The sequence below is a fragment of the Rhinolophus sinicus genome, chromosome 18, assembly GCF_057876585.1.
Source record: "Rhinolophus sinicus isolate RSI-liver-muscle chromosome 18, RSI-T2T, whole genome shotgun sequence".
NCBI classification, from domain to species: Eukaryota; Metazoa; Chordata; class Mammalia; order Chiroptera; family Rhinolophidae; genus Rhinolophus; species Rhinolophus sinicus.
Genome location: NC_142518.1, coordinates 88,475,528 through 88,547,616, shown reverse-complemented (window position 1 = coordinate 88,547,616; position 72,089 = coordinate 88,475,528).

The following is a 72,089-nucleotide window of genomic DNA, read 5'->3' as shown; positions in this document are numbered from 1 at the left end:
TTCCAGAGTACCTCTCAGTGCCTCGCAGAGGTTCTTACCTGGAGTGCCCAGTCAGACTACTCATGGTATTGCTCTGAGTTCAGCTTTTATCCTCTTTCCCTTAGATTTGTTTACTTCTCAGGTGTAACCAGAAGTTGTTTGCCAGGAGTTGTTTACCTCTTAGCTGATAACCAGAAGTTGCTTGCCATGAGTTGTTTTGATGAACGTGTTTATCACTCAATATTGCTATGCTCAGTTTCACACAAAAACATGTTTTTTACTCTACTATTATCACTCTCACACATGTGTGGCCATGGTCCTGTCCCTACTAGTAAAGAACTTATTTTGCAAACCGCATCCAACATATATAATATTTTATATGCTCTATACATGCCATCCCTTGATTTCTGAAATGTTACAAATTAAACATTAAGGACATCACAATTATTATGTATTAGCAAAAATTTTAACTGTGCAACAAGTGCATATTATTTATTTAAGCAAATATCATCCAAAAATAATACATATGATAAAAAACAAAATTTCTTTAAGTCCACTCCAAACATTCCCAATGATAGAATTCTAGGTATTGTGAAAGAAATGCAAAGGGTTATATGTGCTCCACGAGCCAGAACAAATGTGTAGGGGCAGGGATCACTTAATGAGTCCCCCAAAGAAACAAGGTGTACTTAATTCAGTGGCCATGCCTTCCTTAGATAACCCTCCATTCATGGTATAAACCAATGAATGTATTGTGGTTGTATGTGCCTCCAATGCATGGAGGTGTTTAATGGTGTCATCAAGAGTGGTTAGCACATCCAGATTTTGATGAATAGCTTCCTTGACTGTGGTGAAATTAATCCAAGGAATTGGTTTGCTAGTATCTGCCACCATGGGTGGAAGGAAGCAGTATGATAATTGTGTATTAGTAGAGGTCATGTAACTATGACCATTAAAATTAATGTCAATAACATTCAAAACATGAATGCAAGCTGTAAAGGTTAAAATGTTATTTGACATGGCTGTATGATTAAAATAGAATAACTGAAATATGTTGCATGTACACAAAATCCATGCACCATTGCCCAAGCTCTTTACATGTGTTGGGGTTCCAATTTGTACCATAGGAATATCAGAAAAGATAACTTCCACAGGTTTCATAGTGAAGTAAATAGATGAAGTGAAAGAATGAACAAGATCTTTACAAAGGTAATAGCCTTGTAGATAAAAGGGTCTTTCAAAGGGAACTAAAGTTCATTCCTGAATTGTGATGGGTGTAGCATAAGTGTCATAGAAAAGTACTGAAGCTGTATCTATTAGCTCTATTAGATTGATCCAACATTCACCATCTGTACAGCCAAATGGCCTGGAATAATCCATTTCTAATGGAGAAGAAGTGCTCCAAGAATCAGTAGATGCAATACCATAATTAAGGAGTCTCTGAATGTCAGCATAGGCAAGCTGCAGCAAAGTTTACATTTTATCACAGCATCCTCTTAGCTGGTTTTCTAAGTATTGGGAACTAAGAAAGAAAAAATTTGTTCTAACTGCTCAGGTTGTTCTTTTGTAGGCATTGAGGTTTCATAAGTGCATGGATAAGGGTGTCATGTGTATGTAGTAAATAGTTAATTTCACCTGTAGAAGAAGAAGGTTCCTATACAGTGTCCTGAGTTTGCTTGAAAAAATGTTTTCTGGTTACTTGTTCCCCCAATAGTTTCCCTCTAATCTCCTGTATCTCAGCTTCTTGTACTTCGGAAATGATGAAATTCTTAATTTGTCCAACTACTAACAGTATCTGTAGTGGTTTCTTAACTTTAAAGTCATCCAATGGTTTCATCAAGCCTAAATTAATTGTCATATGATATCTAGGATTTGTATATCCCTTATGTTCAGGGAGTAGATATGATACCCTGAATACATCTAAATTAAAAGTAATATGTACCCTTCTAGGTGTAGGTCTATATAGCAGGCATTTATGCTACAGCATAATAGGTAATGGTCTGAAAGTAGTACTACCAAGTGAAGGTATGTTGGAGCACAGAGATAAATTAGAATAATATAAACCATTTCAACAAGTGTAAGCAGTAATAAGTTATCTAGTAAAAAGTAGCAAGAATACTTAAGTTTGGGGAGATTTGGTTGGCTTTGTGGAGCTGTAAGTGTCCACATCCTCCTGAAGTCCAATAAGTATTCCCTCCTCCATCAGCGATTATATCCTGTGAGGAGATTTCATTTTTATGATCCTTAATGGTGACTTCATAAGGAAATTTACAAGGTTTGTTGTCAATTGGCAAATCGACAATGTCTGGTGAGCGATTTAGATAGGAATGAGGTGGTGCATGACCAAGTTTTTCCTTTTGATTTAAAAGGAAACATGCAACATCCAGTTCCAATTTAGAAGAAGAATGTTGCTCTAGTAATTTTAGTTCCCTTTTTAAAAGTCCATTGAATCTTTCAATATCGCCTGCAGCAGTGGGATTATAAGGTAAATGATATTGCCATTGGATTTCTAAAAGTTGTACCAGTTTTTTAGTTGCTGTGGAGGTAAAATGTGATCCATGTTTACTTTAAAGTATCTTAGGTGGGCCATAGAAACAACACCGTCGAATAATCGCTCTTTGGGCTGCCTTCGATGTGGGTTTATGACAGGCTAATGCAACTCCGATGCCAGAGTATTTATCCACCAAGGTGCATGCATATTTTTGGGTGTATGAATGTGTTAATGGTCCAATAAATTCAATTTGACAAAGAAAATAAAAAGTGTGCATAGTTGTAGTATCTGATGGTTCTCTGAAGCTACATTTGTCAGTAAATGTTTTGCAGTCAATGCATGTAGATATAATAAGGTTAATGCATTACCATGGAATTTTCAAACCTCTTTCAGTCAGCCAATTATAAAGGGAATGTGTTCCTAAATGCCCTGAGTTATTATGAATCTATTTAATAATATCATCAACTATAATAGTTTTTTATTCTATAACTTGTGTTGCATGAGTGATATAGTCCCTCAAATGAGCTGGCAGCTTACGCTCCCTCTGTGTTCTATATGGTTGTGTTTTGACATCTAAGGATTATATTTTGTCCAGTTCATTAGGAACCCTAAATGCTCCAGTTGTATCATAGTCCTGATATTTAATAGGAAATTTGATTTGTCTCTTTGGCCTAGATAGTGAGTCCTTAGATTCTACGCTTACCTCTGATTCTTTGGTGAGAGAGTCTGCAATGTTGTTATATTATAGTATTCCTCTGGCGTTTCTCCCTTTCTATGTGCTGATACATGTGTAACTAAAATCTTAATCTTTTCAGCTAATGGTCTTAGTTCTTTCCAGTAATCCCGGAACCAGACCTCTCTGCCATTAATTTTAAAATCTGTCCTTTTCCATCTTTGTGACCAAATTGTAATTCCATTAGCAACTGCCCAGGAATCAGTAAAAATTCTGACCATAGGTTGTTTTTTTGTACTGAGTGCCTCACTGCCAATACAACAGCTATGAGCTCTTTATTTCCTCTTACCTTGTTCTTTGAGAACCACCCTGTTCTCCAGCCTGAAACCTGCTGCTGTCCATGCAGTCACACCCTTAGTTACCACTGCTGAGCCATCTGTGAACCAGATGTTCTGCAAGACAGGAGACCAGGGTTAGCCCCATTTTCCTATTGGACATGGATTTGCTCATCCGTCAGACCAAGGTTGGGCAAGTCAATCTCTGCCTTATCAATCTCCTCTATGAGAAGACTAGGTTGCCCTTTAGGGGCAATATCCCTGCCTTGGGTATACCATTTCCATGTTAGCAACCACTGGTTACATTGGATGCCCATTGTTTCTTCTGGCATCAGCTTAGTCCAGTGTAGGTCAGCTACTGTGGTTCGAACAGTGAGCTTGGTGTTGCCTGTGAGAGGCTCCATTGATTTTGAAGTTTCATATACGTGCCAGACCGATTGCTCAAATTTAGTATATTTATTAAGAGAGTATGGAAATTGCTTCGTCCAGAAACCACATGGTTTGAACAGTTTATCCCCCTTTTTTCCTGGTCCATAGAGACCATGTGCTATGATCTCCTCTCTGTACTAGATCCAAGTGCAAGTCATCACCTTGTGCTGGATACACTAGGGTTTGAAAGGTGATAATATAGTATTTTAACTGCTGAAAAGCTTTTTCCTGTTCTGAGTTCCAAAAAAAATTTTCTGCCTTTCTAGTTATTTTGTACAATGATGCCAGCAATGCTCACATATAACGAATGTGTTGTCTCCAATAGCCAAATAATCTTATCAGCCTCTGAGCCTGTACCTTATCCTTGGGTGCTCATAGAGCTTGAATTTTATCAATTGCTGATTGTTGTACTTGTCTGCCATGTGAATTTCATGTTATGCCTAAAAATATAACAGTTGTTGTGGGACCTGAGGTCTTTTCCTTGTTTATGGTCTATCCTTTTGATCTTAAGTCCTGTATTAATTATTTTCCTGTTCCAATATGTGTTCCTCGTGATGCATCATAATGTTATTGTCAATGTAGGAGATAATAAGAGAAGAGTATTTGGAGTTGTCAATTTGTGATGCCAAAATGGAATGTGTAATGACTGGACTATTCAAATATCCATGTGGTAACCTATTGAATTGATACTGTGCACCTTACCATGGAAAGATGGTATATTCCTTGCTGTCCTCTGTAATCAGAATGGCAAAGAACATATCTGACATGTCAGTTGTCACATAAAATTTGCTGTTTCTCTGGGTAATTTTATTAATCACTTCCTGAGCTTCAGGCAACGCCCCTAGCATTTTGGAACTATTTTTATAAATATTCTTGTAGTCAATTGTCAATCTGTATTCCCAATTTGATTTTAAAACCATCCACACTGGGCTATTAAATCTGTGACAGCAACTTTTAGAGATTACACCCTCAGTCACCATTTCCTGAATTTTAGCAGTAATTTCTCTATGTCCCCAATTAAGGGGGTACTGTTTAGTAAAGCATTGTCCAATAGGATTTGGTAATTTTACTGCATCAATCTGGACAGACCCTAAATTACATTTGAAGCCCACTACATTAGTTTTTAAGGTTTTAAATGGAATAAAGAAAGAAAATAAAGTAGGTAAAATGTCCATCCCCAAGATGTTTTCTAAATTTTGTCCTATATAGGTGTAGGTTTTAATTGGGTTCCTATCATAATTATGTATAATGATAGGAATTTAATAGGCTTTGGAGAGTGTACCCACAAGCCCTTCAATATTGCAGTATGGGAATGTTCTCAAATTCCTGTGATCTGTTTGATTCAATAGAGTAACCTGTGAGCCTATATCAATTAATAATTCTATCACCTGAGAGTGTGAAAAAATGTCTGTGTATAACTTTATATAAGGTCTATTATCCCCGTGTTGACCATGGATGTTAGCTGTGTCCACCTGGGGGTTTAACTGTTTTTTGAAAAGAATTTTTGAGCACATTGTTCCTGTGATTGTTGGTCATCTCTAGAATTCCATCTAGGATTCCTGTTGAGAGGTTGTATTAGGGGTTGCATATTTCCCCCAGACTTATTTTGAAAATTAGGGTTCTTGTAGGAATTCCCCTGAAAATTGGAATTCTGCTGTGGATTCCCTAGAAGTTATTCACCTGCTGATTTCTTGGAGTCTAATTTCTTGGAGACCATCCCCTGAACATATTAATAATGGGTCTTGGGTTTTGGAAAACTCTGCCATTTCAGGGCCAGTTAAATGTCTGCTTAGGGTTGTCCTGCTTCCTGGTTTGTTGCTGCGGCATAAAGCCTCAGCTGGGATTCCTGATCCGTGCATTGAACATAAATTTTGGAATGCCATGGAGTTCCTCGGCCAGTCTTAAAACCTTATTATGTCTTCAATTATCTCTGCCTGTGCTATTGAATTTATATATGACATTTTTAGGTGTGGCAGGGCTTCTCTGTGAATGGCCCTTCTTTGCTGCATTTGAAGCAGTGACCTGCATGGGAGTGTTAATATTTTTGTCATATATCATTGCCAGAATTGCCAATTTTCTAGTGACTTTGACGGCTTGAGCTGTGTCCTTCCAGTATAAACCATCCCCCAGGAAAGTTAGATCCACTGTAGGGTATGTGGCTCACCAGGCCTCTGTGATCCAATCCCCAGTATTAGTATTTCTGTTGGGTATGCTTTAGTCATAGCCAATAGCTGTGCATTCAACTGAGGTTGCTCAGTGATCGCTGATATTTTCCTCATTTCTGTTCCTGTAAGCATGATAGTGTTTGCTCTTTTATCCCAAGTATGGGATTATCCCAATTATGCCATTCTGTGTCTGCCAAATCTTTTTGTGAAAAATCAGTTCTCATGGCCTGGAGTTCTGCTCTAGTGAATTATCTTCCTTCTTCTAGGTATTGTGGTGTTCCCTGTCCATGGTTATAATGTATAACCTGTTTTCTAGTTATTACTGGTCTAGCGTGGTAGACTTTCTCTGGGTCACAGGGGTTGTTATAATCTCCTGGATCCTCCGGGTGTGGATCCCTTGGTTTCCATTCATTATCATTTTTAAACTTAACCTTTGGGTTTTCTTCCGATCTGCTCAAAATTTTCCTGGCCAGTGTCTTTCCTTTATTCCTGTCCTCATCGACCTGAGAGAATCTTTTAAGCAAAATTGCAGGAATTTCCTATGTGGGCACCCTTGAAATTAAAGAATTCACATTTCTAGGATTTTTGAGGTCCATCTGTACATCCTCTGGGGTTTATATGGGAAGTCTTTTCCTGACTTCTACCTCTGTCTCATACCGTGGGTCCTCCTTATTAAGCACAGTATTTGGATGTCTCCTAATACTAAGCTTTTTTTGTTTTGTTTTGTTTTTTGTTTGTTTGTCTGTTGTTTTTTTTAAGGGATTTAGCTAGGGTGCACATCTTATGGAAGAGAGAGAGAGATAGAGAGAGATCTCTAAAAGAAACAGAAAATAAGTTATAGAAGTTTGGATGCAAGAGGATATAAGCAACTAGTTTACCAAACCAAAAATTTCCATTTCACAGTTCCAGCTGTTAACAAATTCTGTCTCAATTTTTCTTCACACAATTCAGCTCTTCTATATATTATTTTGGCTATCCAATATGCCACACATTGTTACCCATTGTCATCAAGCACCAGATAGATTTTAAGAAAATATTTTCCTTCCTTCATGTTTTAAAGAAGGGCACAGCTCGAAATGGCCAATGAGGGAGTTGAACTGGCAACCTGTGTATTATTAGCACTCTTGCTAAACAGCTGAGCTAACCGGTCGACCAGGAATATTCTGTTTTTAAAAAGAAAGTACTGACTGCACCAATTTATGGCTCACTGCACCAATTTACGGCCAACTACACCAATGTATGGCCGTGAAGTCCATAGGGAACGAAAAGTGCCAACTACTCAAACTTAACACCAACTATGCCAATTTATGTCATGAACAGCTGTAAGGGCAGTCAGCACATTTCAGTCTCTTCCTGAAATTCAAGGGGACATTAACCCCTCAGCAGGGTCCTATATCCCTGTCTGGTACTCGTGACGCAAGTGGGGAACAAAGTCCTGACTCGCAGGTGCAGATAGAGTGAGTAACACAGCTTTATTTGGGAACCAATGTCCCTCCAGAGGTCAATGCTCTGGTGAACACAGAAGGTTATACAGAATAGGATAGAATTTAATAGCGAACCAAGTCCCACAGTCAATTGAGGTGGACAAGGTCCCTGGTCTGGGAGAGACGACAGGGCCCACGATGGGTCTGAGGCAAGCTGGTCTTGCAAGGAAGAACTTCGGAGAGTCCAGGAGTATCACGGCTTGCACCTCACAGAGAACTGTTGGATCACCCAGATGAACATCACGGAGGATCGTTCTGGAGTGTCTTGCTCAGAGCCTTGCAGAGGGTCGTAGCTGAAGGACCCAGTAGGACTACTCATGGCATTGCTCTGGAGTTCTGCTTTTATCCTCTTTTCCTTGAACTTGGTTACTTCTTATGTGATAACCAGAAGTTGTTTGCCAGGAGATATTTTGATGAACGTGTTTATCACTCAATTTCATTATGCTCAGTTTCACACAAAAACATATTTTTTACTTCACTCTTATCAGTTTCACACATGTGTGGCCATAGTCCTGTCCCTATTAGTAAATAACTTGTTTTGCAAACCTCAATCCAACATATATAATACATTTTATGTACTCTATACAACATGCAAAAGAATGAAACTAGACTGCTGTATGTCACCATATACCAAAATTAACTCAAAATGGATCAAAGATCTAAACATAAGATCTGAAACAATAAACTATATAGAAGAAAGCATAGGTGCTAAACTTATGGACCTTGGGTTCAAAGAGGCTTTTATGAACTTGACTTCAAAGGCAAGGGAAATAAAAGCTAAAATAAATGAATGGGACTATATCAAATTTAAAAGCTTTGGCACAGCAAAATAAACCATGGACAAAATAAACAGGCAGCCAACTGAATGGGAGAAGATTTTTGCAAATAATGCCCCCGATAAGAGGTTAATATCCAAAAAAAGAAGGAATTCATACAACTCCACAATAGTAACAACAACAACAACAACAAAATCCAATTAAAAAATGGACAGAGGACCTAAATAGACATTTCTCCAAAGAGGACATACAAATGGTTAATAGATATATGAAAAAATGCTCAGCATCACTCATTAGCAGAGTAATGAAAATAAAAAACACAATGAGATATCACCTCACACCAGTTAGAATGGCTATCCTAAACAAGAAAAATTATAATAAGTGTTGGAAAGACTGTGGAGGAAAAGGAACCCTCATATACTTTTGGTAAGAATGCAGATTGGTGCAGCCACTATGCAAGGTAGTGTGGAGGTTCCTCAAAAAATTAAGAATAGAATTACCATATGACCCAGCAATCCCTCTCCTGGGTATCTACCAAAAAATTCTGAAAACATTTATTTGTAAATATATATGTGCTCTGAAGTTCAGTGCGCCTTTATTTATGGTGGTCAAGACATAGAAACAACAAAAGTATTCTTCCATAGATGATTGGATAAAGAAATTGTAATATATATATATATATATATATATATATATATATATATATATATGTATACATGCATATATATACATATATATGTACACAGATATACACATATGTACATATATATATATACACATTATATATATATATATATATATATATATATATATATACACACACACAATGGAATAATATTATGCAATAAGAAAAGATTGAATAATACCATTTGCAACAACTTCGATTGATCTTGAGAATATTAAGCTAAGTGAAATAAGTCAGACAGAAAACATATGATCTCACTGATATTTGGTCTGTAAAACAGAAAACAGCAAAGAACAAGACAGACAAATGAAGAAACAAAAACTCATAGACACAGAAAATCGTTTAGAGATTACCAGAGGGTAAGGGATGCGGGGGGTGGTAGATGAGGGTAAAGGGGATCAAATATACGGTGATGGGAAGATAACTGACTCTGGGTGGTGAACACACAATGTGATATATATATATATATATATATATATATATATATATATATATATATATATATATATATATGATGTACTACAGAATTGTACACCTGAAATCTATGTGACAGTACTAACTATTGTCACCCAAATACACTTTAATAATAATAAAAAAAAAACTACATGAGTTCCTTGTATATTCTGGATCCTAGCCCTTTATCGGAGGCACTGTTTGCAAAAATCTTCTCCCATTCAGTTTGTGGCCTCTTTATTTTGTCAACACAATGGGATTTATAGATGATGTAATACAGAATTGTACACCTGAAATCTATGTAATTTTACTAACAATTGTCACCCCAATAAATTTAATTAAAACAAAAAAAAACTACAGTTAAAAGGAATACTTGAGAGTTGCAAATTGTGCTGATAAAGACCTTCCATGCTTGCAAGTCAGGTAACAAAAGTTTATTGCCAGTTTTGCTAAAACTTACTTTTAACTAAATCTGTGAAATTGCCCACCCCATGTATATACATCTATTGAAAATTATTTTGAAATTCATGCCACTGATCTCTTAAGTAATTCATAGTGTAAATACAAGTTCAAGACAAGGAAATGAACTGCTGATCTTGAAGGTGATACTTATTGTAAAGCTCCTCTCTGGTTCCAATCATTCTTTTCGATATATGCACCCATGTTTTACTCTTCAGTATGTGTAAGACCAGGTAGGACTTAGAAGGTAGTGAGAGAAGATACTAAGAAGAAGATGCACAGAGAAAAGCTGGTCCTACTGACAGAGAAAATTTCAAATGCCTAATTCTTCTGAAAATTTTGGAGAAGAATAAATAATAAATGTCCAGTCAGAGGATATTGGCCAAGTTCCACAAATGTTTATTCTGTTGTTCTTATGTTTTCTTTTGCTCTGGAATTTAAAAACGGTCTGTAAAAGCCACTAAATCAAAAAGGGAGAACTGACAACAATTAGATGGTCAAAATTGATGACAAGTACTGTAGAGAAATTAATTTATAACCACCTAGTTTTTGCGGTTTTTTATTTTGTTTTTTTCTAATTTCTGACCTATTGACATTTTGTTCATTACAGAATTCCACTTAGTATTATGGAGTTCAGTTTTACTAATTGTGAATTGCAGGTGTGACTTTAGATAAAATTTAATGTTTGCAAAGCCATTTTAATACTACTTATTAATTATTTCATCTTTTAAAGAGTCAGGTACAAAATAAGAACACATAATTAAATAGCTAGAATCATGGAAAATGGCAGCTGTAATTAATATTCGAGTAAGATAAGGATAAAAGTAGAAATATTCTAGCTTATCTAAGTGGGAAGCTACTGAAATTTTCACTTAACATGTTCTGAACATAATATATAAATGTAATGGCTCAAGAATTATCTGTCTGACCTTGAGTGGGTATTTACCTTCCTTGTACTTCAGTTTCTTCATATGTAAAATAAGTAAAATAATTTTGCTGACCTTATAGCATTGTTTTGAGAATTAAATAAAATAATGCATTTAAAATATTTATAACTGTGCCTGATAAATAGTAATTATTTGATATACTTTTTATATCGTTTAGGCAGAAAGTTTCCAGGTTCATAATATAGCTTTTGGAATAGCATATTTTTAAAGAAAAATAATAAAGTCCTATTTTTTTTTATTCTTTCTTATGTTTGTTTGTGTAGTAATTATTTTTGTCATTATTGCTATCTGCTTCCCAATGTAAGCATCACTCTGTATTTTATCTCTAGTTATCTGCACTCATCCTATTCAAATTAAGAAAACAAACATTTGGATAGCGAGGCATACATGTAATTGAATATTCTGTTATCTTGAGTAATATATGTCCTATAATTGTCATGGAAGTGCTTATGTTGCCAGAGAGAGGGTATTTCTTGGTAATTCATAAGTGTATCCACAGTTTCCAGACTTGGACAGCTGGGATAAAGAGAATTCCTTGATTGTACGCATGCTGAAATGCAGCCTTTTTACAGATTTATATTCATTAAATATTTACTGAAGACAGCATATGAGCTAGGCATTTTCCTAACACTGGGATAGTGGACAAGTTTGATGATGTTCCTATCCTTGTGAAGCTGATATTACATAAAATGGATATGATTATGAGTAGAAAACAGGACCAGTGTATGTCTCCCCCCATTAACTAAGCTGTGCTGAAAGGGAGCTGGGTTGTTGCAAGCACGGGACTTCCACAGCAAGAGTTCTCAAATTCTGGGCTGCAAACTCAGGTTTATTGTTGGTGTTGGAAGACAACGGTGTTATTATACAGTCAGGAAACTGTGTTCTCCCCTATCATTGGGTACACACTGAATAAATATAAGGCTTTACAAATATATATCCAGCCTTTTTAAACTTATGCAAATAATGTGATTAAGATAAAAAAATCGTTTAAATGTTTTAGAGTATAGCTCTTAGAGCTTATGTACTTTATCAATCAACAACTACTAAGATGTAACTATTATGTGGCATGCCATACAATTTTTAGAAATTAAAGTTGTCTTCATTATTGAAAAATTAGGAACAACTGCTCTCAACATCTATGAACATTGTGAGAACATCTTAGAGCACTTGGGCATATGAAAAAGTGACTCATGTGCCACATCTCTATGTCCCCAATACTAACAAAATGAGTTCTGTTAATTATAAAATATGAATGTAAAAAATAAAAATAAAAAATCAGAGGGCAGCTGGATGGCTCAGTTGGTTATAGTGCAAGCTCTTAACAACAAGGTTGCTGTTTCGATTCCCACATAGGCCAGTGAGCTGTGCCCTCCACAACTAGATTGAAAACAATGAACAAGGGTTGGAGTGGCTTTGGAGAAAAAGGAACCCTCATACACTGCTGGTGGGGATGCAGACTGGTGCAGCCGTTATGGAAGGCAGTGTGGAGGTTCCTCAAAAAATTACGAATAGAATTACCATATGACCCAGCAATCCCTCTCCTGGGTATCTACCCAAAAAATCTGAAAACATTTAGAGATAAAGACACATGTGCTCCAATGTTCATTGCAGCTTTGTTTACGGTGGCCAAGACATGGAAACAACGAAAATGTCCTTCGATAGATGCATGGATAAAGAAGTTGTGGTACATGGAATACTATTTGGAGGTAAGAAAAGATGAAATAGGACCATTTGTGATAACATGGATGGATCTTGAGATTATAATGCTAAGAGAAATAAGTCAGACAAAAAGTAGAGAACCATATGATTTCACTGATATGTGGTATATAAACCAAAAACAACAAAAGAACTGGACCAAAAAAATGAGAAACAAACCTCATAGACACAGACAATAGTTTAGTGGTTACCAGAGGGTAAGGGGGAAGGGGTTGGTAGATGCACATAAAGGGGAATCAAATATATGGTGAGGGAAAGAGAACTGACTCTGGGTGGTGAACACACAATGTGGTATATAGATGATGTAATACAGAATTGTATACCTGAAATCTATGTAACTTTACTAACAATTGTCACCCCAATAAACGGTAATATTTTTAAAAAAGGTGAAAAAGAAAACAACGACTTGACTTGGAGCTGAGCTGTGCCCTCCACAACTAGATTGAAAAACCATTACTTGACTTGGAGCTGTTGGGTCCTTGAAAAACACACTGTTCCCCCAATATTCCCCCCAAAATAATCAGAGATAATTATCTACAAAAAATATTTCACAGGATACAAAGTTTATATATGCCAGCAAGAATGTAAAACAACAGAAACTCTCATTCATTGCTGTGGGAAATACAATGCTACAGCCACTTTGGAGACAATTTCTAATTTTGTCAAAAGCTGAACATAGTCTTAGCATATGATCCAGCAATTATATGCCTACTTATTTACTCAACTGGCTTGAAAACTTACATCCACACACAAACATGAAAACAAATGTTTATAGAGGTTTATTCATAATCACCAGAATGGGAACTAACCAAGATTCCCTTTAATAGGTGAACAGATAAACTGTGATGCATCCAGACATTGTAATATTATTCAGCAATCAGAAGCAATGAGCTATTAAGCCCCAGATAGACATGGATGAACTCTAAAAGAATATTTCTAAGGTAAAGAAAGCAGTCTGAGAAGGCCACATATTGTATGGTTTCAATTATATGACATTCTGTAAGAGGCAAAACTGGAGGCAGTAAAATCAGTGGTAGAAATACATCACAGAAATGGCAGTGTGAGGAGTGCTTTTTGAAATTTCCCCTGGAATTTACAACAAATTGAACAGATATAATTCAACAAAGGATGCCCTGAGTGGCACACTGGCACACTGAAGAGACCCAAAAATTGAATCATATAAAGGTGGAAAATTGGGTGAGCAGGGAGAGGAGGGAAGGGGTAAGTGCAGAGATGCAGGCCACAAGCCACAGGATACAGACTGGGCTCAGAGATGCTGGCATTCCAGAGCTACCATAGTCACAGGAGAGGGAAGAATTCCAGGCTACTAGCACTCACCTTATGGCCCCCAATCCTGCCAGAGGATCAGCACATAAAATGGATGAACCCAACACTCACTGAAGAGACGTAGGAGCAAAGACTGAGGGCAGAAAGGTGGGAATAGTGGTTTAAGCACTCATGACCAGGCAGAGGACAGAAGACAGAGACTTGAAGCCTGACCGGCTCCTCCACATCCTCCCAGAGGTCACCCCACCTCCACCCTCCCAGTGCTAGAAGTGGACTTCAGAAGAAACGATACCAATATCAGATAAAACACACACACACACACACACACACACACACACACACACACAAAATAAAACAAACAAAAAAAACCTGAATATTTACAGCTCTAAGAACTGCACTCCACAGACACAGACTCAAAGCTCAACTAATTCCAATGAAAGGGAAGAAAATGTAAGAACAAGGCAACTGTGTGCTAGTAGTTGTCATCTCTCAAAGCTACCTCTCACAGCCCAAACCACCACCACCCCCACCTTTCTGGGCAAATACATGTGGGGCAACCAGAGCACTGAGACACACAGGGTTTGCATTGGGCTTCAGGGGGAGCATTAGGACTTCAGAAGCTCAGAGTTCACTGCTCTCCACTGGAGACAGTGCCCTGAGACCCTGCAACCTCCTCGCAGAGGAGAAACTCACTTTCCAATGAAACCCCCATTGTGTAAGAAGCTGGAAAAGTGCAAGAGAAAATATAACACTACAGCATGAAAGAGAATAAAAGGCTAAAATGGAAGAGAAAATAAAACATTCACCAACACCTACTGGAAAGCAAAAGAAGAACCTCTTTCTATCAAACTGTGGCAGAACCCACTCCTATAGATGCTCAGGAAGAGAAATAAGAATTCATTACTTGACATGAATAACCAAGGTAAAAGGCAACTCAGAAAGAAAATGAAAAGTCTTCAGAAAATGAACTTAAAGACATGGAAATATGTGACTTAAATGACAGAGAATTCAAGATTGCAGTTCTCAAAACACTCAATGAGATGCAAGAAAACACAAACAGGCAGCTTAATGAACTCAGAAACACAGTCAAAGAACAAAAGGAACAATTTACCAAAGAGACTGAAATATTAAAAAAAAAATCAAATAGAATTTCTGGAGGTTAAGAATTTGATAAAGAGAAATTAAGTATGAAATTGCCAGCTTAGGTAATAGAGCTGACCAAATGGAGGAAAGAATCAGTGACAACAAATATAGTAATCTGGGGGTTAGTCCAGTGGCTCAGGTGGTTGGAACTCCATGCTCTAATGTCGAAGGTTGCAAGTTCAATTCCCACATCTACCAGTGGGCTCTCAACCACAAGGTTGACAGTTTGACTTCTCGACTCCTGCAAGGGATGGTGGACTCCACTCCCTGGAATTAAGATTGAACACGGCACCTTGAGCTGAGCTGCCGCTGAGCTCCCCAATGGCTCATTTGGTTGGAGCGCATCCTCTCAACCACAAGGTTGCCATTTTGACTCCCACAAGGGATGGTGGGCTGCACCACGTGCAATTAACAATGGGAACTGGACCTGGAGCTGAATGGTGCTCTCCACAACTAAGATTGAAAGGACAACCACTTGACTTGGAAAAAGTCCTGGAAGTACACATTGTTCCCCAATAAAATCCTGTTCCCCTTCCCCAATAAAATCTGTTTTAAAAAAATTTAGTAATCTGGTAATGACACACATGGAAAAGTAGAGACTTGAGAGTTAAAATAAGTGAAAGAACCCTACAAGAACTTTCTGAGTCCATCAGAAATAGTAACGTAAAAATAACGGGTGCACCAGGAGATGAAAGGGATAAAGGAACACAGTATATTCAAGCAAATAATTGATAAAAACTTCCCAATCTTGTGGAAAGAACTGGACCATGGAATCCAAGAAGCAAATAGAACACTAATTACCTCAATCCCACAGTCTTTCTCTGAGGCAAATTATACTGAAGTGGTCAAATATTAATGACAAAGAAAGAATCCTCAAGGAAGCCAAGGAAAAGAAGATGGGAACCTACAAAGGAAAGCCAATTCGATTATCATCAGGTTGTTTAGCAGAAACTCTACAAGGTGGGAGGGAGTGGAATCAAGTATTCTAACTGTTGCAAGAGAAAAATTATGAGCCAAGAATAATATATCCAGCAAAGACATCATTTAGATATGAAGGAGTAATAAAGACCTTTCCAGACATACAGAAGCTGAGAAAATTTTCTAACACACAACCTGCACTACAAGAAATACTGAAGGAGGCTATTTGACCAGAAACGGGAAAGCAAAATAATGCAAAACCATGAGTACTATTATGAACAGACAGACAGAAACAGGAAATGACAACCTCTACACCAAATCGAAAATTATACACTAAAACATAATATAGAGGGTAAAGAAGAAAAAAAATAAAAACTTTGAAAGAAAAGGAAGAAAAGAACAACTTGGTAATACATCATAGAAATCAACTCACAGCATAAATAGGGATAACTTGTGAAAACAAAAACATGAAAGAGGAAAGAGGAAAGGTCTGAACCAGCAAAGGAGAATGGAAATAAGAAGCATGCTGAAGAAAAAGAACTGCTGTAAATATGAAACTTTATTTACATAAAATTAATGGTAAGCAATGGAAAAGAAATTCAAGAACTGAAATATACACATAAGAAGAAATAGACATCATCAAAATGGCAGCGTGAGGTGAGCCTCTGTAAGTCTCCCCTGGAATTTACAACAAATTTAACAACTAGAACTCCAAAAAGGACAACCTGCACAGCAGACAGGGAAGATGAGGAGGCTCACTGCTGAATTCACCTAAAGGTGGGCAAATTGCACAAGCATGGGAGAAAGGAAGGGAGAAGTGCGGAGACAGAGCCCAGCAGGCACAGGACGCAGACCTAGCTCAGGGCTCCAAGCTTGCTATATCCCGGAACTACCACAGATGCCACAGATGTGGGAGAGGGGAGAGGACAGACTGCCAGGGCTCTGTTTATGGCCCACAGAGCTGAGGGGGCAGCATATAACATGGTTGACCCAAAGACTCACGGCAGAGACCTAGGAGCAAAGACTGAGGGAAGAAGGCTGAAAATGGTGGTTTAAGCCCTCACTGCTGAGCAGAGAATGGAAGTCTTAGGCAATGAGATGAGCTGCCACCTCCCTACATTCCCAGAACTTGCCCTGCCGCCACCTGCCCAGTGCCAGAAGTGGAAAAATAGCACTGTCAGATCAAAAGAACAGAATGTTTGCAGTACTCAGAACTGTTGTCCGCAGACACAGATTCACAGCCCAACTAGTTCCACCAAAGGGGAGGAAGCTGTGGAAGCAGGACTGGCTATGGTGGTGGTCATTGACATTGCTGTGTGCCACGTTTCAGAACTCACCCCGCCCCTGTCGCCACCTATCTGGGCAGATCCCTGCAGGAGTAAACAGGACAGCTGAAACATACGGGCTCTGAACCTGGTGCAGGAAGAGCTTTGGAACTTCAAAAGCTCTATCCATCCCCACAGGGACACTGCAAACTGTGACCCAGGTGAACTGTTAACAGAAGAGAAGCCTGTCTCCCAGGGAATCCCCCCATTGTGTGAGAAGCTGAAAGAGTGCAGAGAAAACATAACACTACAGTGTGAGAGAGAAAAAAAGGCTGCAGTCATAGAGAAAATAAAACACTCTACCAATACATACCGGAAAACAAAAGAAAGACCTCTTCCTATCAGATTGTGACAGAAACCACTCCTGATGTCTAGGAAGACAAATAATAAATCATTAATTGGATGAGTAACCAAGGAAACAAGACAGCTCAGAAAGAAAGTGAAAAGTCTCCAGAAAAGACACTTAAAAATATGGAAATATGTGACTTAAATGACAGAGAATTCAAGATTGCAGTTCTGAAAAAACTCAACGAGATGCAAAAAAACACAGATAGGCAGTTTAATGAACCCAGAAACACAATGAAAGAGCAACATGAAAATTTTACGAAAGAGATTGAAATTTCAAAAAAGAACCAAATAGAATTTCTGGAGATTAAGAACTCAATAGAAGAAATTAAAAATGAAAAAGCCAGCTTAGGTAGTAGAGTTGACCAGATGGAGGAAAGAATCAGTGACATTGAAGATAGAAACCTGGAAATGACACAGATAGAAGAAGAAAGAGACTTGAGACTTAAAAGAAATGAAAGAACTCTACAAGAACTTTCTGACTCCATCAGAAAGAGCAATATCAGATTAATGGGCATACCAGATGGACAAGAAAGAGAGAAGGGAACAGAGAGTATATTGAAACAAATATCTATGAGAACTTCCCTATCTTGCGGAAAGAACTGGATCCTCGAATCCAAGAAGCAAATAGAACACCTAATTACCTCAACCCAAACACACCTTCTCCAAGGCACATAGAATTGAATCTGTCAAAAATCAATGATGAAGAAAGATTCCTCAAGGCAGCCAGGGAAAAGAAGATGGTAACCTACAAAGGAAAGCCCATTAGATTCTCATCAGATTTTTCAGCAGATACTCTACAAGCCAGAAGGGAGGGGACCAAATATTCAAACTATGGAAAAAGAAATTATGAACCAAGAATAATATAACCACCAAAGTTATCCTTTAAATACGAAGGAGGAATAAGGACAAGCAATCAGGCAAGAGAAAGAAATGAAAGGCATCCAAATTGGGAATGAGGAAGTTAAATTGTCACTCTTTGCAGATGACATGATGTTGTATATAGAAAACCCTAAAGACTCCACCAAAAAGCTATTAGAAACAATCAACGAATACAATAAATTTGCTGGCTACAAAATCAATGTACAAAAGTCCACTGCATTCATATATATTAACAATGAAATCTCAGAAAAAGAAATAAAAATAAAATAATTCCTTTTGCAATTGCTGCAAAAAGAATAAAATACCTAGGAATAAACTTAACCAAGGATGTGAAAGACCTATATGCTGAAAACTACAATACATTTTTAAAAGAAATTACAGAAGACACAAAGAAATGGAAAGATATTCCATGCTCATGGATTGGAAGAATCAACATACTTAAAATGGCCGTATTACCCAAAGCAATATACAGATTTCATGCAATCCCCATCAAAATCCCAATAGCATTTTTTAAAGAAATAGAACAAAAAAATCTTCAGATTTGTTTGGAACCACAAAGGACCCCAAATAGCCAAAGCAATCTTAAGGAAAAAGAGCAATGCTGGAGGTATCACACTCCCTGACTTTAGCTTGTACTACACAGCAACTATAATCAAAACAGCATGGTATTGGCAGAAAAACAGACACATAGACACAATGGAAGAATTGAGAATGCAGAAATAAAGCCACATAAATATGGACAGATAATTTTTGACAAAGAAGCATAAAACATACAATGGAGAAAAGACAGCCTCTTCAATAAATGGTACTGGCAGATTTGGACAGCTATGTGTAAAAAATGAAATTGGACTACCATCTGTCACTATGTACCAAAATTAATCAAAATGGATGGATCAAAGACTTAAGCATAAGACTTGAAAGAATAAATTGCATAAAAGAAAAAGTAGGTACTAAACTTATGGACATTGGGTTCAAAGAGCGTTTTATGAATTTGACTCCAAAGGCAAGGGAAGTAAAAGCTAAAATAAATGAATGGGAATATATCAAACTTAAAACCTGCACAGCAAAAAAAACATAGACAAAATAAAGAGGCAACCAACTGAATGGGAGAAGATTTTTGCAAACAGTGCCTCTGATAAGGGGCTAACATCCAAAGTATACAAGGAACTCATGCAATTCAACAACAAAAAAACAAACAACCGAATTGAAAAATGGGCAGATGATCTGAAGAGACATTTCTCCAAAGAGGACATACAAATGGCAAATAGACATGTGAAAAAATGCTCAAAATCACTGATCATCAGACAAATGCAAATAAGTAAAACCCACAATGAGATATCACCTCACCCCAGTTAGAATGGCTATCATCAACAAGACAAATAGTAACAAGTGTTGGAGGGCTGTGGAGAAAAAGAACCCTCATACACTGTTGGTGGGAATGCAGACTGGTGCAGCTGTTATGGAAGGTAGTGTGGAAGTTCCTAAAAATACTACGAAAAGAATACTGTATGACACAGCAATCCCTCTCCTGGGTATCTACCCAAAAAGTCTGAATACATTTATACATAAAGATACGTGCAGCTTTATTTACGGTGGCCAAGATATGGAAACATCTAAAATGTCCTTCAATAGAAGAATGGATAAAGAAGTTGTGATATATATACACAATGGAATACTATTTGGTGACAAGAAAAGATGAAATAGGACCATTTGTTACAACATGGATGGATCTTGAGATTATAATGCTAAGCGAAATAAGTCAGACAGAAAAAGCAGAGAACCATATGATTTCACTGATGTGTGGTATATAAACCAAAATCAACAAAAGAACAAGACAAACAAATGAGAAACAACAACTCATAGACATAGACAATAGTTTAGTGGTTACCTGAGGTTAAGGGGGGAGGTGTGTGGGAGATGAGGGTAAGGGGGATCAAATACATGGTGATGGAAGGAGAACTGCCTCATGATGGTGAACACACAATGGGATTTATTGATGATGTAATACAGAATTGTACACCTGAAATCCATGTAATTTTACTAACAATTGTCACCCCAATAAACTTTAAAAATGAATAAAGAAGAAATAGAGATAATAATCATAGATTGCCACCACACTGAAATAACAGACAGCAACTAAAAGGTAAAGAACCAATGGTGACGCTAAGCTACCAGAAAAAACAGATAGAATAATAGGAATTCCTCACATATCAACAATCACCCTAAATGTAAATATACTGTACTCACCAATAAAGAAACAGAGTAGCAGACTGGATCAGAAAACTAAACCTAATGGCATGCTGCCTCTAAGAGACGCATCTCAGCTACAAGGAAAAATGTAGACTGAAAGTCACAGGATGGAAAATTATACTCCAAACCAAAGGTATTCAGAGAAAATCAGGTGTATTCATACCTATATCAGATGAAACAGACTTCAGTACAAATAAGGTAACAAGAGACAAAGATGAACATCTCACAATGACAAAGGAGGCTATAAAACAAGAAGACATTAATCATCAATATTTGTGTCCCAATCAGGGAGTACCGAAAAATACCAGACAACTACTAACAGAACTAAAGGGAGAAATTAACCGAAACACAATTATAGTAGGGGACCTAAATACATCATTGACAGCTATGGATAGATCATCCAAACAGAAAATAAATAAGAAAATATCATCCCTAAATGACACATTAGACGAAATGGACATAATTGAGATTTATAGAGTACTTCATCCTAGAGTATCACACTACACATTCTTTTCTAGTGCACATGGAACATTCTCAAGGATAAACCATATATTGGGAATTAAACCAGCCTCAGCCAATTTAAGAAGATTGAAATTACACCAAGCATATTCTCTGATCACAAGGCTTTGAAATTGGATATCAACTACAGAAAGAAAGCAGGAAAAACCACAAATATGTGGAGATTAAACAACATGTTCTTAAAGAACAACTGGGTCAAAGAAGAAATAAGAGGAGTGATCAAAAGATACATAGAAACAAATGAGGATGAAAATATATCCTACCCAAATTATTGGGATGCAGCAAAAGCAGTAATAAGAGGGAAATTATATCATTAGAATCCTTTCTCAAGAAAGAAGAAAAATCCCAGACTAACCACTGCACGTTACACCTTAAAGAATTAGAAAAAGAAGAACAAATGAAACTCAAAGTCAGCAGAAGGAAGCAAATAAGAAAAATCAGAGCAGAACTCAAATAAAGAACAAAAAGACAATAGAAAATATTAATGCCACAAAGAGCTTTTTCTTTGAAAACATTAATAAAATTGACAAACCCTACACTAAACTCACTAAGATAAAAAGATGAAAGAGAAAAATAAACAAAATCAGAAATGAAAGAAGAGAAGTTACCATGATGCCACAGAAATACAAAGGATCATCCAAGAATACTATGAAGGACTATATACCACCAAATTCAATAACCTAGAAGAAATGGACAAGTTCTTAGAAATATATAGCCTCCCTAGGGTGAATCACAAAGAACTGGAAAATCTAAAGAGATTGATCAACAGTAAGTAAATTGAATAATTCATCCAAAACCTTCCCAAAAGCAAAAGTCCTGGACCAGATGGCTTCACTAGTGAATTCTACCAACATTCAAAGAGGATCTAATATCTCTCCTACTCAAACTCTGCCAAAAAATTGTAGAAGAGACAATACTTCCTAACTCATTTTATGATGCCAACATTACCCTGATACAAAAACCTGGTAAGGATAAGACAACAAAGAAAATTACTGTCCACCTATATACTAACAATGAAATCTCAGAAAAAGAAATACAAAAAACAATTCCTTTTGCAATTGCAGCAAAAAGAATAAAATACCTAGGAATAAACTTAACCAAGGATGTGAAAGACCTATATGCTGAAAACTATAAGACTTTTTTGAAAGAAATTGAAGAAGACACAAAGAAATGGAAAGACATTCCGTGCTCATGGATTGGAAGAATCAACATAGTTAAAATGGCCATATTACCCAAAGCAATATACAGATTCAATGCAATCCCCATCAAAATCCCAATGGCATATTTTAAAGAAATAGAACAAAAAATCATCAGATTTGTTTGGAACCACAAAAGACCCCGAATAGCCAAAGCAATCTTAAGGAAAAAGAACTATAATGGAGGTATCACACTTCCTGACTTTGGCTTGTACTACAGGGCTACAATAATCAAAACAGCATGGTATTGGCAGAAAAACAGACACATAGACCAATGGAATAGAATTGAGAACCCAGAAATAAAACCACATAAATATGGACAGATAATTTTTGACAAAGAAGCTAAAAACATACAATGGAGCAAAGACAGCCTCTTCAATAAATGGTGCTGGGAGAATTGGATAGCCACGTGCAAAAGAATGAAACTGGACTGCTATTTGTCACCATGTACCAAAGTTAATTCAAAATGGATCAAAGACTTAAGCATAAGACCTGACACAATCAACTGCATAGAAGAAAACATAGGTACTAAACTTATGGACCTTGGGTTCAAAGAGCATTTTATGAACTTGACTCCAAAGACAATGGAAGTAAAAGCTAAAATAAACGAATGGGACTATATGAAACTTAAAAGCTTCTGCACAGCAAAAGAAACCATTGACAAAATAAAGAGGCCACCAACTGAATGGGAGAAGATTTTTGCAAACAGTGCCTCCGATAAGGGGCTAGTATCCAGAATATACAAGGAACTCATGCAACTCAACAACAAAAAAACAAACAACCCAATTGAAAAATGGGCAGAGGACTTGAAGAGACATTTCTCCAAAGAGGACATACAAATGGCAAATAGACATATGAAAAAATGCTCTACATCACTAATCATCAGAGAAATGCAAATCAAAACCACAATGAGATATCACCTCACCCCAGTCAGGATGGCTATCATCAACAAGACAAATCATAACAAATGTTGGAGAGGCTGTGGAGAAAAAGGAACCGTCATACACTGTTGGTGGGAATGCAGACTGGTGCAGCCGTTATGGAAGGCAGTGTGGAGGTTCCTCAAAGAATTACGAATAGAATTGCCATATGACCCAGCAATCCCTCTCCTGGGTATCTACCCAAAAAATCTGAAAACATTTAGAGATAAAGACACGTGTGCTCCAATGTTCATTGCAGCTTTGTTTACGGTGGCCAAGACATGGAAACAACCAAAATGTCCTTCGATAGATGAATGGATAAAGAAGTTGTGGTATATATACACTATGGAATACTATTCGGCAGTAAGAAAAGATGATATAGGAACATTTGTGACAACATGGATGGATCTTGAGAGAGTAATGCTGAGCGAAACAAGTCAGACAGAAAAAGCAGAGAACCATGTGATTTCACTGATATGTGGTATATAAACCAAAAACAACAAAAGAACAAGACAAACAAATGAAAAACAGAAACTCATAGACACAGACAATAGTTTAGTGGTTGCCAGAGGGTAATGGGGGCGGGGGGTGGGGGGTGGGAGATGAGGGTAAGGGGGATCAAATATATGGTGATGGAAGGAGAACTGACTCTGGGTGATGAACACACGATGGGATTTATAGATGATGTAATACAGAATTGTACACCTGAAATCTATGTAATTTTACTAACAATTGTCACCCCAATAAATTTAATAAAATAAAATTAAAAAAAAAGAAAATTACTGTCCAATGTCTCTGATAAATACAGATGCAAAAATCCTAAACAAAATTCTACCAAATCAATTACAACAATGCATTAAAAAGATTATAGAGGGATAGTGGATGGGGGGAGGGGGGTTCACACAGTGTGAGGGATATAAATGATAAATGTCTAAGTTTTGCTTTGTCTTGTGCACCTGAAACTAATTAATAAAAAAAAAAAAAAAAAAAAAAAAAAAAAGATTATATATTGTGATCAAGTGGGGTTCATACCAGGGTTTCTAGCACGGTTCAACATAAGCAAATTGGACAAGGTGATACACCCATAAACAAAATAAAGGAAAAAAAATGTATGATTGTATCAACAGACTCAGAAAAAGCGTTTGACAAGATACAACATCCATTTATGATTAAAACACTTATAAAATGGGTATAGTCGGAAAATACCTTAATATAATATAGACCATATATGAGAAACCCTCAGCTAATGTGATAATTAATGTTGGAAAACTAACGCTCTGTGCTCTATGTTCAGGAAGAAGACACTGTTGCTCCCTATAAACACTGGTTTTCAACATAGTATTGGAAGTTCTAGCCAGAGCAATCAAGCAAGAGAAAGAAATAAAAGGCATCTGAATTGGTAATGAAGAAGTTAAATTGTCACTTTTTGGAGATGCTATTATGCTATATATAGAAAACCCTAAATACTCTACCAAAAAGTTATTAGAAACAATATATAAATACAGTAAAATTTCTGGCTACAAAATCAATGTACAAAAATTCTTTGCATTCCTGTATACTAATAATGAAATATCAGAAAAAGAAAGAAAAAAACAAAACGAAGAAACAAACAAAAACAATTCCTTTTGCAATTGCAACAAAAATAATAAAATACTTGGGAATAAACTTAACAAAAGATGTGAAGGAGCTACGCACTGAAAAGTATAAGACATTTTTAAAAGAAATTGAGGAAGACACAAAAAAATTGAAAAACATTCCATGTTCATTAACTGGAAGAATCAACTCAGTTAAAATGACTATTTTACTCCAGGCATTATACAGGTTTAATGCAATCCTTGTCAAAATCCCAATGACGTTTTTGAAAGAAATAGAACAAAAAGTCATCAGATTTATATGGAACCACAAAAGATCCCCAATAGCCAAAGCAATCCCAAGAAAAAAGAATAATGCTGGAGGTATAACACTCCCTGACTTCAACTTGTAGTACAGAGCAACAATAACAAACCAGAATGGTATTGGCAGAAAAACAGTCACACAGAGCGATAGAGTAGAATTGAGAACGCAGAAATAAACCCACACAAATATGGACCTATAATTTTCAACAAAGGAGCCAAAAAAACATACAATGGAGAAAAGAAACCCTCTTCAATAAATGGTGCTGGGAGAATTGGAAAGCCACATGCAAAAGACTGAAATCCGTTGAACTTCAAAGCACAAAGAGTTAATCTTGTATGCAAATTTAAAAACATCCTTTGTGAAATCAGGGAAATCCCAGGATAGAATACAGAATATGAAACAAACAAACAAACAAAAAACATCTAATTATATTATAATATAAAAGACGACTTCACTGAAGGAGATGAGGGAAAAAGATGCAGACCTAAGTAACTTTGGAAATGAATTGAGTCTGAGACTACAGGTCAAAAGAAGTGCACAGAGACACTAAACTCTAATTGATAAAGTTATTTCCATTGGTGGTATGAGTTAATCATTTGATATTTTCATACACATATACTAGAATTGAACAATTAAGTAAATAAATAGCAAAAGGTGGGAGCCAGACTTGTCGTTATTGGAGTGGGAATTCACAGTTAAGCAACTGCAGGAAGCCAGAATCATGTATGTGGTAATGGATTACAGTCGGAGACATTAGAATGAGCTCATTTTTAGCCAAACATAGATACAGATAGTTGCATATAGAAATATTTTAAGATATGTGTATACACACTAGTTTTTATATACACATAATTATTCTGTTGCTTTATCAGCTATGAGGGCCAAGATGCAACAACACCCAAGTAGCAGTGAGCACATATAGTATGGAGATCTTGTTTTCTAATACCACTCTCCAGTAAGGGAAGCAGGGTTCCTTAGAGATACAGCTGAGTCAAGACTGAAGCAGGAAGTATACAAAATTAGACTGCAGCATCTTATACTGCCAGAAAGAAAGGAAGTACCAAAAAGAAAAAGAAAAACCCGCAGTGATGGGAATATGCCAAATAAACATAGTATTTAACAGAAAGAGTTGCCAATGGTCACAGTTGGAAAATTTGAACACATTAATTAAAATAGTATTGGATTATAACCCAAAGTACAAATTATATATTCATGAGTCCATTATGATATAAATAAATAATTGAATAAATAAACAAAAGGAGACAAATTTTCTTTGCATAACAATTTCAAATATTTTCTATAGCTACTCCACCCTCAGGGGAACGTAACTCCCCACTCATCAAGTGTGTGATTGAGCATAGTGAATTACTTCTAAAGAGAACTGTGTGTAAAGGTGGAAAAAGAGTACCTATATAGTGGAGAAACCTGGACAATACTACCTCAGTCTGGAGATCAAGGTTACTCTCAATAGAGATAAGTCATGCTAATGATATGTGCTCTTGATATGATGTAATGAAAATGGTGCGTTACCTCTGTGTTCTTCCTACACAAGAAGTATGCATATTTCTTTTGATTGCCTCAAACTGTTTTTTAAAAAATCTTCACAAATTTATGCTGTATGAAAGCTTGCATTTTCCCCATCATGGTGATGATACTACTTCAGTCTTAGTTTGCAGTGATCAATTTTGTGTTATTTTACTGAGCACTTCTCCATTGCATAAAAAGAACATTAAGAAGGAAGTGTGTTATAACCTTCCACTACAGAAGCAAATCCTACATTTTTGAAAGGATACATGAGTCAGTGATTTTGTCCAGTAATACTGAGTGTTTAATATTATTATACTGATTATAGTTCTATTATTATCTCCGCTTTAGCATTTACAAATAAATATAGTTAAATGTTTTAGTTTGAGATGTGAAACATCTTGACTATGTAGAGGAAATTGGAGAAAAGAAAATGTCAAAAATATATTCAAATGTACTGTTTTATGAATACAATGAATCTTTTCCATCTTATGCTTGGTCCCAGAGGAGCAGCAAGAATTGATAAGGATGACAAGGCTTAAAGCATGAGCTGCACAAGCAGCTGGAAATTAAGCAATAGTCCTATGTCAAGAAGCAGAAAATAGATGGCAAAGGTAATCAAATGTTTAGGAATGACTGTTATACCTGCTGGAGGAAAACTGCCTTATTCATTCAAAGTTCTTTGATGCACTCTACTTAAAGTTTTCGTAAGAAATTAATTTTTCTTTTTTTTCAAAAGTGTGGTTTTAAACATACAAGTGCTATTATAGACATGCTGAAACTTTTAAAGACAAAGCCTTGGCAAGGGTGATGTGAGTGAGGCAGCTTGGGTGCAAAATTTAAAGAGGTTTTTGCTTTCAGGGTCACAAAAGTGCCAAACCTTCACTGAGAATAAAATGACTGCCTCCTTGAATTTGCACCCTATATACCTCTAGTCTGAGTCTGGTTAGAAGAATTGACCATTATGTGCTGGATGTATCTAATTACTTAAGAGAAGAAATAGAACATTATTTAATATTTCTAAGTCAGTTTTTGATCACTGTGCATTTTTTGAAAAAACATTCTACTAGGTACTTCTACAGTGATATAAAAGAAGGAAAATACCATTCATATATATGCTTTGTTCCCCCCAAAACTATAAAAGCAGCATGCAGGAAGAAACATCTATTATCAGATGAAACAAAAGAGACAATAGCAAATTTATATGTGGAGATGGTAAGCTAAAATTCTACACAGTATCAATTGATAAGAAAGATTCACTGAGAAAGCGGACATTTTAAAATTTGTGTATCAACTTATAATTGTATGTTTTATTTCTATATCAGCTCATGAATGTGTACAGAACTTCAAGTGAATTTCTTGATTTAAGATAGCTGTAAGTTTATTTACTTTTTAAAAGATTACGACTTAAAATTATTACATGTATGGATTTGATTTGGTGTAGATAAGGATTGAATTGTTTATGCCCCCATGAGAAACAGTTACACTACACCGAGACTGGGTAAATATTTGTATTAGTTTTACTTGAGATGATACTCGTTTATTTGGTAGACAAAACCTTGTATCCAAGTCTTTTTGATAGGGTAGGTAGACAGATAGAAAAGAACAGAAGAAGGAGAAATGTAGCCCCAGTTAGAAAGCCCCTTGTTGCAGCTCCTCCTTGGGTCAAGAACCTTTGCAGCTGCCCAGGAGGATTCTGGTCTTACACATACCTCTAAATCAAAGAGATATGTTGTTAAAAGTCAGAGAAGGGGGAAACTCATCTTGTTTGTCAGGACCATCAATACCTTACTAGTCCAACAGGATTCCAGGTTTTCACATATGCCCCCAAACCAAGTGGATGGGTTTACATATGCACCCAAACCAAGGGGATGTATTTACACATGATCCTAAATCAAAGAAATGCATTGCTAAATGCCAGAGGACTAGGCACCTCAGGGGGTAGAGAGAGAAATAAGTGGAGGGAGAGAGGGAGGCAATTCTACCCATAGAAATAAAAGCCTTCATGCAATATAAGGTGAAGCTGCTTCCTTCTCTTGGGTCAGCTCACTCTGTCTTGGAGTATGCTTTCTTTCACTAATAAACTTCTTGCTGTTTTATTCTGCACAAAATTCTGTCTCTTAATTCAATTCATTCCTTCAGGAAGAAGAACCGATGTTTAACATCATTTACCAGTAACATTTTTTAGACATTGCTTACTTAGGATTTCAGTCACACCATTTTATATTTCTAAGGCTGATATATATATATTTAAAATCTCAAAAGAATAAGAACATTAATAGACCTATTCCTATAGTAGAATGAATAGAGAAAATCAAATATCATATTAAAGAAATGATGAGTAATTAAACAATAGAAAGAATAGAGAAGTTAAAATCATGTGTGTGTTTGTAAAAGACAGACAACCAGAGACAAAAACAGAAAAAGACAGAGAAAGAATGAATTTAATGTAAATACATTGGTTCCTTTTCTGCTAAAGTCAGAAAACTTTTGTGTTGTAACTTCTTTGGGAGCCCAGGTTTCTAAACGTCCCTTCCTTTCTCTTCTACCCTTTATTCACAGAAAACCTCAACCAACATTCAGCCCTTGGATATTTGGAATTGTTAATATTTCTGGATTTGTTGTCACTATGCTGAAAATCTCTTTCATTATTCTCTTCTTGTTCTTTCAAGGCCAAATCTTCAGTTAGGTTTTAAACCTAGTAGTACAGCTAACACTCATCTGGAAGTACATGGCAAGGTTTTGTAATCCATTTACTTACTAAAGTATCTCTTTAAGAACTGGTTGCCAGTTCAAGTACGTGGCACCCAGTTATATTTGATTTTCAGATAAACTGACCTACTTCAGCCCCGAATATTGCAGAGGACATACTTATATTAAAAACTACTCTTTCGTATCAAATTCTAATTAAGCTAGGTGTTTATTTTTTATTTTTTCTTAACTCTAGCAATCTAACTTCCTGGTAAAGGAAGACAGCATTTATGCATCTCTTGTATACTTGTCCCACTTTCACAAATCTTATTTTACTTAATACTCATAACAACACTGTGATGTAATGATAATCATCCCCATTTTATAAGTGAAGAATTAAGCTCAGAGATTTGCACAAGGCCATAAACATAATGTCTGGCACATTCAGGATTCAACTCTTTTTCTGATATGAAACACAATAGGCCTTTCCCTCCACAACCCATAAAAGGCAAGTTAGCTCTCCTTACCCAATGAGTTTTAAAACATTTTTCCCTGTTTAAAATATAAATTATGAAAAATTTCAAGCATTTGTAAAGGTAATTATCATCCAGCATCAACAATCATCAATATTTTTTCCCAATCTTGTTTCATCTCTTCATTGTCACGTATTTTTCCTAGAGTATTTTCAAGCAAGTCCAAGACATCATGTCATTTAAGTTTTTATCCAATTATTTTCACAAGTTGTTCCATAATTAAATAGTTGGCAACTAAAAGAAAAACATTCTTACTCATCTAATACTAGCAACATTCTTACTCCTAACATGTATTCCTTTTTGTCAGCCTAGTTACTTATTGTATTTTGCCATGTATAATGTGTACTTTTTTGCCCAAATTAGTGAGGGAAAAATAAGGACGCACTTTATACATGAGTAGTACTAATTTCATATCTTTATAGATGTTTTTGATTCCTTTATTTATGCTTTTGAGTTAAAGGTGTAACTCTGGAAATCAGTAACAATGTCCATATGTAAAATAATAGCCTGGAATATGATAATTGGTTTTGTTGAACTTTCGTCAAACTTGCAATTTTATGATGAGTTTTTGGCCTTCTATGATGCGTAAATACTGTAACTTTGTTACTGGCACATAAAATTTCTTGTACCATAATATGTTTTAAAAAATGCTAAAATTCCTTTATAATACAAAAACAAGTACCTAAATGTAAACAAACAAAAATTTGAATTAAAAAGTTGAAACGAAAGATTTATTTTCCCTGAAACTTTGGGCCTAAAACATGGGTGCACATTATTTACGGGTACACATTATACATGAGAGCACATTATACACAGCAAAGTATGGTAATTAATTTGGGATTAGGTCTTCTTTTTGAAAGTAGTACTCTTTAGCAGTTTGCACTGTCGAATTTGGGGCTAGGTCTTCTTTCTGATACTGCTTCTTTTTAGCAAAAACTTTACTACAAATAGTTTGATTTCTTAGAATTTAAAACAAAAATTCTTAAACATACAGAACTACACACACAATAGCACAGTTATTAAAGAATCATTTTTACCAAATCATGACAAGATAACTTAAATAGAAGTTGGTCTGTGGCTACCCAAGCACTTGTAAAACCTATCGAACACTCAAGGTTTGAAAATAAATTTCTATTTTGCAAAAATTGGTGAAGTGAATTCATTTATTTTTAGTTTTATAGAAATGAACTCATCAGGGAACTAAATGGTATATGGAATTTTGGCCTTCAATGTAATGTGGAAGAATTTTACTAGCTATAAACAGAAACAGTGCCTAGAAAAATGTTCTTAATCCTTAATAGAGCATGAAGAATATTAAAGTGGGATGAAGTTAGCCATCATATAATATTTGTACTGTATAACCTGCCACTATGCTTAATCAGAAAAATAAAAAAGGATGTGGGAGGGGTGAAATCTACATTTTGCAAATTGTTTTGACATTCTTTAATAAATAAAGTTAATGTTGTCATTAGTGGCAGCTCTAAGCAAAACTTTTATCTTTTTTCCTATGGATAAGCACTCTTTGGGGAGATGACTATTGCTGCAGTCATATTGTAATTTCAGTTAATGAGATGTGAGTTCTATTTGTTAGAGTTTTATGGTAATGAAGCTTATAATTTACTGACAAACTGGCTTGCTTTCAAAACATTCTCTTACAGCACTGACTTTTTTTTCATCAGAAACATTGATGTGCTAATGTGTGTTTATGGCAGCAGATGTGCACCTTCAGTAAAAGGCTGTCAGAGTGAGGAGAAAGGACAATAGAGAAAAGGAAGAAGAGAGGTGTTAAGAGCTTTCAATTGGTAATAAAATCCATACACAAATGAAAAAGTGGCAGATTTTTTGAAACATCCATAAGCTCACTAAGTATGTTATCTGAAATATTAAGTATTTGTCACTAAAATTTGGTTGAGTTAAAGATATGCTAAGTACCAAATCCCTTTTTCCAGTTTGAAAAGTGAAGGACAAAATTTGTCATTTAAAATTCAATAGGTGTAACAGAAGATTGTTAAATTAAAAGGAGGTGAAAAACACGTTCTCCCTGAAAGGACAAAAGATGTTTTCTTTCAAAGTAAGGTGCATTGCAATTATTACCACTGGCTTTACAGTACAGACCTTCAGAATTCTGTTTTGTTGTTGTTGTTGTTGTTTTGTTGTGGTTTTTTTTTTTTTTTTGCTAGCTCTGAAATTTTATAACTCATAAGGGTAAAAAAAAAATTTTTCCCAACTTCCAACCCCACTTCTGTTTCTGCCAGCTATGTGAGGTGTTTAATAGAAATCGTGACATCTTGAGATTTCCTTCAGTGAAAAATTGAAATATCTAATCACAGGTATATAATCTGTAATAGAGGACATAAAAAGATGATTTTGCAAACACCCTCATTAATCACAAAACAAAGCACAAATCTGTATGTAACACCTGTAATGAAAAAAAAAATAAGGTAAACTGTTTATAGTGCTTCCATCTTAGTGGGGGATAGGAAACAACGAGCACACTGAAATGGAAAACATGGGTTCACTGATAGCTAAATACTACAGGTTGACAGACAATTGTATATAATCCCAGTCAGTTGAAAAGTGACTTCCAGAAGATGAATCATAATGAAGAGGACCAAAATCCTAAAGCTGTCTCTTGGGATATTAATTTTAATCTGGTTATTAAGAAACAAAAGATTCAGAAAGAACCTTTGACCCTCCTCATTTCTTGTCTAAGAGATTTAGATTGGAAGGCCTACTCCTAGAAGGAAATCTTAGGATGTTTGCCTTAGCAAACTAATTTGAATTAAGTGTGGTAGATAGGAAGGCAGCAGGCAGGGAGGTGTTACCTACATTATCCCATGTTTCATTGTTTCTGAGTTGCCTAACAACAAGTATGTTGTGTTCTTTCTCAACTACATGTAAGTTGCCTACCTCCTTTGAAATCTCATTACTGATTCCTAACCCCCTTTCTCCTTTGTCCAAAATAACATGTACACCATGTTTACCTCACTGTCTTTGGAATTTTTATGCTTATGTGAATTCCCTGTGCACACATATTAAAATTTCATTTTCTCCTCTTAATCTGTGTCTGTTAATTTGATTAATAGTTCAGCTATAATAATTTAGAATGTGGGAGGAAAAGTTTTGGGTTTTATTTTTTAGCCCTCACAATAGTCATTTAAAGAAGTTGAACACAAGAATCTCAAAACAAAACAAAACAAAACAAAACAAAAACTTTTGTTCTATCTTTATGCTGAGATGCTTTGGGGTACAAGTATAACCAAATACTAAACTCCTGGACATTTCATGTCAATAGAACACAGTGATTAAAAAGTTCCAGGGGGTGGACGGGTGGCTCAGTTGGTTAGAGCGTGAGCTCTGGGCAACAGGGCTGCCAGTTGGATTCCCACATGGGCCAGCGAGCTGCGCCCTCCACAACTAGAACGAAGTCAATGAGCTGCCGCTGAGCTTCCGGGTGGCCAGATGGCTCAATTGGTTGCAGCAAGTGCTCTCAACCACAAGATTGCCGGTTTGACTCCCGCAAGGGATGGCGGGCTGCTCCCCCTGCAACTAAGATTGAACACGGCACCTTGAGCTGAGCTGCTGCTGAGCTCCCAGATGGCTCAGTCGGTTGGAGCGCGTCCTCTCAACCACAAAGTTGCCGATTGAACTCCTGCAAGGGATGGTGAGCTGTGCCCCCTGCAACTAACAACGGCAACTGGACCTGGAGCTGAGCTGCGCCATCCACAACTAAGACTGAAAGGACAAATTGACTTGGATGAAGCTGATGAGTCCTAGGAACAATACACCACTGTTCCCCAATAAAAATTCCTGGAAATACACACTGTTTCCCAATAAAGTCCTGTTCCCCTTCCCCAATAAAATATTTAAAAAATAAAGGTTCCAGAACATTCATAACACACATAGTCCCTGCCCACAAATACCTTGCAGATTACCTGGAGACACACAGTAATTGTATAGTAAATACAAATAAGTATAGCAATAAATGCCAGGATTTGAACAAAGTATTGTTTAAATAAGAATACAATTTAGCCAAAGTAAGGCAATTGATAATATGAAAAGCCTTCTTTTTTGTTGTTGTTCTTCAGCATCAATTCCTTATTAAGATCCCATCCTAACATATACATTTATTGCATAAGCAATATTTTTTTGAGATCCTTGTGTTATATAGTGTCTGGTAGATAATAGGCACTCAACATATATTTATTAAATGAATAGCATTATTCTAGAATTTTGGAGATGTTCAAAAGAGAAGGCACCATTCCCATAATTAAAGTACCTTAGCTCTATACAAAAATTGAAGGAGAAAAGATTTCTGCCCTTATAAACCCTAGGTAATGGAAACTCTTCAAATGGAATACCTGTTTGCTGCTATGTTGTGTGTTTTCTCAACCTATTTCCTACCCCTTAACTCCCTTTTTTCTTAAAAGTTCATCCTACCCTCTTGAGTAAGAGTACAGATCTTCTCCAAACTCACCCCTCCCCATTTAAAGCTATTAGTTGCAAGAGAATAACAGTTATATAGAGTAATTAATTTAATATTGTTCTTAGTTTCTTAATTACATATTATGAATTAAACATATTTCATTTTAAAGTTTAAAATAAGAGCCCAAACTTAAGTGTAATGGGTAAAATAACAATAAAATGTATCCCTCCATTTTATATTATGATCTGTTAGGGATTGATGGGAAATAATAATAATTATGATGTTAGTGATGATGATGACAAAATGAATAATAGTTATTGATTATTGAAAACTTACTATATATCAGGCATTATTCTATGTGACTTATGCTCAATCTTCATAGCAACTCTATGGATTTAATGCCATTATTGTCATCCCCATTTTAAAGATAAGGCAACTGAGGCACAGAAGTTAAGTAATATACTCAGAATTGTTGAGGAACATAAAGAAGAGAAATACTTTAGGAAGAGAGTAGTACATGTAAGGAGGAAGAGGGGGCAATCATTGGGGTTCAAGGTGAGTATTATGGGTGTTTACATTGATCAATTCATAGTGCTATCACCCAATGGCCTGTATTGGTATTAAAAATATTAAGAACTAGGGGTTCAGGTCAAGATGATGGAGTAGGTGAATACTGTGTTATAGAACAATCAACCTGGAGAACCATTCAAAGGCTAGCTGAACAGAAGCCCTGTAACTAAGGATATAAAGAAGAAATCACCTCAAGATTGGTAGGAGGGACATAAATGAGAAATAGGCTGGCCCTAAACCTACATGTGATGACAGAGAATTGGATGGGATATCTCAGCTGCAGAGGTCCCCCTTGAAGTGTGAAGGGTCCAAGTCATACACCAGGGTTCCCATCCCGGAGCACCAGTGCAGAGCCGAGAAGCCCCCCACAGCATCTGGCTATGAAAATCAGTGAAGATTCCATCTTTCCAGGTGAGACAGAAGGCAGCAGGAAACACAGGCATCCTCCTAAAGGGCCCAAACACAGATATTCTCACTCCCAGGCACTCACCCTGAACTCCAGCAAAGGAAATGGCTTGTGAGGTGCCAGAGACATATTGGAAGAGACTGAGATTTGTGGCTTCAGGGTGAGGGCTGGCTGGAGAGAAAGCTGCCATTGTCCCCATGTTGAGCCCTGCTCTGGTGTAGCCAACAGGCAGATGCCATCTTTCCTGAATTTTCATTGGCCAGATGAGCTCCACATGCTTCATCCTGGTGACTCCCTGGGACTCTGCCCCACAGAACCTGCACAACACCACAGGATGTTTTGGGGATGAAAGGTAGCTGGTGTTGGACCACACTATAGTCATTCTTGGACAACTCTTGAGGCTCCATGGGCACCAGCCAGGTGGCGGCTGGTCTTGGTGAGCTCAAGACATTTGCAGAGTAGAACCAGGCTCAGAAATGGGGTCAAATCTTAATGTTCATTAACTCATTGAACACCACTCACCCCATGCTGATGACTCCCTGAGACCCTGCTCCACCAAACTTGTAGGCTGCCAGAGGCTCTTTCAGCAGCTTGTATGCAGCAGGTTTTGGGCTATGCTGCAGCCTTTGGTGAACAATTTTCAGGGGTCTGCATGTTAAAAGCCAGTGATGACTGGCCTCAGTGTGCTCTGATTATTTTGCAGAGTGGCCCCAGAGAACTGGTGTCAAATCTGAACCTGCATTAACCCTTGTACACTACTCCCCCCATTCTGGTGACTCCCTGAGACCCTGCCTCTCCCAACTCCCATACTACTGGAGGCTCTCTCAGAAGTTGAGCCTTATGGACAGGTAGGAAATGGTGGCAAGTCTTGGGGTGACCTGAGCCTTTTCTTGAGCTACTCAGGCCCGGTACTGGTGACAGCCAAACTCAGGTCCCAGCATGACATCTCCCACGAACCTCCAGGTCCAGCACAGGGAGCAACAAGGCAGAGATCACTTTGTAGCTCCTACTGGGTAGCCCTGGACCAGTCACAGGTAGCAGATGAATTTGGCCTACACAGCAGCCCATGCCAAGAGGCCCCAGAACCAGCACACCCTGTGACTAGGTTCAAACCACAATAGAACACTACCTGATTAGCATCATAAGTGGCAAAACAAATTCATAATAAACAAATATTATGAACAACAAGGGGTGTTTTTGGCAGGCATCAGAGCCTGCTGGGGTTAATCCAGCCCTAGCACAGCAACGCCTATGCTGAGCTGGTGGCCAATTTTCACAGCCAGTAAGCTTGAGGACCAATCTCACCCACTGATATGCCAACAGCAATCAAGAATCAGCTATAACAGGAGGGCACACATGACACACACAGGGACCCTCCTAGAGCATTGGCTCAGGTGACCAAAGAGACTGGGCCACTGGACCCCATAGGACACTTAGTACATAAGGCCACCCAGCCAAGACTGGGAGACATAGCAAATCTGCCTAACACATAGAAACAAATACAGAGAAACAGCCAAAATAAGAAAACAAAACAAAACAAAACAAACAACAACAGCAATAAAAACCCGATAAAAACAAACACATGTCCTAAATGAAAGAAAGGAACAAACCTCAAGAAAAATAACTAAACATAGTGGAGATGAACATATCTGCCATATACAGAGTTCAAAACACTGCTTAAAAGGATGTTCAAGGAACATACTGAGAACTTTGGCAAAGAGACAGTAAGCATAGAAAAAGACATAGAAACCATATAAAAAACAGTCAGAAATAAAGAATGCAATAACAGAAATGAAGACTAAAGCTGAAGGAATCAACAGCAGATAAGATAAAGCAGGGCATCAAATCAGCCATTTAGAAGACAAGGTAGAAGAAAACACAATCAGGACAGCATTAAATAAATAAATAAATAAATAAATAAATAAATAAATAAATAAGTAAATAAATAAGATCATTTAACAGACCTCCGTGACAATATCAAGTAACAACACTCACATCAAAAAGGTACCAGAAGGACAAAAAAGACAGAAAGTGATAGAGAACTTATTTTGAAAAAAATAATGACTGCAAACTTCCTTCATATGGTGAAGGAAATAGACATACAAGTTCAGAAAGCACAGGATTCTCAAACAACATGAACCCAAAGATGCCAACACCAAGATATATCATAATTAAAATGCCAAAGGTTAAACAAAAAGAGAGAATCTTAAAAGCAGCAAGAGAAAGGCAGCTAGCAACATACAAGGGAGCTCACATTAGACTGTCACAAGATTTCTCCACAGAGACATTGTAAACAAGAAGGGATCAGCAGGAAATATTAAAAGTAATGAAAAACTAAGAAACCATAACCAAGACTAGTCTACTGAGCAAGGCTAACATTTATAATTGAAGAAGAGATAAAGAGCTTCCCATACTATAAAAAAAGAGAATTTGATAATACCAAACCAATATTACAAGAAATGTTAAAGTGACTTCATTAAGAATAAGGAGGAAAAATAAACAACACAAATACAAATAATAAAATGGCAATAGCTATGTACTTATTAATAATCACTTTTTTATTAGTTTCGGATGTACAAAACAATATAGTGATTACACATTTATATATGTCACAAAGTGATAACCCCAATAAGCCTATTACCCTCCTGACACTGTACATAGCTATTACAATATTATACAAAGTTTCACAATTAAGAATGTGAACTGGTTGCAACAATGTTGCTAACCATTTTTGATATCAGATGGATTATTCATTATGAATTTGTACCAACTAGACAAACAGTTAACCAAGTTTACTATTTGGAAGTGCTGAAAAGGCTGCTTGGAAGAATTAGACAACCTGGACTTTTCCCCAATTCATGGCTCTTGTATCACAAGAATGCACCAGCTCGAAAGTCATGGTCTGTGAGGGAGTTTTTTGTTTTTGTTTTGTTTTGTTTTTTGATATTTTATTTATTTATTTTTTTAATTTTATTTTATTAAATTTATTGGGGTGACAATTGTTAGTAAAATTACATAGATTTCAGGTGTACAATTCTGTATTACATCATCTATAAATCCCATTGTGTGTTCATCACCCAGAGTCAGTTCTCCTTCCATCACCATATATTCGATCCCCCTTACCCTCATCTCCCAACCCCCACCCCCTTAGCCAGTAAACAAATCATTGAATCAGAACACCCTCCCTACTCACCTGATCTGGCCCCCAGTGACTTCTTTCTTTACCTAAAGATAAAGGAAATATTCAAAGGGAGACATTTTGATGACATTCAGGACATCAAGGGTAATACGATGACAGCTCTGATGGCTATTCCAGAAAAAGAGTGCCAAATTGCTTTGAAGGGTGGACTAGGTGCTGGCATCAGTGAATAGTTTCCCAAGGGGAGTACTTCAAAGGTATAGTCATATTCAACAATGAGGTATGTAGCACCTTTTTAAGATGAGTTTGTGAACTTAATTGTCGGACCTCATAGACCATATTACATATGTTGTATTTTAAGTTCCTGTGAATATTTTTAAAATTATATATTGCAAATTGTACACATGAAACTTATGTAACTTTACTAACAATTGTCACCCCAATAAGCTTTAATTAAAAAAATTATAGGTGACATTCAATATTATTTTATATTAATTTCAGGTATACAATATAACGGTTAGACATTTACATAATTTATGAAATAATCACTCTGATAATGCTAGTACCCACCTGACACTACCCATAGTTTTTACAACATTATTGACTATATTCCCCATACTGTACTTTAAATCTCCATGACTATTTTGTAAGTATGAAACTGTACTTCTGAAAGCCTTCACCTTTCTTATCCAGCCCTCCAACCTCCTCTCATCGAGTAACCATCAGTTTGTTCTCTATATCTATGAGTCTGTTTCTATTTTGTTTGTTTGTTTATTTTGGTCTTTAGATTTCACATATAAATGAGGTCCTATGGTATTTGTCTTCCTAAGAATGGCTTGTTTCACTTATCGTAATACCCTATAGGTCCATCCATGTTGTCACAAATGGTAAGATTTCATTCTTTTTTTGTGGCACAATAATATTCCATTAAATATACATACCAGTAATTCTTTATTCAACCCTCTATTGATGAGCATTTCAGTACTTTCTATACCTTGGCTATTGTAAATAGTGCTTTTGTGAACATAGCAGAGCATAGATCTCTTTGAATTAGTGTTTTGGATGGATGTCTTTGAATAAATAACCAGAGGTGGAATTGCTAGGTCATAAGGTAGTTCTATTTTTAATTTTCTGAGGAACATCCATACTGTGTTCCGTAGTACTGCACCTATTTGCAATCCCACCAACAATACATAAAAGTTCACCTTTCTCCACATTTTCACCAACAGTTGTTGTTTGTTGATTTATTCATGATGGCTTATTGTGGTTTTTATTTGCATTGATCTGATGATTAGTGACATTGAGCATCTTTCCGTATGTTTGTTGACCATCTTTATGTCCTTTGGAGAGATTTCTATTTAGGTCTTCTGTCCATTTGTTAATTGGATTTTATTGTTGTTGTTGTTGTTGCTGAGTTGTATGAGTTTTTTTATATACATTTTGGATATTAACCCCTTATCAGAAGATTGGTGAATATCTTCTCACATTAGGTTGTCTTTTGGTTTTGTTGATGATTTCCTTTACTGTGCAAAAAACTGATGTACTCCCATTTGTTTATTTTTCCTTTTGTTTTCCTTGCCTGAGGAAATATATCAGTAAAAATACTACTAAGAGTAATCTTAGAGAGTTTACTGCTTATGTTTTCTTCTAAGAGTTTTATGGTTTTGGGTCTTACATTAAAATATTTAATCCGTTTTGAATTTATTCTTGCATATGAAGTAAGAAAGTGGTCCAGTTTCATTTTTTGCATGTGCTTGTTTAGTTTTCCCAGCACCTTTTACTGAAAAGACTATCTTTACCCCAGGGTATATTATTCCTTTCTTTGTGATAGATTAAATGACCACATAGGCATAGATTTATTTCTGGGCTCTCCACTTTGTTCCTTTGATGTATGTGTTTGTCTGATGCCAGGACTGTGCTCTTTTAATTACTGTGGACTCTAAGTGTAGTTTGATATAAGATAGTTGGATACCTCCAGCTTTGCTCTTCTTTCTCAAGAGTGCTGTGGCTGTTTGGGGTCTTTTATGGTTCCATATGGATTTTAGGATTATTTATTGTTGTGTGAAAAATGCCATTTGTATTTTTACAGGGATTTCATTGAATCTATAGATTGTTTTGGTAGTAAGGGCATTTTAAATATATTAATCTTCCTGTCTATCAGCATGCTATATGTTTCCATTTATTTGTGTCTTCTTGAATTTCTCTCTTCAATGTCTTATGATTTTTCTGAGTACAGGTCTTTTCCTCCTTGGTTAAATTTATTCCTAGGTATTTATTTTATATTATTTTATTTTATTTTACTTTATGATTAGTTCCAGGTGTACAAAACAATGTAATAGTTAGATATTTATACCCCTCACAGAGTGATAACCCACTCCCCCAATCTACTACTCCTCTGACATTGTATATAGCTATTACAGTTCCACTGACTCTATTCCTTATGCTGTACTCCACATCCTGTGACTATATATATATATATATATATATATATATATATATATATATGTAAAATTATAGTTGATATTCATTATTATTCAGCTTCAGGGGTACACTGCAGTGGTCTCCCACCTACACAGTCCATGAAGTGGTCTCTCTAATAAGACAAGTGTCCATTGGATACCCTATAAAATCTTTACAATATTACTGATTATATTCCTCAAACTGTCTTTCGTATCCCCATTGCAATCCTGTGTTTACCGATTTTGCTTTCTAATCCCTCACCTTTTCCCTCATCCCACACCCCCATCTAGCAACCCTCAGTTTTTCCTTTATATCTCTGAGACTGTTTCTGGTTAGTCTGTTAATTTATTCTATTCTTCAGATTCCACATATAAGTGAGATCATATGGTATTTGTCTTTTCACTGTCTGACTTATTTCACTTAGCATAATGTTCTCTAAGTCCATCCATATCATTGCAAATGGTAAGATTTCATTCTTCTTTATGACTGAGTAACACTCCATTGTATAAATGTACCACAGTTTCTTAATCCAGTCACCTACCAATGGGCATTTCAGTTGTTTCCCTGTCCTGGTTATTGTGAATAATGCTGCAATAAACATAGGGGACATACATTTTTCCGAATTAGTGTTTTGGATTACTCTGGATAGATACCTAGGAGTGGAATTGCTGGATCATAAGGTACTTCCATTCGCAGTTTATTATGATACCTCCATAATGAATTCCATAGGGACTACACCAATCTGGAATCTCACCAGCAGTGCATGAGGGATCTCTTTTCTCCACATTCTCACCAGCACTTATTGTTTGTTGATTTATTGACAACAGCCATCTGACTGGAGTAAGGTGGTATCTCATTGTGGTTTTTGTTTGCATTTCTCTAATTAGTGACATTTAACATTTTTTCATATGTCTGTTTGCCAACTGTATGTCCTCTTTAGAAAAATGTATCTTCATGTCCTCTGCCCATTTTTTAACTGGGTTATTTGTTGTTGTTTTTGTGTGGTGTTTTTTTGTTTGTTTGTTTGTTCTTTGGTGTTGAGTTGAATGAGTTTTTTATAAATTTTGGATATTAACCCCTTATCAGATATATAATTGACAAATATTTTGTCCTATTCAGGAAGATGCCTTTTTCTTTATTGAATGGTTTCCTTTGTTGTGAGAAAACTTTTTAGTTTGATTTAATCCCATAGGTTTACTTTTTCCTCTTACTTACCTTGCCCGAGGGAAATATCAGTAAAAATATTACTAAAGGTAATGTCTGCAAATGTACTTCCTGTATTTTTATAGGAGTTTTATGGTTTCAGATCTTACATTTAAGTTTTTAATCCACTTTGAGTTTATTCTTGTATATCGTGTAAGGATGTGGTCTGGCTTCATTTTTTTACATGTGACTGTCCAGGTTTCCCAGCACCATTTATTGAACAGACAGTCTTTACCCTAATGTACATTCTTGCTTCAATTTTCATACATTAAATGACTATATAGGCATGGATTTATTTCTGGGCTCTCTATTCTGTTCCATTGATCTATGTTTCAGTTTTTATGCCAGTACCATACTGTTTTGATTACTATAGTAGCATGATTTGATGTCAGGTATCATGATACTTCCCACTTTGTTCTTACTTCTATAGATTGTCATGGCTATCCAGGGTCTTTTATGGTTTCATATAAATATTAAGGTTATATGCTTTTCTGTGAAAAATGTCCATGGTAGTTTGATAGGAATTGTGTGGAATCTATATATTGCCTTAGGCAGTATGGACACTTTAACTGTATTAATTCTTCCTATCCATGAGCATCGTATGTGTTTCCACTTATTTGTATCTTCTTTAATTTCTCTCTTCAGTGTCTAATAATTTTCTGAATACAAGTCTTTATTTATTTGGTTAAATTTATTCCTAAGTATTTTATAGTTTTTGAAGCAATTGTAAATGGGACTGTTTTCTTAATTTCTACTTCTGAGAGTTTATTATTAGTGTATACAAATGAAACTGATTTCAGAATATTAATTTTGTACCTTGCTACTTTACTAAATTCATTTATCAGTTCTAATAGTTTCTTGGCGGAGTCTTTAGGGTTCTCTCTATATAGTATCATGTCATCTGCATATAATGACAATTTTACTTCCTCCTCTCCAGTTTGGATGTCTTTTTTTTTTTTTTCTTGTCTGATTGCTGTGGTTAGAATTTCCAGAACTATGTAGAATGGTAGTGGAGAAAGCTGGCCACCTTGTCTTATTCCTGATCTTAAGGGGAATGGCTTTAACTTTTCCCAATTGAGTATGATGTTAGCTGTGGGTTTATCATATATGGCCTTTATTATGTTGAGATATGATTCCTCTATTCCCACTTTCTTAAGAGTTTTTATAATAAAAGGCTGTTGGATTTTGTCAAGTATTTTATTTTATTTTATTTTTTTTATTTTATTTTTTTTAGGTCATAAGGTAGTTCTATTTTTAATTTTTTTTTAATTAAATTTATTGGGGTGACAATTGTTAGTAAAATTACATAGATTTCAGGTGTACAATTCTGTATTACATCATCTATAAATCCCATTGTGTGTTCATCACCCAGAGTCAGTTCTCCTTCCATCACCATATATTCGATCCCCCTTACCCTCACACAGACAATAGTTTAGTGGTTGGAAGTATTTTATTTTTTAATTGATGCAATTGTAAATGAGATTTTCCCCTAATATCTCTTTTTGATAATTCACTACTGGTGTGTAAAAATGAAAATGATTTCTGAAAATTAATTTTGTATCCTGCTAATTTACTGAATTCATTTATCAGTTCTAATAGTTTTTTGGTGGAATATTTGTGGTTGTCTCTATATAATATGGTGTCATCAGCAAATGATGACAGTTTTATTTCTTTTTTTCCAAATTGGATGTGTTTACTACTATTTTCTCATCAGATTGCTGTGGCTAGGTATCCCATATTGTGTTGAATAAAAGTGGTGAAAGTGGACATCTGTATCTTGTCCCTGATCTTAAAGAAAATGTTTTAGCTTTTCCCTGTTGAACATTATGATAGCTGTGGGTTTGTCATATTTAGCTTTTTGTTGTTGTTGATGTATGTAACTTCTCTTTCTAATTTGCTGAGAGTTTTTATCATAAATGGATTCTGTCTTTTGTCAAAATTTTTTTGCATCTGTTTATAAGATGAGGTGATTTTTGAATTTCATTTTGCTTATGAGTTGTATAACATTAATTGATATGCCTTTTTACTTCATATACAAGAATAAACTCAAAATGTATTAAAAACTTAAATGTAAGGCTCAAATCCATAAAACTCCTAGAAGAATATATAGGCAGTAACACTCTGACATTGATCTTAGCAATATTTTTCTCTGATATATCACCTCAGGCAAGTTAAACGAGAAAAAATAAATAAATGGGACTACATCAAACTAAAATGTTTTTGCACAGTGAAGAAAACCATCAACAAAATGAAAATGATGTATCCAATAAAGGGTTGATATCCAAAATATATAAAGAACTCAAACAACTCATACATACAACTCAACATCAAACAAACAAACAATTCAATTAAAAAATGGTCAGAGAGGAATGCGGTGTGGTGTGAAAATGGTTAAGTCTTGTCCCATTGTAAGCTTGGAGGATTTTTGCCATGATTAAGAAAGAATATGAAGGGAGTGATGTCATAGGAATGGTGGCAGTGAGGTGGTCTTCTTGAGTTCTTCTCTGGAACTTACCACAAATCGAACATCTATAACACATCAAAGGACTCTCTGCTCATCATACAAAATAGCTAAGAGACTCATACGAGGATTACATGAAGGGCACAACCCAAAAGGCACAAGATTCAACACACCCAGGCATCAACTCCAGACCAAACCAGAGATTTACCAGGTTTGACCTACAAGTGACACATCCAGAGGGAATTCTCTACAGGCACGAGAGCCTATAGGGGCTAAGCCTCATCTGAGCAGTCAACCTTCATGCAGAAGCTGATCCACTGTAGACATAGCCAGTTCTAACAATTAGTCAGCCTAGGAGTCAATCCCAACTACTGACAAGCCAAAAGCAATTAAAGCTCAACTTTTAAAGGAGAATACAAACAATACAAGGGTCACTTTGGAGCACATGCACAGTAGAATAGGGACGTGGTGCAAGTCAAATATAAGGGACACATACTACATAAGATCACCCAGCAAAGACTAAGAACCCTAGGGTATCTACCCAATACATCGAAGCAAACACAAAAAGTCAGCCAGAATGGGGAAAAGAAACATGTACCAAATAAAAGAAGAGATGAAACTTCCAGAATTGGAACCAAATGAAATGAGGTAACCAACCAATCGGAGACAGAGTTCAGAACATTGATGATAAGAACGTTTAAGGAGCTTAGTGATGGCATGAAGAAGGATAGAGAAATCATAAAGAACAACCAGTTAGAACTACAAAATACAATAACTGAAATGAAGAACACACTTGAAGGAATTACCAGCAGGTTAAATGAGGCAGAGGATTTAATCAGCGATTTAGAAGACAAGTTAGCAGAGATCAGCAAGTGGAACAACAAAAAGGAAAAAACAAAACAAAAACAAAAAACAAACAAACAAACAAAAACAATGACAATGGCTTAAGAGACCTCTGGGATAAGATGAAGCACAACAACATGCACATCATAGGAAAACCAGAAGGTAAAGAGAGGGAGCAAGGGATCAAGAACATAGTTGAAGTAATAACAACAGGAAACTTCCCTATCCTGGTGAAGGAAACCAACATACAATCCCAGGAAGTGCAGAGAGTTCCAGCCAAGATGAACCCAAACAGGCCCACACCAATACACATTATAGTTAAAATGGAAAAGGTTAAAGACAAAGAGAGAATCCTAAAAGCAGCAAGAGAATGACAGCAGGTTACATACAAGGGAACTCCTATAAGACTATCAAGTGACTCTTCTATAGAAACTTTGCAGGCCAGAAAGGAGTGGCAGGAGGCATTCAAAGTGATGAAACACAAAGGCCTACAATCTAGATTGCATTATCTAGCAAGGCTGTCACTTAAAATTGCAGGTGAGATAAACAGCTTCCCAGAAAATAATAAGCTAAAGGAATTCACTACCACCAAGACAGCAATGCAGGAAATGTTAAAGGGGTTTCTGTAAACAGAAGAAAGATGAAAACAATGTAACTAATGAAGAACAGAAATACAAATAACAAAATGGCAATAACTATGAACCTATCAATAATGACTTAAATGTAAATGTGTTAAATGCTCCAATCAAAAGACATAAGGTGGCTGAATGGATAAGAAAACAAGATCCTTGCATATGCTATATACAAGAGACTCACCTCAGATAAAAAATATACACAGGCTGAAAGTGAAGGGATGGAGTAAGATATTTCATGCAAATGGAAATGAAAAAACCTGGAGAAACAATACTTACATCTGAAAAAACAAACTTTAAAATGAAGAATATATTAAAAGACAAATATGGGCACTACATAATAATAAAGGGATCGATCCAACAAGAGGACATAACCCTAGTGAACATCTATGCAGCCAACATAGAAGCACCTAATTATATAAAATGGATATTGACTGACATAAAAACAGAGATAAACAGTAGCATTATCATAATACGGGACTTTAACACACTGCTAACACCAAGGGAAAGGTCCTCCAGACAGAAAATCAATATGGAAACAACGGCCTTAAATGACACATTGTACCAGTTGGATGTAATCCATATTTTCAGAGCATTTCACCCTAACGCTGCATAATACACATTCTTCTCAAGGGCACACGGAATATTTTCCAAGATAGACCACATGTTAGGCTTCAAAACAAGTCTCAATAAATTTAAGAAAATTGAAATCATACCAAGTGTCTTCTCTAATCACAGTGATATGAAATTAGATATCAACTACAGGAAAAAAACTGGAAGACACAAATACATGGAGGCTAAATAACATGCTACTAAATAATGAATGAGTCAACAATGAGATCAAGGAAGAAATCAAAAGACATCTCGAGACAAATGGAAATGAAAACACGACGACCCAAAATCTATGGGGTGCAGAGAAAGCAATCCCAAGAGGGAAATTCATAGCACTGCAGGCCTACCTGTAGAAACAAGAAAAATCACAAATCAACAGGTTATCCTTACACTTAAAGGATCTGGAAAAAGAACAGCAAAATAAGCCCAAAGGGAGTACAAGGAAGGAGATAGTAAAGATCAGAGCAGAAATAAATGATGTAGAGAGGAAAAAACAAACAAAAACAAACAAACAACAACAACAACAACAAAACACAAGAGATCAATGAATCCAAGAGCTCATTTTTCAAGAAGATAAACAAAATGGACAAATCTTTAGCCAGACTCATCAAAAAAAGAGAGGACCCAAATTAATAAAATCAGAAATGAAAGAGGAGGAGTGATAACAGACACCACAGAAATACAAAAAAAAAAAAAAAAAAAAAAAAAAAAAAAGAAAGAAAGAAAGAAAGAAAGAAAGAAAGAAAGAAAAGAAAAAAATTACTATGAGCAACTATATCCCAACATATTTGAAAATCTGGAAGAAATGCACAATTTTCTAGAAGCATACAACCTTCAAACGGTAACTCAAGAAGAAATGGAAAACCTGAATAGACTGATTACTACCAGGGAAATTAAATCAGTAATCAACAAGCTCCCCAAAACAAAAGCCCTGGACTAGATGGCTTTACAGGTGAATTTTAAAAAACATTCAAAAAAGAATTATCACCTATTCTATTCAAGCTATTCCAAAAAATCCAGAAGGAGGGAAGACTGCCAAACACTTTTTACGAGGCCACTATCATGCTGATTCCAAAATCAGACAAAGATGATACAAACAAAGACAACTGCAGGCCAATATCCCTAATGAACATAGATGCAAAAATCCTCGACAAAATATTAGCAAACAGAATTCAACAATACATGAAAAAGATCGTACACCATGATCAAGTGGGATTCATTCCTGGTATGCAAGGGTGGTTCAACATCTGTAAAACAATTAATATGATACACCACATTAACAAAATGAAAAATAAAAATCATATGATCATATCAACAGATGCAGAAAAAAAACATTTGACAAAATCCAGTGGCCATTTATGGTAAAAACTCTGAAGAAAGTGGGAATTGAGGGACCATACCTCAACATAATAAAGGCCATATATGATAAGCCCACAGCTAACATCATACTCAATGGGGAAAAGCTAAAACCATTCTGCTTAAGATCAGGAACAAGGCAAGTTTGCCCACTTTCTCCACTTCTATTCAACATAGTTCTGGAAGTTCTAGCCACAGTATTCAGACAAAAAAAAGAAAAAAAAGACATCCAAATTGGAGAGGAGGAAGTAAAATTGTCATTATATGCAGATGACATGATACAAAATATATAGAATCCCAAAGTCTCCACCAAAAAAACTAGTAAAACTGATCAATGAATTTAGTACAATAGCAGGATACAAAATTAATATTCAGAAATCAATTGCATTTGTATATGCCAATAATAAAATATCAGAAGGAGAAATTAAGAAAACAGTCCCATTTACAACTACTTCAAATACTGTAAAATACCTAAGCATAAATTTAACCAAAGAAGTAAAAAATTATAAGAAAATTATAAGAAGTTAAAGAAGATAGAAATAGATGGAAACACATGCCATGCTCATGGATGGGAATAATTGATATCGTTATAATGTCCTGTAATGACGAGTGGGAGGGAAAGAAAGAGGAGGGACACACACTGGAATGGGGGTAATTTATTTATTTATTTAATACCTAATCAATTTATTTAGCAATATGCAACAGCAAAAGACAAAGACAATAGAATGTGCTAATGACAGAAAGTAAAGGCAGTTAGGACTAAACTGTATACATTCATAACAATATCATGTCAAAGGAGTCTACATACATATAATTTTAAGAGTTCCCAGCACATGTTTACTATTGATCAAAAATCACTTGGCTAAATTCACAAATAATATCAGTAAGGAGTATCTGAAAACAGTCATAAGCTTTATAGGATAGTAACTATTACAGTAGATGCCAAAAGCTCACCAAACTGGGTGGGGGTGAGCAGCACTGGAAAAGTCATAAGTCAAAACCTTGCCAGGTCTGTAGCTGAGAGAAACTCAGGCGTCTCCCACACCACTGTTTGCTAGCTCCTGAGAACGCTGCTGCTGTTGGCATCATTGTTGTTTTTGTTATTGTTGTTGTTGTTGGAAGTTAGGAAGTCTTCTGATACTGCAAGCTGAAAGCTGCATACAAGTTCCCAAAGATGCTATAATGATGACAAGTCACCAACAAAATAAGTGTCTACTGTCCATTGAGGCAAGTTCTGATCTCTTTCTCTGAAACAATCCAATCCTGAAAAGCAGTCCTGAAACAGAAAATATTTTGCATATCAGTCTCTTGAAACTGCAATCAATCAATCAATCTCAATCCACCTGAGGTCTGTCTTATACATCTTTTTAGATGTACCCCATAGCCAAGTTGTGTGTTCCTGCCTCCCCTCTCAAGGAATAGCTAGTTCCGGGAGGGTCCGGCAGTCACAGATAAAAAAAAAAAAAAAAAAAAAAAAAAAAGAAAATATGTTACTTATATGGCTGAAGGGCTAGTTCATCTGGAGAAGCAATATCTACTGTTCTTGCTTGGGACCCAAGGTCTTCCAAAGCCTGGCAATGTGCCTGTCACCTCGTCCTGATATAACTTAGCTGCTTCTTCACTTCATTTGCTGATGTGGGTGAAACAGACAAAACAAAGAGAGAATTCTCTCACTCCCCTGATCAAGAATTTCTTTAACTCTAAGCTAACCATCACATGACAGCACAGACAGAATAGCAAACATCATCTCATATCGCCCCTGCTCGGGAGGATGAGAAAAAAGGTGGAATTTACTCAAACCCTTATCACAGTACAGAAATCACCTCACATACAGAAACAGATAAAATCTAATAGACAAAAGCTCACATGAACCAATGAAGATAAATTTTCTTCAACATCTTCCCTACATGTCCATGCTGCTTAAGGCAATATACAGATTCAACACAATTCCTATCAAACTACCAAGGACATTTTTTTTCACAGAAAGAGAACATATATAATCCTAAAATTTATATGAAACCATAAAAGACCCCAGGATAGACTTGGGAATCTTGAGAAATAAGAACAAAGTGGGAGGTTTCATGATACTTGACATCAAATTATACTACAAGGCCATAGTAATCAAAACAGCATGGTACTGGCATAAAAACAGACACATAGATCAATGGAACAGAATAGGCAGCCCAGAAATAAATCCATGCCTATATGGTCATTTAATCTACAACAATGGAAGCAAGAATTTACGGTGGGGTAAAGCCAGTCTATTCAATAAATGGTGCTTAGACACCTGGACAGACACACACAAAAAGATGGAGCTGGATCACCTTCTTACAGCATGTACAAGAAGAAATTCAAAATGGATTAGAGACTTAAACGTAAGATCTGAAACCATAAAACTCTTAGAAGAAGGTATAGCAAGAAAGTTTACAGACATTACCCGGAGTAATATTTCTACTGATATATCCCCTCAGGCAAGATAAGTATGAGAAAAAATAAACATTTGGGATTACATCAAACTAAAAATGTTTTTCACAGCAAAGGAAACCATCAATAAACAAACAGGGATCCTACTGAATGGCAGAAGATAAGGGGTTACTATCCAAAATTTATAAAATGCTCATTCAACTCAACACCAAATAAACCAACAACCCAATTAAAAAATGGGCAGAGGACATGAAGAAACAATTTTTCTAAAGAAAACACACAGACAAGAGGGCATTCATTCTAAAGAGGGCAAACAGACATATGAAAAAAATGCTCAATGTCACTAATTAGAGAAATGCAAATAAAACCCACAATGAGATACCACCTCATCTCAGTCAAAATGCTATCATCAATAAATAAACAAACAACAAGTGCTGACACGGATGTGGAGAAAAGGGATTCCTCGTGCACTGCTGGTGGGATTTCAGATTGGTGTAGCCCCTGTGGAATTCAGTATGGAGGTATCTCAAAAAACTGGAAATGTTCCTATATCATCTTTTCTTACATGGATGGATCTTGAGAGAGTAATGCTGAGCGAAACAAGTCAGACAGAAAAAGCAGAGAACCATGTGATTTCACTGATATGTGGTATATAAACCAAAAACAACAAAAGAACAAGACAGACAAATGAGAAACAGAAACTCATAGACACAGACAATAGTTTAGTGGTTGCCAGAGGGTAAGGGGGGTGGGGGGTGGGGGGTGGGAGATGAGGGTAAGGGGGATCGAATATATGGTGATGGAAGGAGAACTGACTCTGGGTGATGAACACACAATGGGATTTATAGATGATGTAATACAGAATTGTACACCTGAAATCTATGTAATTTTACTAACAATTGTCACCCCAATAAATTTAATAAAAAAATTAAAAAAAAAACACAACTGGAAATGGAACTACCTTAGGACTCAGCAATTCAACTCCTAGGTATCTATCCAGTGAAATCCAAAACACTAATTCAAAAAAATTTATGCACCCCTATATTTATTGCAGCACTATTTATAATAGCCAAGATATGGAAACAACAAAATGTCCATCGGTAGATGACTGGATTGAGAAACTGCAGTACATTTATACAATGGAATATTACTTGGTCATAAAGAAAAATGAAATCTTACCATTTGCAACAATATGGATGGACCTAGAGAACATTATGCTAAGTGAAATAAGTCAGACAGAGAAAGTCAAATACCATATGACCTCACTTATATGTAGAATCTAAGGAATAGAATAAATGAACGAACTAATTAGAAATAATCTCAGAGATATAGGGGAAAAACTGAGGTTTGTTAGATGGGAAGGGGTGTGAGATGAGGGAGAAGGTGAGGGGATTAGAATGCACAATTGGTAACCACAAGATTGCCATGGGGATACAAAAGTCAGTTTGGGGGTTGTCAAGATTTTGTAGGGTATCCGATGGACACTTGTCTTATTAGGGAGACCACTTTAGGGATGGTATAGATGTTTGATCACTGCACTGTACACCTGAAGCTGAAACTGAATAATAATGAATGTCAACTATAAATATATATATATATATATATATATATATATATATATATATATATATATATCACAAGAAGTGGAGTACAGCACGAGGAATAGAGACTACGGAAATGTAACTGGCTGTATGCGATGTCAGAAGGGTAATAGATTGGGGGAGGGGGGTTATCACTTCGTGAGGGGTATAAATGATGAATATCTAACTATTACATTGTTTTGTAAACCTGAAACTAATAATAATAAATGAATAAATTAATTAATTTTAAAAAAATGGTCGGAGGACCTGAATAGACATTTATCCAAAAGTTCATACTGAAGGCCAATAAAGACATAAAAGATACTCAACATCACTAATCGTCAGAATAATGCAAATTAAAACCACAATGAGATATCACCTTACACCTGACAGAATGACCATCATCAATAAATCAACACACAACAACTGTTGGTGAGGATGTGGATAAAACTGAACCCTGCTGCACTGTTGGTGGGATTGCAAATTGCTGTAGCTTCTATGGAAAATAGTTTGGACATTCCCCCCAAAATTAAAATAGAGTGATGCCAGAAACATGGCAGCTGAGGTGTGCTCCTTGATATCTTCCCTGAAAGTTACAACAAACTGAGCAGGTATAATTCAACAAAGGAATCACTACACCACACACAAACACATCTGAGAGACCTGCCTATAGAAACATCTGAAGGTGGGTGAATCAGGGCAAACAGGGAAGGGGGGAAGGGAGAAGTGCAGAGACAGGGGCTGCAGGATGCAGCCCGGAGTTTACTGCGGGCCTGGGAGAGGGCAGGATTGAGACTACAGGCACACTTTCTGTGGCCCCAGCAATTCAACCTGAGGGAATCAGCATGTAATATGGTTGAACCCAGTGATCAGGGCAAAGAGCTCAAGGCAAAGACCTAATACATAAGTGCAACAAACGCGGTGTAACAGCCCTCACTGTCAGGAAGAAAACAGCCAAGGAGCCTGGTCACCTCCTCCTAATTTCCCAGAGCTCCCTCCCTTATACCCTCCCAGTGCTAGCAGCAGGCCACAGAAAGAAAAAAAGAATGGTAACAGTATCATATTAAAGAGCAGAATATCTACAACCCTGACAACTGGAGAGATAGTCCTTGAGATGCAGATGCACAGTGAGGCTAATTCCAGTAACAGAGAAGGCAATGTGGGGACAAGGCAGCTGTGAGATGGTGGATGCCAGTGCTCATAAGAGAGCAGGGCTACAGACATGTCTGACACCTCTCCCAGCCCACCATGCCATGACCTTTCCCAGCTGATTGCACTGTAGGTACACAGTGCTGCTGAGTTTGTGAAAACGTCTGGCTGCAAGTTCAACAATGGGGTTTCAGAGGCTCAGAATACTATTACCCACCACATCCTCCCATGGGGATGGTGCACTGAGACTGTGCAACCTGGTCACAGAGGAGACTCCCATCTTCCCAGAAAATCTCCCACCCCATGCGAAGCCAGAACTGCACAATAAAGAAAGCAAAATGCTCCACTGCCAACTACTGGAAAGCAAAATAAAGATCTCTTATATCATCTTGGTACAGAATCCAATCCTATAGATTCCCAGGAAAAGAAATGATTCATTAAAAACAGTGAATAAACAAGTTAACAAGGCAGTGCAGAAAGGAAATTAAAAATTTCCGGAAAACGAACTTAAAGACATGGAAATATGTGACTTCAATGACAGAGATTTCAAGATTGCAGTTCTAAAAATAACCCAATAAGATGCAAGAAAATTCAGGTGGGTAGTTTAATGAACTCAGAAATAAAATCAATGAATGAAATGAATATTTTACCAAAGAGATTGACATTAAAAAAAAAAGAACCAAATAAATTTTGGAGTTGAAAAACTCAATAAAAAATATGAAGAATGAAATAGCCAGCTTAGGAAATAGACACAACCAAATGGACAAAATAATTAGTGATACATAAGATAGAAATCTGGAAATTACACAGATGGAAGAAGAGAGAGACTTGAGACTTAAAAGAAATGAAAGAACTCTACAAGAACTATCTGATTCCATCAGAAAGAGCAGTAGAAGTGTTGGGATAAAGAGCAGAATATATAAAAATATGGGAAATACAAGATACATGGGTATAGCAGAAGGAGAAAAGAGGAAGAAAAGCACAGAGAATCTATTACAACAAATAGTTGGTGAGGACTTCCCAAATCTATTAAAAGAACTGGATCCTCAAATCCAAGAAGCAAACAAAATGCCTAATTACCCCAATCTCAACAGGCCTTCTTCAAGGTACATCATATTGAAGTTGCCAAAAATCAATGAAAAAGAAAAAATTATCATGGCTGCCAGACAAAAAGAGACAGTAACTTACAAAAGAAAGCCCATTAGATTATTGTCAGACTTTTCAGCAGAAACACTACAAGCCAGAAAAGAGTGGAATCAAATATTAAAACTTTTGAATCAGAGAAATTACCAGCTAAGAACAATATATCAAGCAAAGTTGTCCTTTAGATATAAAGGAGGAATAAAGATATTTACAGGTATTCAGAGGCTGAGGGAATATTGCTCCACAAGGCCTACATTACAGGAAACACTAAAGGAGGTTACTCAACCTGAAACAAAAAGACAAAAGGATACAAAACCAGGAACAAGATAACTAACAGACAGACAGAAACAGGAAATGGCAACCCCTATACAGAATAAGGCATTATGCACTTAAACATAACATAAAGGGTAAAGAAGATAAAAATACTAAAAACAAGAAAAAGCAAAGGAGACAATTTGCTACTACAAAAATAAACTCACAGTATAAATAGGGGTGATTTGTGCCAACAAAAACATAAAAAGGGGAGGTAGAAAGGTCTCATTTGAAAAAGGGAATGGATAAAAAGGACTATTCTATATATGAAACTTACTTTTACACAAACTTAATGGTAACCACTACAAAAAAAAAAAACTCAGAAATGAGTCACATAACATTAAAAAAAAATAGGAAACAGGAAAAAATAATAGAATACCACAAAACTGAAAGAACAGACAGAGACAAAAGGGCAAAGAAACAATGGAGATTTAGAGATACCAGAAAACAAAAGATAAAATGGCTATAGGAAATCCTCATCTATCCATAATCACCTTAAACTTAAATGAACTGAAATCACCAATACAAAGGCACAGACACGCAAACTGGATCAAAAAACGAGAACCAAACCATATGCTGCCTCCAACAGACACATCTTAGCTACAAGTAGAAATATAGACTCAAAGTGAAAGGGTGGAAAATGATAGTCCAAGCAAATGGCGTCCAGAAAAAAGTCAGTGTAGCCATACTTCTACTTGACAAAACAGACTTCAGGATAAAAAAAGATAACAAGTGATTAAAATGGACATTTCATAATGATAAAGGGGACAATGCAGCAAAAAGACATAATACTCATTAATATATATGCTCCTAATTAAGGAGCACAAAAACATGTAAAGCAACCATGAACAGAACTAAATGGAGAATCTGATAAAAGCACAATTATAGTAGAGAACCTAAATATACCACTGATAGTTATGGATAGTAATCCAAAAATTCAATAAGGAAATATGAGCCTTAAATAATACATTAGACAAAATAGATACAATTGACATTGCAAAGCCTTTCATCCTAGAACACCAGACTATTCTTTTCTAGTGCACATGGAACATTCTCAAACATAGACCTTATGTTGGGACACAAAGCTAGCCTCAGCAAATTTAAGAAGATTGAAATCATGCCAAGCATATTCCCTCATCACAAGGCTTTGAAATAGGAGATCAAATGCAAAAAGATACCAGTAAAAGTCACAAGTACGTGGAGATTAAACAATATGCTAGTAAAGAATGTCTGGGTCAAAGAAGGAATAAAAAGAGAGATCAAAAGATACATAGAAACAAATGACAATGAAAATACATCATATCAAAATTATTGGGATGTGGTGAAAGTGCTATTAATAGATAAATTTATATCGTTACAGGTTTACCTTAAGAAGCAAGAAAAATCCCAAATAAACAGTGTGACGGTACATCTTAAAGAACTGCAAAAAGATGAGTAAATAAAACCCAAAGTCAGCAAAAGCAAGGAAATAATAAAAATTAGAGTAGAACTATAGGAAGTAGAGGATAAAAAGGCCATAGAAATAATTAATGCAACAAAGAGATGGTTCTTTGAAAAGATTAAGAAAATTGACAAACCCTTGGCTAGACTCACTAAAGAAAAAAGAGAAAAGACACAAATAAACAAAATGAGAAATGAAAGAGGGAAAGCTACGACAGATACCACAGAAATACAAAGGATCATTCAAGAATACTAATAAAGACTACAGGCCACCAAATTCAATAACCTAGAAAAACTGGACAAGTTCTTAGAAATATATAACCTTCTTAGACTGAATCAAAAAGAACTGGAAAACCTAAATAGACTGATCAACAGTAAGGAAATTGAATCAATCATCCAAAGCCTTCCCAAAAGCAAAAGTTCAGGACCAGATGGCTTCACTAATGAATCCTACCAAACCTTCAAAGAGGATCTAATACCTGCCCTCCTCAAACTCTTCCAAAAAATTGAAGAAGAGTTGATGCTTCCTAACTGATTTTATGAGGCCAACATTAACCTGACACAAAACCTGGTAAAGGTAACAAAAAGAAAGAAAACTACAGACCAATACATTAGATGAATCCAGATGCAAAAATCCTAAACAAAATTTCAGAAAAACAAAACAAAACGGGTTTTCCGGAAAAATGGCGGACTGAGGTGAGCCTCTGTAAAGCTCCCCTGGAATTTACAAAGAATCGAACAACAAAAACTCCACAAAGGACTCCCTGCACAGCAGACAGGCAAGACGAAGAGGCCCACTACCGACTGAAATCACCTACAGGTGGGAGATTCGCGCCAGTGGAGGGAGGAGGAAAGGGAGAAGTGCGCGGAGACGGAGCCGCGCGGGCGCAGGACGCAGACCTAGCTCAGTGCTCCGAGCTCGCTGCTTCCGGGAACTACCGCAGCTGCGGGAGAGGGAAGAACTCGGACTGCTAGGGCTCCGCCAGGGCTCCACAGGGCTGAGGGGGCAGCATATAACACGGCTGAACACAACGCACACGGCAGAGACCTCGGAGTAAAGACTGAGGGAAAAAGGCTGAAAACGGTGGTTTAAGCCCGCACTGCCGAGCAGAGAACGGAGCTTTATGCACTGAGACTAGCCGCCCCCTCCCAGAGCTCACCCCGCCCCTACCTGCCCAGTGCTAGAAGCGAAACAGTAGCAGTGTCAGATCAAAAAACAGAAAATGTGCTATTTTGAGAACTTTGGACCGCAAACACAAATTCACAGCCCAACTAGTTCCAGCAAAGGGGACAGAGCTGTGGAAGCAGGACAAGCTGTGGTGGTGGTCGCTGCCATTGCTCTGGGCCACCTCTCACAACTCACCACGCCCCTGACCCCACCTATCTGGGCGGATCCCTGCAGGAGTAAACAGAACTGCTGAAATATACGGGCTCTGAATCAGCAGCTGGAAGAGCTTTGGAACATCAAAAGCTCTCCGCATACCCACCGGGACACTGCGCCCTGTGACCTAGACAAACTATAAACAGAGGAGAAACGCGTCTCCCAGGGAATGCCCCCATTGTGTGAGAAGTTGAAATAGTGCAGAGAAAACATAGCACTACCGTGTGGGAGAAGAAAAATAAGTTGCAGTTGGAGAAATAATAAAACATTCTACCAACAAGTACTGGCAAACAAAAGAAAGATCGCTTTCTATCAACCTGTTGCAGAAGTCACTCCTGTAGATGTCTAGGAAGAGAAATAGTAAACCAGTAATTGCCATGAATAACCAAGGCAACAAGATAGCTCAGAAAGAAAGTGAAAAATCTCCAGAGAAGGCACTTAAAGATACAGAAATATGTGACTTAAATAACAGAGAATTCAAGGATGCAGTTCTGAAAAAACTCAACGAGATACAAGAAAACACAGATAGGCAGTTAAATGAACTCAGAAACACAATCAAAGAACAGCATGAGCATTTTATGAAAGAGATTGAAATTTTAAAAAAGAACTAAATAGAATTTCTGGAGATTAAGAACTCAGTAGAAGAAATTAAGAATGAAATAACCAGCTTAGGTAGTAGAGTTGACCAGATGGAGGAAAGAATCAGTGACATCGAAGATAGAAACCTGGAAATGACACAGATAGAAGAAGAAAGAGACTTGAGACTTAAAAGAAATGAAAGAACTCTACAAGAACTTTCTGACTCCATCAGAAAGAGCAATATAAGAATAAGGGGCATACCAAAGGGAGAAGAAAGAGAGAAGGGAACAGAGAATATATTCAAACAAATTGTCGATGAGAACTTCCCAAATTTGTGGACAGAACTGGACCCTCAAATCCAAGAAGCAAATAGAAGACCTAGTTACCTCAATCCCAACAGACCTTCTCCAAGGCACATTGTATTGAAGCTGTCTAAAATCAACGACAAAGAAAGAATCCTCAAGGCAGCCAGGGAAAAGAAGACGGTGACTTACAAAGGAAACCCATTAGATTATCATCAGATTTTTCAGCAGAAACTGTACAAGCCAGGAGGGAGTGGAACCAAATATTCAAACTATTGAAAGAGAGAAATCATGAGCCAAGAATAATATATCCAGCAAAGATATCCTTTAGATATGAAGGAGGAATAAAGACCTTTCCAGACATAGACAAGCTGAGGGAATTTTCTAATACACGACCTGCACTACAAGAAATAATAAAGGAAGCTATTCGACCACCATCAACAGGGACAATTTGTGGCAACCACAACTCAAAAAGGGGGAGAGTAAAGGCCTGAACCGAAATATGGGAATGGAGAAAGTAAGCATGCTGAAGAAAATGGAATACTCTAATTGTCAACCTTTTTTTTACATAACTTAAGGGTAAGCACTCAAAAAAAAATCCAGAACTGAAATATATACTAAAATAAAAGAAGAAACAGATGGAAACATCATTGAATACCACCACACAGAAATAATAGACAACAACAAAAAGGCAAAGAAACAATGGAGACAGAGCCTTACCAGAAAACTAAAGATAGAATGACAGGAAATCCTCACATATCAATAATCACCTTAAATGCAAATGGACTGAACTCACCAATAAAAAGGCACAGAGGAGCAGATTGAATAAAAAAACTAAACCCAACCACATGCTGTCTCCAAGAGACACATCTCAGCTACAAGGACAAGCATAGACTCAAAGTGAAAGGGTGGAAATTGACACTCCAAGCAAATGGTGCCCAGAGAAAATCAGGTGTAGCCATAATGATATCAGATGAAACAGACTTCATGGTGAAAAAGATAACAAGAGACAAAGATGGACATTTCATAATGGTGAAGGGGACTGTACAAGAAGACATAATAGTCATCAATATTTATGCCCCCAATCAGGGAGCACCGAAATACACCAAGCAACTACTAACAGAACTAAAGGGAGAAATTGACCAAAACACAATTATACTAGGGGACTTAAATACACCATTGACAGCTATGGATAGATCATCCAAACAGAAAATAAATAACGAAATAGCAGCCCTAAATGACACATTAGATGAAATGGACATAATTGACATTTATAGAGCACTTCATCCTAAAACATCAGACTATACATTCTTTTCTAGTGTACATGGAATATTCTCAAGGATAGACCATATATTGGGACATAAAATCAGTCTCAACAAATTTAAGAAGATTGAAATCATACCATGCATATTCTCTGATCACAAGGCTTTGAAATTGGATATCAACTGTAAAAGGAAAGCGGGAAAAAACAGAAACACATGGAGATTAAACAACATACTTTTAAAGAACGACTGGGTCAAAGAAGAAGTTAGAGGAGAGATCAAAAGATACATAGAAACAAATGACAATGAAAATACATCCTACCAAAATTTTTGGGATGCAGCGAAAGTAGTTTTAAGAGGGAAATTTATCTCATCACAGGCCTATCTCAAGAAACAAGAAAACTCCCAAATAAATAACCTCATGTTACACCTTAAAGAACTAGAAAAAGAAGGACAAGTAAAACCCATGGTCAGCAGAAGAAAGGAAATAACAAAAATTAGAGCAGAACTAAATGAAATAGAGAAAAAAATGACAATAGAAAAAATTAATGTGACAAAGAGCTGGTTCTTTGAAAAGATTAACAAAATTGACAAACCCTTGGCTAGACTCACTAAGATAAAAAGAGAGAAGACACTGATTAACAAAATCAGAAACGTAAAAGGGGAAGTTATCACGGACACCACAGAAATACAAAGGATCATCCAAGAATACTATGAAGGACTATACGCCACCAAATTCAACAACCTAGAAGAAATGGACAAGTTCTTAGAAACATATAGCCTTCCAAGGCTGAACCATGAAGAACTCGAAAACCTAAACAGACCGATCACCAGTAACGAAATTGAATCAGTCCTCCAATACCTTCCCAAAAGCAAAAGTCCGGGACCAGATGGCTTCACTAGTGAATTCTACCAAACCTTCAAAGAGGATCTAATACCAATTCTGCACAAAGTCTTCCAAAAAATTGAAGAAGAAACAGTACTCCCCAACTCATTTTATGAGGCCAACATTACCCTAATACTAAAACCTGGTAAGGGAAGCACAAAAAAAGAAAACTGCAGACCAATATCTCTAATGAATACTGATGCAAAAATCCTAAATAAAATTCTAGCAAATCGAATACAACAATGCATTAAAAAGATTATTCATCACGACCAAGTGTGGTTCATCCCCGGGGCACAAGGATGGTTCAACATACGCAAATCCATCAATGGGATACATCACATAAACAAAATAAAGGACAAAAATCATATGATTATATCAATTGATGCAGAAAAAGCATTTGACAAGTTACAACATACATTTATGATTAAAACACTTAATAAAATGGGTATAGAAGGAAAATACCTTAACATAATAAAGGCCATATGTGACAAGCCCTCTGCTAATCCCATAATTAATGGAGAAAAACTGAAGCCCTTTGCTCTACGTTCAGGAACACGACAGGGATGTCCTCTATCACCTCTGCTTTTCAACATAGTGTTGGAAGTCCTTGCCAGAGCAATCAGGCAAGAGAAAGAAATAAAAGGCATCCAAATTGGGAATGAAGAAGTTAAATTATCACTCTTTGCAGATGACATGATGCTATATATAGAAAACCCTAAAGACTACACCAAAAAGCTACTAGAAACTATCAACGAATACAGTAAAGTTGCCGGCTACAAAATCAACGCACAAAAGTCCATTGCCTTCCTATATACTAACAATGAAATCTCAGAAAAAGAAATACAAAAAACAATTCATTTTGCAATTGCAGCAAAAAGAATAAAGTACCTAGGAATAAACTTAACCAAGGTTGTGAAAGACCTATATGCTGAAAACTATAAGACTTTTTTGAAAGAAATTGAAGAAGACACAAAGAAATGGAAAGACATTCCGTTCTCATGGATTGGAAGAAGCAACATAGTTAAAATGGCCATATTACCCAAAGCAATATACAGATTCAATGCAATCCCCATCAAAATCCCAATGGCATATTTTAAAGAAATAGAACAAAAAATCATCAGATTTGTTTGGAACCACAAAAGACCCCGAATAGCCAAAGCAATCTTAAGGAAAAAGAACAATAGTGGAGGTATCACACTTCCTGACTTTGGCTTGTACTACAGGGCTACAATAATCAAAACAGCATGGTATTGGCAGAAAAACAGACACATAGACCAATGGAATAGAATTGAGAACCCAGAAATAAAACCACATAAATATGGACAGATAATTTTTGACGAAGAAGCTAAAAACATACAATGGAGCAAAGACAGCCTCTTCAATAAATGGTGCTGGGAGAATTGGATAGCCACGTTCAAAAGAATGAAACTGGACTGCTATTTGTCACCATGTACCAAAGTTAATTCAAAATGGATCAAAGACTTAAGCATAAGACCTGACACAATCAACTGCATAGAAGAAAACATAGGTACTAAACTTATGGACCCTGGGTTCAAAGAGCATTTTATGAACTTGACTCCAAAGGCAATGGAAGTAAAAGCTAAAATAAACGAATGGGACTATATGAAACTTAAAAGCTTCTGCACAGCAAAAGAAACCATTGACAAAATAAAGAGGCCACCAACTGAATGGGGGAAAATTTTTGCAAACAGTGCCTCCGATAAGGGGCTAGTATCCAGAATATACAAGGAACTCATGCAACTCAACAACAAAAAAACAAACAACCCAATTGAAAAATGGGCAGAGGACTTCAAGAGACATTTTCCAAAGAGAACATACAAATGGCAAATAGACATATGAAAAAATGCTCAACATCACTAATCATCAGAGAAATGCAAATCAAAACCACAATGAGATATCACCTCACTCCAGTCAGAATGGCTATCATCAACAAGACAAATAATAACAAATGTTGGAGAGGCTGTAGAGAAAAAGGAACCCTCATACACTGTTGGTGGGAATGCAGACTGGTGCAGCCGTTATGGAAGGCAGTGTGGAGATTCCTCAAAGATTTACGAATAGAATTTCCATATGACCCAGCAATCCCTCTCCTGGGTATCTACCCAAAAAATCTGAAAACATTTAGAGATAAAGACACGTGTGCTCCAATGTTCATTGCAGCATTGTTTATGGTGGCCAAGACATGGAAACAACCAAAATGTCCTTCAATAGATGAATGGATAAAGAAGTTGTGGTATATATACACAATGGAATACTATTTGGCGGTAAGTAAAGATGATATAGGAACATTTGTGACAACATGGATGGATCTTGAGAGAGTAATGCTGAGCGAAACAAGTCAGACAGAAAAAGCAGAGAACCATGTGATTTCACTGATATGTGGTATATAAACCAAAAACAACAAAAGGACAAGACAAGCAAATGAGAAACAGAAACTCATAGACACAGACAATAGTTTAGTGGTTGCCAGAGGGTAAGGGGGGCGGGGGCTGTGGGGTGGGAGATGAGGGTTAGGGGGATCGAATATATGGTGATGGAAGGAGAACTGACTCTGGGTGATGAACACACAATGGGATTTATAGATAATGTAATACAGAATTGTACACCTGAAATCTATGGAATTTTACTAACAATTGTCACCCCAATAAGTTTAATTTAAAAAAAAAAAACATTAAAAAGGATTACACATTACAATGAAGTGGGATTCATTCAAGGAGCACAAGTGTGGTTCAAAATACACAAATAGATCAATGTGATACAGTATGTAAACATAATAAAAGATAAAAAATTATATGATTATATTAATAGATGCAAAAAAGTATTTGACAAGATATAACATCCGTTTATGATTAAAATGCTTGATAAAATTGGTATAGAATGGATGCACCTCAACGTAATAAAGGCCATATATGACAACTCCTCAGCTAATATCATATACTTAGTGAAAGACTGAAAGTTTTTCCTCTAAAATGAGGAACAAGACAGGCATGTCCCTACTACTGCTGTTATTCAACATAGTATAGAAGGTCCTAGGCAGAGCAATCAGGAAAGTAAAGCATATAAAATGTATCTAACTTGGGAATGAAGAAGTCAAATTGTTCCTTTTAGAAAATGGCATGATTCTTTATATAGAAAACAATAAATGAATACAATAAAGTTGCCAGTTATGAAATCAATGTACAAAAATCCATTGCATTCCTATATGCTAATAATGAAATTTCAGAGAAAGAAATGAAAAAAAAAATTCCTTTTGCAATTGCCACAACATCATCATCAACAACAACAACAACAAATAAGATACCTTGGAATAAATTTCACAAAAAATGTGAAGGAACTATGCACTGAAAGTGATGACATTATTAAAATAAATTGAAGAAGACAAAAAGAAATGGAAAGATATTCTGTGTTCATAGATGATAAGAATGAACATAGTAAAAATGTCCATATTACCCAAAGCAATATACAGATTTAATTCCATCCCCATCAAAATCACTTGGTGTGTTTTTCAAGAAATAGAACAAAAAGTCATCAGATCTGTATGAAACCACAAAAGACCCTTAATAGCCAAAGTAATCTGAAGAAAAACAGAACAAGGCTGGCAGTATCACACTTCCTGACTTCAGTATGTACTACAAAGTGACAATAATTAAATCAGAATGACACTGGCAGAGAAACAGACACCAGACCAATGAAATAGAATTGAAAACTCAGAAATAAACCCACATATATATTGGCAGATAATTTTTGACAAAGGAGCCAAAACCATACAATTGAGAAAAGAGAGCTTCTTCAATAAATGGTGCTGGCAGAATTGTAAAGCCACGTTGCAAAAGAATGAAATTGGACTGTTATCTTTCACCATATACCAAAATTAACTCAAAATGCATCAAAGATCTAAATGTAGGACCTGAAACAATACACTGCAAAGAAGAAAACATAGGTACTAAATTTATAGACCTTGCATTCAAAGAGGATTTCATGAATTTGACCTCAAAGGCAAGGGAAGTGAAAACAAAATTATCTGAATGGGACTATCAAACTAAAAAGCTTCTGTACAACAAAAGAAATCATCAACAAAGCAAGGAGGCGACCAATCGAATGAGAGAAGATATTTGCAAACAATCCCTCTGAGAAGGTGCTAATAAATAACACATATGAAGAACTCCTACAACTCAACAACAGAAAAATAAACAATCCAATTATAAAATGGTCAGAGGACCTGAAAAGACACTTCTCCCAAGAAGACATATAAACGGCCAACAGATATATGAAAAAATGCTTAACTTCACTAGCTATTAGGGAAATGTAAATCAAAACCACAATGAGATATCCCCTCACACCTGATAGAATGGCTATATTCAACAAGAGAAATAGTAAATGTTGGAAAGACAGTGGAGAGAAAGGCACCTTCACACATTGTTAGTGGGAATGTAAAGTGGTATAGCCATTATGGAAAACAGTATGGAGGTTCCTTAAAAAACATTCAGAAAAATATTAGTGTATTGAGGCAACCAATGTATAATTAAAAAAATAAATAAGGAACTTTAAGTCAACATCACTTCTTACGTGATAGAACATTTACAAAAAGCAATTATTTACCTTCCACTGACAAATCCTTAATAAATTACCCTAATTAGAAAGAAAATTGAAATAGAACTACCTTATGTTCCAGCAATTCAATTTCTGAGTAACTATCCAAGGTTATCCAAAATGCCAGTTCGAAAACATGTATGTACCCATATGCTCATTGCAGCACTATTTACAATAGCCAAGATGTGGAAGCAACCCAAGTTCTAATCAATTGACAATTGGATAAAGAAGAATTGGTACATATAAACAATGGAATATCACACACACACAAAAAATGAAATTTTACTATTTGCAACAACATGGATTGACCTGGAGGGTATTATACTAAGTGAAATAAGACCTAGAAAGATAAATACCATATGATCTCACTTATATGTGCAAGCTAAAAAACAAAATAAATGAACACATGAAATCGAAACCAACTCATAGATACAGAGAACAAACTGATAGTTGCCACTTAGGAGGAGAGCTGGGAGCTGGGTGAGAAAGGAGTAGAGATTAAGAAGTAAAAATTGGTAGTTATAAAATAGTCACAGGGAAGTAAAGTACAGCATGGGGCATATAATCAATAATATTGTGATAACTATGTATAGTGCCAGGTGGTTACTAGACCAATTGGGGGAATCACTTCAAAAAGTATATAAATGTATGGCCTCCATGATATACACCTGAAACTAATGAAAAATTATATAATTGAAACCTAAAAAGGAAAATGATAACATGACTTTTAATAACATGGGAAAATGTTACTTCATTTTAAGGAGAAAATATTTGAAATTTTGTATTAAATTCCTCTGATATATTATATAGACATTCAGGATCTTCACCACTTTACCACTATTAATGACAATTGTGGCCTAACTGCTCTATGTAGTCATGTGGAAAAGCATATGCTATTCTGATTGCATTGGAGTTTTATCTTCAATAGCCAATATATGGAAGCAACCTAAGTGCCCATGAATAGACAGATGATTGAGTAAAGAAGAGGTGGTTCATATATGCAATGGAATATTACTCGGCCATAAAAATGAATGAAATCTTACCATGTGCGGCAACATGGATGGACTTGCAAGGTACTATGCTAAGTGAAATAAGTCAGACAGAGAAAGATAATTATCATATGATCTCACTTATATGTGGAATCTGAAGAACAAAATCAATGAACCACCAAAACAGAAACAGACTCATAGATGCAGTATAAAGCTGGTGGTTGCCAGATGGAAGGGGCTTTGTGAGGCAGGGTGGAAAACATAAAGACATCGATAAGTACAAATTGGTAGTTGCAATATCATCATGGTGATGTAAAGTACATTGTAGGGAATATAGTCAATAATATGGTAATAAGTATGTATAGTGTCAGGTGGGTACTAGACTAGTCGGGGATATCACATTGCAAATTACATAAAAATCTAACTCCTATGCTGTAACCTGAATCTAATATAAAATAATATTGAATGTTAACTGTAATTGAAAAGTGAAAAAAAGCATGGGAGAAAGATGAAGGGGAATTAGAGGTTAAAATTTCCATGTATGAAACAAATAAGTCATGGAGATGTAACATAGGAAATGTAATCTACTGTTGTAGTGTGGTATAGTGTCAGATGGTTGCTGGACTTACCATGGTATGATCACCTTTTTAAGTATATAAATGTTAAATAACTATGGTGTACACCTGAACCTAACATAATATTGTATGTTAGCTCTGTTTTAATAAAAATCTGTAAAAAAAATCTGTAAAAAATATTAAGAACTAGAAATATTTTCCCAATATCATTTTTTTCCTGAAAGAGCCTTCTAACTTGTCTCTCTAGATTTATTTTTGTTTTTGTTTTTTGTTTGTTTGTTTTGTTTTGTTTTGTTTTATAAAGGACAGGAGGGTGGTAAATGATAGTGATAGTAAATAGTTGGAAACATGAAATGGTGCAATATTAACTCTCAGCAGACTGTGAAAAAGTAAGGATATTGGCTTAGTCTTTTTTGGCTGCTATAACAAAACACCAGAGACTGGGTGGCTTATAAACAACATAAATGTATTTCTCACAGTTCTGGAGGATGGAAAGTCCAAGATCAAGGTGTTGGCAAATTGTCTGGTGAAGGCCTGCTTTATGGTTCATAGATGGTGCCTTCCAGCTCTGTCCTCACGTAGTGGAAGGGTCTGGGCGTCTCTCCGGAGCCTCTCTTATAAGGACACCAATCTTATTAATGACCTAATCACCTCCCCAAGGAGTGATGACCTAATACCTTCACCTTGGGGTTAGGATTTCAACCTATGAATTAGGGAAGGGGGGACAGAAACATTCAGTCTATAGCAGATATAAATTGTGACCTCTAGATAAACCACTAAAACTATGCAGAACTGAAAAATAAATTACAGTGGAATTCTAAAACATATTTGAATACATCAAAAGAAGGCGGGAAAGAAGGCTTCCTCACCTGTAATTGGGGATCACACAGCCATAGCTCACAGAACTGTAGTGAGATTAAGAGATACTGCGGTAGCTGCTGGGCCTCTGGATAAGGCCAGTGGGGGGTGGGGAGGGGACAGTAGGGCAGCTTCCCACACAGCCCTGGAGGAATCCAATGACCTCTGGGATCCAGGCTAGCTCCTCCCACAGTATTGGAGGTCACTTTCCCAGTGTCTGACCCTTCTGTCTTCCCTCTTTGGCAGCCTTCCCCCTCCTCCTAACCTACCCAGTCTCCCAGAAAGAACAGATCATCCACAGATCTGTAATGGGGTTTGTTTTGATATGCAACAACATCAAGTCCTCAGTCTTCTTTCTCACTTCCGTTCTGGCGGGTTGTGCTGGCCTCCCTGCCATACCTCAGTTCTACATACAAACCCCTGTTTCAGCTAGCCAGGTTCAGGATCTGTGGGAACAAAAAGAGCAGGAGAGTCCTGGATCCCCCTCCTCTTCCTCTTTGCTCCTGAGGTCTTAGCCCCAGCACAGCTCTCTGCTGGGAACTCCTCAGCCATTAGGATTAAGGGGGACCATGTATTCATTCATTCCTTCATTCATTCTGTACTATGAATCTGCTATTCACCAGGAGCTAGGATAAATATATGGTGATGGAAGGAGAACTGACTCTGGGTGGTGAACACACAATGGGATTTATAGATGATGTAATACAGAATTGTACACCTGAAATCTATGTAATTTTACTAACACTTGTCACCCCAATAAATTTAAAAAATAAATTTTAAAAAAAGAAACTTGTTCTCTGCCTGTTCCTGGCAGTGGTCAGGATGAAGATGGGAAACACTACAGAGACATCCTGGCAACAGACTCCACAGAACTCCAAACTGCCTGTAAGTGAGAGTTAAGGAGAAGTCAAGGATGAGGCCTTGCGTCTGCCTTCAGAGAGCTGGTTTTGAGAGCAGAGACTCCTCAGGCCTCTTAGGACTGAAGCTGCCAGGCCTCACGGTGCTGCCGGTCCTGCCAGGCTCACTGGGCTGTGGCCAGGCCATGTTCAGCCGAAAGAAAAGACAAGCCTGTTGCCCTCATGTCTGTGCTGGGCTTGTCACTAGACTCCAAAGCAAGATGACTTGTGCCTCTGTGTCTCATAGAATCAGGGGAAAAAAACAGTTCCTTCAGTTCATTTGTCTTCTGCCTGCAGACCCACTCCAGTAAGTCCAAATCTGCCTGACACCTAGCTGGGGACACTGCTGTAGGCTCATCACCAAGTGGGGTGACCAACTTGTCCTAGTATGCCCAGGACCATCCTGGTTTTAGAATTGAAACTATTGTGCCCCCCAAAACACCTAAGTCCCTGGAATACTGGGATAGTTGATGACCCTATGACAGAGGACACAGGGAGGAGAGTGGGTGGGGCATGATGGTGGGTCAGCCACTCTGATGGACCACACCCTAGGAAGTTCCTACTAAGGGTTTAGAATTGGGGTTGATGGAGCTTTGTTTTAGGCCTCTGATGGGTTACGAATTTCCAATAGATGCCGAGAAACCCAACATAGGCTTATTTTTTTAGGGAACTTTGTTCTGGATTCCAAATAACCAACCGTCCTGGGATCTGTGGAAGAAACTGAGAAGATACTAACACAGGAATAGTTTTACATGCAAAAGAAAACATCAGAGCTAGAAAGGACCTCAAACATTGCATTTTTACCATGTAGCCACCTATTTAACAGATAAGAAAGCTGAAGCTAATAGTTAAGAAAATGGGCTTTGAATTCAGGAAGCTCAGGGTTAAATCCTGGCTGTTGTAGAAGAGGGTCACTCTGGGTGATGGGTCTTTAAACTTCGCCATTTTAACTATAATGTGTCTTGGTGTGGGCCTGCACTTCTTGGGTTTGTATGTCAGTTTCCTTCACCAGGTCATTATTACTTCAAATATATTTTCGATGCCTTGCTCCCTCTCTTCACCTTCTGGTATTCCTATGATGTGATGTATGAATTGCACTGCCTCCCTATTCTCCTGTGCCTGTGTTCCAGATGTGACCCTTGTGTTGTGTGCATTCTCCTATTAAAGTTGAGCTTTAATTGTTTTGGGCTTGTCAGTAGGAGGCATTGACTCCTAGGCTTACTAGCTGTGAGAATTGGCGATGCCCACAGCGTATGAACTGCTGTGTGAGGGTTGACCCCTCAGATGAGGCTTGGCCCCTATGGGCTCTCATGCCTATAGAGAATTATCTCTGGGTGTGTCACTTGTAGGTCAAATTGGTAATACTCTGGTTTGGTCTGGAGTTGGCCTCTGGGTGTGTGGAATCTTTTGCTTCTTGTGCTGGGCCCTGGTATAGGGCAATTTCAGAACCAAACAAAACAACAGCAACAACAACAAAAATGAAAAAAACAAATACACTCACATGTAAAAACAACCAATAACCCACACTCAACACAGGCAAAAAAAAAAAAAAAAAAAAAAGCAGCACCAGTCTCGGCTTAAGCCCATCAAACAATCTCCAGGTTGTTCTCTGCTGTACAAAGAATCCTCTGCACCTTGTGGAGGCAGAGCCAGTCACCTGGTACCCAGAGGGTCCCTGGCATTTCAGTTCTAGTTGAGTGGGGCCAAGGGGTGTGGGTGGTAGTTTTTACAAAGTCAGTGCAGTTTCTGCTCTTGCCTGCACATAGCATGCTCTGAGAACACCAGAGCCAGCCAATGGGAGGTGGGTTTATTCCCTGTGCCCAGGTCTCCTGAGTCTTAGGGCACTTCATCCGTCAGGGAGTGTGGAGGGCATGAGACTTCTGAGCTGCTGAAAGCCCAAAGCTGCCTCTGCCACCTGCTGTTGACCTCTGCATGTGTCTCTGTAGCTGTAATAGTCCTGGGTTGCAGCCCAGAAAAGGTGGGGGCAGGGAAGTGAGGTGTCTTCTGTCTCCAGCCCAGTAGTGTCACACTCTTCCCAGCCTCTTCCCTGGGTCACAGCTGTAAAGCGGCTTTTTTCTGGGTCCTGAGCACTACAGCTCCTCTGTAATGTGACACTACTTTTCTGTTCAGGGACCAGTTTGAGACTCTGGAATGGTGCGGTAGGTTTGCTGTGGGAGAGTAGGGGGAGGGGCCCAGGTATGGAGTTTGCCTTTTTTTTCTTTTGTCCGACCTAGGGCACAGCTGGAGATCTCAAGTGAGGTTACTGCCTCAAATACTGGATATGCTGCTCTCTTGGCAGGAGAGATCAGCTGTGGGATGCAGGGGAAGAGCCCACCTCCTGGCTCTTGTGATCTCTGTTCTGTGCTCTGAGGCCCCCATGTCCTGGCATCTCTGCACCGCTCCCTTCCCTCTTCCTCTGCTCACCTAATTTGCCCACCTTCAGGTAATCCTTGTAGACTTCTCTTAGCTGTTCTGTGTGATGAGCAGAAAGTCCTTTGATGTGTTATAGATGTTCAATTTGTGGTAAGTTCCAGAGGAGAACTCAAGAAGACCACCTCGTTGCCACCATTCCTATGATGTCACTCTTTTCCAGTATTCTTACTGGTTCCTGTTAGTTACCTGAGATATCATGAGTTCTGCATGGCTGTTGAAGGGATAGCAAGGAAGTCAATGCTCCTTATTTGTAAATAAAGGAACCCTCCCTTGGACAGTTCTGGAAATGCATTGGACTTTATGGTGTTGAAGCAGGAGTAAAGCTAGGGCAGGCCGGGTTGGGAAAGATTGCAGAAATATTTCAATTTAGATGTTGAGGAGTAATTAAAAGTAGTATCTTGAAAACTTGGTTTAGATAGATTAATTTGACAGCTGAATTCAGAATAAGAAGACAAATGAGTGGTAATGGAATTGGTTACTAAACCCTTATTAAAATGAGAAAAAATATATAAAAGTGTAACAGAACTTGGGGAACATTTGTAATATCTAGACATCATATCTCATTGTAAGCATCTGAAGCCCTCATGTCTGTGTTTTGTAGCTTATGAACAAATTTAAAGTACAAGCATCAATTATTTTGGTTCTTTTCACTATGTTGTGTTCTACCAAATAAAATGTTTTTATGTGATGCATGGTATGTTAAATTATCTTTGATTCATAGCATACAGTGGGACTGTTCTAAGAAAACATAAAAGTATTCTACATAGTCAGAAGGTGGGGTATTCATTTAGAACTTAACATGTCATATTAAAAAGTAACAGTCTCAAATGTTAAGCTTATAGGTCATATGCACACAAGGCTTTTATTTGTGTAATTATTGAGAAATAGCTTGTTTTGATGAGTTCTGATAATCATAAATTCATTAATTGTAGCCCTGAGGATTTGATTTAGAACAACCAGGGAATTATACAGAGTTAGAAAACACAATAATTAATTAGTGATAGCAATAATGTTATTTTTACTAGGGAAAATATTAAGAACTCATATTATTCAATATAAGTTGAAATATTTTGTTTGGGTACTGATTTTTATGCAAATGTTACTCCAATATTATAAATGAATTAAATATTTATATTCTAT